This window comes from Pollicipes pollicipes, unplaced genomic scaffold (assembly GCF_011947565.3).
Source record: "Pollicipes pollicipes isolate AB1234 unplaced genomic scaffold, Ppol_2.1 Scaffold_4740;HRSCAF=5597_pilon_pilon_pilon, whole genome shotgun sequence".
NCBI lineage: Eukaryota > Metazoa > Arthropoda > Thecostraca > Pollicipedomorpha > Pollicipedidae > Pollicipes > Pollicipes pollicipes.
In genome coordinates, this window is record NW_023596545.1 from 37494933 (window position 1) to 37562357 (window position 67425).

General features: G+C 58.5%; 1 protein-coding gene, 1 long non-coding RNA gene and 1 other non-coding gene across 3 annotated transcripts; 1 reads left to right on the top strand and 2 right to left on the bottom strand.

Annotated features, from left to right (window-relative positions):
* Positions 1-19792: 19792 nt before the first annotated feature.
* TRNAE-CUC (transfer RNA glutamic acid (anticodon CUC)) lies at positions 19793-19864 on the bottom strand. The gene has a single exon. It is a non-coding gene; the product is annotated as a tRNA-Glu (tRNA).
* Positions 19865-21828: 1964 nt separating this feature from the next.
* On the top strand, positions 21829-60243 carry LOC119098319 (CUB and sushi domain-containing protein 3). The gene is made up of 8 exons (XM_037221241.1): positions 21829-21989; positions 23191-23392; positions 56794-56891; positions 58102-58269; positions 58450-58481; positions 58809-59001; positions 59460-59594; positions 60233-60243. The coding sequence occupies exons 1-8, from the start codon at positions 21914-21916 to the stop codon at positions 60241-60243; spliced, it is 915 nt and encodes a 304-aa protein (XP_037077136.1). The 5' UTR covers positions 21829-21913.
* A 5002-nt stretch (positions 60244-65245) lies between these two features.
* Positions 65246-66492, bottom strand: LOC119099335 (uncharacterized). Its single transcript, XR_005094346.1, has 2 exons — positions 66316-66492; positions 65246-65627 (listed from the first exon to the last, which is right to left on the bottom strand). It is a non-coding gene; the product is annotated as an uncharacterized LOC119099335 (long non-coding RNA).
* Between the last annotated feature and the right edge of the window lie 933 nt (positions 66493-67425).

Here is a 67425-nt window from a genome sequence, read left to right on the forward strand (position 1 = left end):
GTGCTGAAGCAGCGGCGGGCCGGCGGCGGCGCCGTGCTCTGGGACACAGAGCCGGCGCTGGCCGACGACGAGCCGGCGGCGGCCGCGGCCGGCCGCCTGCTGCGCCGCATGCTGGCGCGCTGCTACGCTGAGCCGGCGTTGGCGCTGTTCGTGCAGTCGCTGAAGGATGGCGCGCAGCGGCGTCTGGTGCCGCACCTGGAGCCGCTGCTGCCGCCCGGCTGCGCGGTGGCCGGCGTCTCGTCCCGGTCCGGCTGCGTAGCCACCCCGCACGGCAGCGCGCCGCTGGAGGAGCAGACTGGTGGCCGGCTGGGCCTGCTGCTGCTGCCGCGCCGGCGCGGCGCCACCGTCGGCGCGCGCATGGTGCGCGTGCGTGCTCCGGCCACGGCCGAACAGCTGCGCGCTCAGCTGCCGGAGGGCGCCTGGGACGAGCTGCGCGCTGCGCTCGTCTTCTTCAGCTCGCGTCGCGGCATGCACGCCGCCGAGGCGCTGGCGCGCCTGGTGCGCGCACAGTTCGACGGCCGCGTGGCGCTGGCCGGCGGCTGGGCCGACATGATGACGCCGCGCGCGCCGGCCGACGCGCTGCTGCTGGTGTTCTTCAGCGGGTCGGGCGTACGCGCCGCCTCGGTGGTCGTGGACGACGACAGCGGGCCGCAGCCGCCGCGCGACACGGAGGCGGCCGCGCGCCGGCTCGCGCAGCTCCGACTGCCGGCCGCGCACACGCTCGGCTTCATGGTGGCGTGCTGCGCGCGCGGCCAGCACGCTTTCGCGCCCGGCCACGAGGCGGCCGTATTCGCGCGCCACCTGCCCGGCGTGCCGCTGTTCGGCGCGTTCGTCAACGGGGAGTTGGGCAGCACGACGCCGGCCGGCGAGGGCGACAAGTCGCGGCCGCCGGCTGACGACGAGGCCATGATTCTGTCCTACACCACGCTCCTGATGCTGGTGAACTTTTCCGGAGCGGGGGAGCGCCAGAAGACGTGACGCGGCCTGTGGGTGCTGCTCCGCCCGCACTGGAGAGCACCCGTTGTGTGCCGCACGTGTAGTGGACGACTTAGCTGGTTTCAGGTGATAGACTCATGCAGTGCTTGTGGCTGGTACCTGTGAAATTTCTACGGTGATATCGGATGGTCGAGTGATATATCGGGCATCGGAACCTTTCCACCAGGTGTGCGGTTGTTCATGTATTGCACGGTCGGTAACGTATGTGCAGGATTGTGTGGCCGAGTTTGTAAGAGTGGTATTCTATTGGACGATGCTCGACGTGCCGGTGCTCCGGGCGGGTTGTGCCTGCTCATGGCCCAAAGTTTCAGTCCTTCTTTTGATCGACTGTCGTTTTCTTTTAGTTATGGTAATCCTGCACCCAGAGACATATATTTGCTCGAGCCACGTGCTTTTGCTGCAGGCAGCGGCGCGGTCACACAACAGGTGTGTAAGATATTGAGATGTTTTCGAAACTGCCGCACAGCCAGTGGTTGGGCGATCAGGCACGTCGCCCATGATCGGGCTGTTAGCGTCTCGCCGCTGACAGCATCACCTGCCAGCGAGTTGCCGGCTTCCCACGGCTCGGCTATGGTATCTGCTGTCCTGTTGTTGAGCCCCGTCGGCCGCCGCTGGCAGGCATGGCGGGGGATTTTCAGGTGCTTTGAGGTGTTCTTCGGGTGCCGTAGGCGCGAACGTGTTCGTTGGTCGTGTGATGGCGTGTTGCATCTCAAACTAGCCAACCAGCTGAGCCTCTCCAATATCGTTCCAATTTCTCTGGGAATACATGGCGAGACCCGATGATCGAGCGGGGATCTTTTACGGCTTTTACTGTCATGGAATTTTGTCTCTCTGTCTGTTTTGCTTACAACGCAGAGGTTGACCAAGTCCATTTAAAGACCCAGATGAAACTTGATGGGGATCACGAATTGAGATGAAACGACCGCTTTACATGCATCACGGATTGCAAACGACTTCCACACTTTATGTCCGCTCTTCGCATGATTTACTGTTAGGATAGGGCATACTCGCCGCCACTTAAGCGTTTGCACTCTTAACTGTAAAGTGGCGCTATATTTGTTTAATTGCATACAATGGCCTCATCTGAACTCATTCGTGCTTGCCTGAAAAAGCAAACATGTAGGTATGCATACAATAGAAACCGGCCCAGGTGTGGCCACCCGACGCCGTCCACATGTCACTTGTCATTGGAATTGACTGCAGGCGTCGAAATCCCCTTTGCCTTAGCGCGGGGGTGGGCGTACGCTCGCGATCGTGGTGCCGTTTCATGTGTGAAGATCAAGGCAAGTTACCGCGCGTTTTGACTGTGGGCGTGTCCGATGCGTGGGTTAGACTTGTCACGCCGCACGGTCACGTGACGGCGATCACCGGGGCAAATCCTTAGATAATATGCTGGACAGCCATGGAGCGTTATCAACGGTGTCGTCAGATTTTAGTCCTATACTCTCGGCAGGAGCTCATCCATGCTCCCCCTCCCCCCTCCCCCCGCTAACTGCGTGCGCGCGATATGAGTACAGTCACGTATGTCAAGGCGGCCCATGTTCAGCCCGCTCAGTATATTTAAGCGGCCCCTCGAAAACGCCGAAGACATATCACGTGGTGCCTATCGATCTGAGCATGCGGGGAGGCGTCGACATGGTAACTGCAGAAGCGCGGCCTCCATGGCAAGGTGCGCACCTGCTCTTACTATTCAGTGAATATATATTCACACAGGCGTGTCATATGTTAAAAGCAATGGGAAGAACTGGGATGAGGCACAACTATCACGGATGAAATAATTGTTAGGACCGTACTGTACTGAACTCGTCGTCTGACCTGAATTCGCCCCCAGGTCTAGGTCTAGGAGCGATTTTCCCCCAGGAATAGGTCAAATTCGAGCCGGCCTCTCTCCATAGTGAGTCTACCCTCTGCCCACTGGGCCCACGAGATGTTGCGTACATTCGCTATTTTCCATAGAGATATAGCACGTCAGCCACTACGGCAAGTTAGTCGGCCCCTGCGATTTCCCTCATTTTGATCTTTCCAGCAATTGCTTGTCAGCCACATCGACGGCCATGGGAATTAGCCTGGGAAATTGATTATCTCATCCCACATGTGAATGCAAAAGTGAAAGCTAACCAAATGTAATCGTGTTGCACACAGTCGGCTCGGAAACTGTTCACTTTTTCATCGTATAGATCAGCAAGTCAGCGGAACGACTGAGCTGTCGGCACGTGCCATTCCTTGTGTTAGTCTATCGGTGGCTTGAGGTAATGCACATCGTCCAGCATATGAATGAGCCTGCGGGGCTTCTCACCGGAAAGGAGAGATATCTTACCAAGCAAAGGATCTCATCAAGTGTGGTCGCGCGCGCAACCGGTGTGTGACGCGGCCGGGAAGAATGCCAGTATAAGCAGAGTACCAAGCACAGGTTGAATAAACGGTACCAGGTAAGCACCAGGTACATAACCAGGTAAATACCAGGGAACACCTGGCCATCAGTACGTCGGCTTCTTTTAGCCAATCGCCTGCTTGCCTGGTGTGTCACGCTTTTACTTAGTGAACAATCTCTAAATTAAGTGTATATTTTTGCGTTAATCTCGCGGTGTACTGGTTTTGTTGCTATAACCTGTGCTTGAATAATCTTGGGTGTAATCGATTCCGAGTACGGAAAAACTGAATGAAACTAAATCAAAACTTTGTTCAAAGCGCCTGTTAAGCAATGGGATCGAACACGAGTTTGATTCCGGTACGAAACTAATGAACTGGCCCGCGCTCGGGTGGGGGAATCAATCCCCCAAGGGTTTTTTTTCCGAAATTGCTCCGAACGGTGAGGCGCAGCCACGCCAAATTTTGCGTAGCTGTACACAATTGAATAACATTTCGCTCGGTATCATACATTTCGATGAACCTTGTAAATTCGCTGACCTATGGCAGGTCGAAATTGGGCCAGGGATTCAGCGACGGTTTTAAGGAAATCGTTTAATCCGATTCAACAACGGAGTGTGAGACGAAACCATAAATCTCTTAGATAGTTCCTCAGGCAACACAACAATTGAATAAACAAATGCCATAGAATAAGGGTCTGGTGTGAAGGTCAGACCAAGGTCAAAATCAACTTGTTTTATTTCTCTACAGTTTCTTGAGTGGAGTAGTTTGCCGTGTTCATTTCAGATTTATTACTAACAGGAGCCGCCTTATACATATTCCATGGACTTCTTAAAGGTCTGAATAGGTCACTGACCTGCAATGACCCAGGTTAACAATTTGTTTTTACGCGCATACTTCATGGCGTAATACTTGACGCTTACTCAAAAGCAAACTCAAAACGATCTTGCGTAATTTTGGTCATCAGTACCTTTGAAAGGTCAAACAGTCACTGACCTTGCGTGAGCATCAGAGACCTTTTGCTTAAAAGAAATGTCTAGGTTCTGGGGCAACTTTTGGACACCAACCTAGAGTTTGACCTCGTTTGACCTTATTTTACTCAAGGATCATGACCCAGGAACCTCAAATTTTGACACAAGTGAGTTAATGTACACCCCAACAACCCTCATGCATTTGGTGTCCCTAGCTCTCTTATTTTTTAGATCTAAGCGTGGGTCCAACTGGCGCCCACCCGAAGCGAAGGGTATCCAACCAGCCATCCGGGCGTGCGAACCCCGTTGGAATAAATGCAATCCTATTCCAGATTCCGGCTTAGTGGCAGCATATACACGCCTATCAACCAGATAACTTAAAAGACGATTTGCATGGACACGAATCAAACATATGTTGCAATGAACCGGGAGTTCCTAAGCGAACCACCACAGCTGCTTTTCTGGTTGACGGGCTCCACTAGGACGAAATTAATAAGCACGTGCGCTACCTGAAAAATAGTTTTGATATGTTTCGCTCGCGAGTACTTTACTTCTGTTTGCACTCCTAAAATAGGATGTATAAGCACTAGCGAAATGGTATAGGTCGATGAAACTCACACCGCTAACTGGCACTGTTACTTGTTCGCTTATTTGTTTAGTTGTGAATTTTCCTTGGTTGCCAGCGGAGCGGCACTCCAATCAAAGGGGAGGTCAATTGAATATAATACTTGCTATTGGTTGGAGTTTTAGGGCGCGCCGACTTCTGTGGTCATATTGCGCCCATAACAGCTAAATGACTACCTGCGACGGTAAATGGCTAAAAATATATATTAGTCAGAAATGAAAACGGCTGATTTGTGACAGGGACGCGTCACCAATGATGTTCAAATACGTGAACCCATAATAATATATTGATACGAAATTTTCGGCAACCCAAAAACTTCCTACACACGGTATGAACTATTCAGGCAGGTGTATATAAAGTGCAGAACTTAACATACGATGCTAACCTGAGGGTATGTTCGATATATGGTGAGCTGCCACATAGTAAATCGGAGAGCGTCAGGGACGGCGCCGCCGGCCCAAAGTACCTCAGACGCTTGAAGCGTAGTATGGGACAGCATACGAGCGCATGTTCCACTGTGAGCGTGGCGTTGCAATGGCGACACCGTGGTAGTTCGTCGCGACATAGTAAGCATCGATGTGTAGCATAAGTATGGCCAATCCGCAAGCGGCACAGGATAACTTCCTCCCTGTCTAGACTTTCGATAGGATGACTGCCATTCCTGAACAATCAGCTTAATGCTTTTCAGTTTACTGGTGCCCATCGCATCCCATGTGCCCTGCCATTGCGCGCGCAAAGAGGCAGAGATGGCCGAGCACAGGTCTGTAGCGGGTATTGGAAACGCTCTGCGACAGGGACGAGTAGCACGCTTTGCAGCAGCGTCATCCAGCTCATTTCCCGCAATGCCAACGTGGCTCGGAATCCATCAAAGTACCATGGCCTTGTCGGCCCGGTACAGAGTGTCGAGCCGCGGTAAAATATCCTGTTTAAGGGGATTTACCGGATTAAAACGCCTAATGCCGAAAGGGCACTTAGGGGAATCCGACAAAATCACGTGCAGACTGTCTTTGCCCACCTCTATAAAGCAAAGCGCCTTAATGATGGCCACAAGCTCTGTGGTATACACGGACGCATGGGCTGGCAGTGTAAATGGTCGCATATCGGGGCCACACACAAAGGCGGAACCAACACCCGTACCCGTTTTGCAGCCGTCTGTATACGCAGTTGTGAACCCCCGATATGTTTTGATATGTTTCAGAGCTGTTGATCCGGCAACACACGGAATCACATTTTGCTTCCGAACCTCCGACAATGAAACATCGACAGTTGGAGACACTATCACCCACGGAGCGGTCGGCAGGCTGCGTGGGCTTGCCACACCCCAACACTTAAGCCGCCCCCATGAAAAGCACTACGAACACGCACACAGAACGGCGCCACACGTGTTGTTTGATCGCGCTGGAAAACATTAGATGTGTGGCGTGAGAACACAGAGTCGTGTGTTGGGTGGTTCGGAAATTGCGCGAGCTTACAAGCGTATCGCATCCCCAACAACTTTCTTCGGGTAGCCAGCAAAGGTTCGTTGGCTTCCACAAGGAAGCTGGCTGTCGGAGACGTACGAAATGCACCAGTAATGATCCTCAACGCAGCATGATGGACCGCAATCAGTGTGTGTTTTACGGACTCAGAGGCGCCATCATATGTAAAACACGCATAGTCCAGCTTAGAGCGTATCAGTGAACGGTATAACATTAAAAGTGTTTTCCCATCTGCTCCGTGGAATGTTCATGCCACACATTTCAATATGTTCAGGGTCTTAAAACACTTGTCACGCAGAATGATAACATGCTCCTTGTAGGCCAAACGCTTATCAAAATGTAACCCCAAAAACCGTGCCGCCGTATTCCAGGGATCGACTGTCCATAAAGCTTAAGCACCATGTCAGGACACTGACGCCGGCGTCGACGAAAGCGGACGGAGACAGTCTTCGAGGTCGAAAACCGCAGCCTGTTGAGTATGCTCCATCATTTGAATACAATGCAATGAATATACAGCACACAGAAGTATACATGTAATTAAAGGATGACAATATCTCAAAGTTAAGTGAAGATACTACGGAGTTAAAACGTGCGTGATCACTTGAACTCTTGAAATGCTAAAACTGTCATGAAAGATGTCCGCACTAGTGTTGTTAGCTAAAGAAGTGTTATCAACGCCAGGCAGTCTGCAAAACAGGCCACTTTGCACGGTCCGCGCAAGAGCGTGAGGTACAGCAAGGCGAGTTCGGTTGCGGGTTCATCGAGGCGGCACAAGCAAGGAGAAATAGCTAAGCAAGTTTTGAGAATGCAATTTACCTTGGTAGACATTTCTCACAAAGGGTAAATTGTGCTGCTAGGGTAGGATTTGGAAGTGAAGCAGAAGACTGCCGTATGGAAGAGAGCTGGTTGTCCGGAGAATGTATGAGTTAGTAACCAAATCAGAAACTTGTGCCGCACTCGGCTGACAAGCACTGTGTGGGCATTGGCGGCCCCCCGTCCAGAGCACGCCACAATATTCTAAAACCGATCGCACGTTTGCAAAATACGCAGCCATCACTGCGCTCCGATTAAATCTTGACCTGCTGTTACCGACTTCGAAGGACCGAATAAGCAAACCAAGTGTTCGATTGACGCCACTTACAACGTCAGAGGCATGTGAAGCGAAGGTCAGTCTGGCATCCAGCATCATGCCAAGGTCTCTAAATTTAAAGAATGATCAAGCTCAGGTTTATCGATAAAATGCTTGTACTCCGGAAGTAGGCCTGAGGGAAACATGAGGTTTATGGGAAAGCAGAGCAGTAGGTGAAAAACGATTATCATGGATATAGCCCTGAACGCCGATGACATAGGACGAGAGGATACTTTCTGAATCTGTCCAACATAGACAGACGCTCGGTGTTTTTGTGACAGCTCGGTGATACGATCGTATGCGGCGATATTTGATTCTGAGAAGACATCTCACCCCTAATTGGAGGATGAGAACATAAATTTCCCAGTGTAATTTGCACGACGGCAGCTCGTGTGCGCACGAATAGCCTGACGGTGTAGGGTGAGATCTCGTTACCCCACAGACTGAAGCCACGAGAATGTGGCGATCAGGAGAGACCGGAATGCACGAATGCCACGTGTACGCCGCGACCACATGGTTTTTAAAGGTCGTGGTACCTACATATAACTTTCCCCCCAGCTGGTATTTCAGGAGGGATGTCAAAACCGTGGCGAACGGGCCCAATTTGCAGCACCAAGCGAGGTGCATGCATTCCATCCGAGTCTGATGAAATCGGCACCACCAACAACACAGTTTACCCAGCCAGCTGCGCTGCTGACCTGAGACCTGCCACTTATGTGGCGGAATGCATGCACTCCGTGAAAGAACGATTTCCTGAGCATCATCGCATCGCCTTCGAGCACATCAACAACCCTATTGGGCTCAACCTTCACGTTTACCATTATTTCGATGTCTTTCCTGAAGTGCCAGTTGTGAGGATAAGATTATTTAAATGTCATGGCCATGTTGACCGAAAAGTAAATGTCAACCCCGTGATGGAAAACAATTGATGAGTTGGTCTCTTAAGCAAACATACTGTTTGGCATGGACATGTCAACGCTCATCCCGTTCAGGAAACAAAAAGTGAGTTTAGAGTGCTTGTGCAACGTTTGCTAATTATTACGCATCTAATGATTCGTCAGTTTTTTTATAAATTTATTCCGAATGGTTTGTATGGATGACTTCGGATTCAGAGTACCTGCTAAGCATAGCTTGTTGCGTGTATCCCGAACCCACCACCCAAGCGTGCCGTCCAGTTCAACAGCTAATTTTGCCCCCGCCCTTTCGCCAGACAGGAATGCGGAGGGTTTTACGCGCCGCACAATGCTGCGACACGGCCGCCTCGGGTCTGGGTTGAACCTCGTTGGCCAGTTGCCAGCTGGCTTTTCCATTTCAGTCGGGTCAAACAATGCGCCTACTCTGGGACTCGTACCCAGTGCCGCTGGATTACGAGTCAAGCATCTTTCCCCAAGGCCACGGAGGCGGCAGTTACCACATGTACTTTGCGTTGTCCGACAAAGGGCTGTCTTCAGAAGAATTGTGGCGTTTCTTTTGCATTTATATGAGTCGTACGTCAACGTGTCTTGTATGAAAGTTCCTGTTCGTAACCAGAATGGCGTAATGTTGGCAGTTCTGTCTATTCGCGGGCAAGGGTGGCTGTGTTCCTTAATGGTGGGTGCTTGTTTCCTGGATCATCCCGGGTAACGACAGTCTGCGCGGAGCACAATAAAACACAACGCTTCATCTCGATCCATACAGAAGAAAGAAGACCCCCGTATGTATGGTGTTCTGCACTTAGTCGGTGAGTGCCTCGAGCACGCCTGTCCCTTACATTGTACGGGATTGATGTCATCAAAGGCTATCGGTCGCTCAGCGTCTTTCGCTGCGGTTCTTCGCAATAAACCAACATTACCACTGGTATTTCATCACAGCATCACTAACACAACCTTAACAGTGAACATCGAATGGATACAGTTGGATGAAACAAAAAGTAAATGGCGTAACAGCATGATTGGATGAGCCACTCCGATGTCTTCGAACTTCGGACGTTATCGCTCTTGACGTTCTGTGAGCGATGTTTTTCCCAATCATTAGAAGAATACGTTAAAAACGCTCATATGATCATCACCTTTGCACGGCTTTCTTCTAAAACTGCCTCATTCAAAATCACGTATGCGGGGTGAAATCGCAAACAAAGCTTACGTGCGCACAACTTGCTTCACAGAGCATTCTAGCATGGCATTCGACCACCACCTCATCTTGTCTGTTGTTAAGTCAGTTTCGGTTTCGAATCTTTTCTTCCTCGTCCCCGGGGACACTGAAGACCGAAACATCTTTTCGCGCTGTCACTGTGACATCTGTCGTCGGCGCTGTCTGCCCTACCCACTCGCCCAGCTGATGATCGCTGGCTCAGATTCGCTTACACATTCGTTGTCGCAAGCACTAATCCAGCCCCTGCACCAATGATTTCCCGGGGCGGAGAACGCGATGGACACGGCGGCGTCCGTGCCTTTCGCTCTCGAGATGTTTGCAGCAGATCACTAGAAGAAGCGCCCGATACAGGGTATCTCGTGCGTTGCTCTGCTGCACCAACTCCTACCGCTACTGGCGCGATCCACGCTCTGTGACAACGCCCCCGAATACTGCTCAGGATTTTCCCAAGTTCTCAGTTCGCGGCAATTCTCTATAATTCACTTCGCACACAAACATACCACGATAAAGCTACATCACTGTTCTTTCTCCGCCAAGTTTAGTAATTTCCTTCTTAATTTTTCAAACACAAATTTCTTCCGCGGCCCCTCTTTCAAGTCCATCACCGCCCCTACGGCCTGCGAACCCGTCGCGTTCGCACTACCGGGCACTGCAGCGATTTCTGCGTTCGTCACAGGCTCCCCACTCTTGGCGACGTCGCTAGATGTGATGACATCCCCGTCATGGCTCAGTTTCAGCCACTTCGACGCATTGCCAACCCCGGCGGACGCCTCCGCCTTGGCCGCCTGCAGCATCACCTCCTCCAGCGTGCCGACGAGCAGGGGCACCATGACGGGCGCCATGCGCGTGGCCACGGTCGCCGCCCCCTCCAGCGCCTCGGACGCCCGGCCAATGGCCGCCCCCATACGCGGGAAGGGCACCGCCATCAGGTCGGCGACGCGAAGCAAGATGGCGGCGGACGCCGTCAGTGGCAGGGTCAGCCCTCTGGCGAGCGTGGCGACGACGCCGACGGCGAGTGCCGAGATGTCGGAGTGGATGATGGGCGCTGGCGGGGAGGGCGATGCTGCCGGGAGGGCTGAGAGCGTCGTCGGCGACACAGGTGGGCTAAGGGCCTCAAGTGGCGCATGGGAGAGAGACGCAATGGCGTCGTTCTCTGATGATTCTGGGATTTGTTTTTGCGAGGCGTTCCGTGACGACAGCGATATCGCTGCTACGTTATTTTGCTGAGAGTCACTGGATGGTGGAGCTGGAGTTTTGACTTCACCCTTCAGGTAGCTGCTGCGGTTCGCCGAGGTCGCTGTTCCTTCCGTTTGCTGTGAGCTCACGGACGGCGCAATGCTGCTCATCTGCAGATTGTGCTGAGACGAAGGTGGGGCTGCGCCATCCCCCCGCGAAGACTCTTGAGGAGGTGGTGACGTGTTGGTAACCTTCTGCTGCGGGGAATGTCGGCATGGCACCAATGGAGCTGCGACTTCTTTCCGCGCTGATTTCGTGGAACTTGTCGGAGCAGTGATGTGCCATTGTAGGGAGTTCCTAAAATCAGCTGGGGGAGCACTGACAACCCTTCGTTGAGCATGCTGAGAAGAAACAGGTCGACTCATGGCATTCATCCACCGAGGAAATCGAGGACGACCCAGTCCAGTCATTCTTCCACGCCTGCTGGAAAACTCTCCATCTCCGCAGCGGAGGGGAACGCTGTCAACGCGAACTTCCGCCCGCGAGGAATGCTTGTCATGTACTGACGGGACAGCCATCTCCTTTCGTGGTGTACTCTGGTTGGGAGGCTGTCGAGCTGCTGAACCTCTTCGCAGGCGTTGGGTATACGCGCCTTTCTCTGCCTGCAAGCGTCGCCGAACGGGCACCGGCGACCCCGATCCGATTTTGCGTAGGGTGTATTGATGAACGACATTCGGATTCGATGCCTCCCTCCACGACATCAAGTGAGGCGCGGCGATGACTTCACCCCGCAGTGGGGGCCCAGCCGTCCCCACCGCCGCTGCGATGACAGCTCGCTGGGGATGCAGGGAGACGACTGGCGGGGGAGGGGCGTTTGCGGTGCGACGAGCCGGTCGCTGCGGGTACAGGGGGCTGCATGTGGCTGCTCCGGCCAGCAGCAGAGCCGCCAGCACAGCCGTCATCGCCAGGGTGAGAATGCTGAATGGATCCTCTCGAGTCAGTGGCAGTTGTCTGGATTCGGTGACTACCTGAGGAGGACGATGCAGAACACCAATTAGGGTATGAGATAGTGCACACTGCACTAATGGAAAGAATCATTGCACAGTCAACCACTTGGCGTCAGCAAGTCCGCGATAATTGTTTGACCACAAACAAAGGTGATGTCAGAGATCTTGGGTCTTTTCAATATCAGGGGAGCATGAAGGTCGTAAATGCGTCACCAATCTGGTGCGTGCAAAATAAACAAGCTTGCTCACGGGTGGGACTTCGCATCTCCTTGGGGGAGGGGGCAAGGGTCTCCAAATGCTATGCTGCCTCCCTCCCAATGTTGGGCTGCCCCCTAAATGCTGGCCTGGCCGCCCCCCCCCCCAATCTTAGACTGTCCTCCTAATTTCTGGCTGGGCCACCATTATATTTTGCTTGGCCTTGGCCGTGTGAGCCTGGCTGCCGATACCCTACCAGTTTGTTAAGTAAAGATGATTTAAGGTTTTGTGTGGACTCACAATTTGGTTTCAATTTGAAAGAAAGACACTTAACCCCCCCCCAAAAAAAAAATAAAGACAGTGTCCAATAACTCACATAAAGCGAAACCCGCAAAAAGTTGCGTTTTGGAAGTTGCTTGCCTCATAATGAATGTTTGTATGTCATTGGGGTGTCACTGCCACTTGGTGCTTCTGAGGCCACATGGCGACGCCTGCCACCCATCCTGGCGGAAAGAGCGGGCACCGCGGCCAAACCCCACAGTGAATGGTTAAATGCAAAAACAGTGACTTGTGTACATTGTCTAACTCGCAATGCCGTCCAAGAGACATGCCGTGACACGAATATTGAAAGGTTTGTAGTTGTAGCAGAAAGCGACGAAACTATTACAATTAGTAGACTTTTGACGCAATATTCTCTCTTGACGCTTTACGGCCAGCCCCCTGGAATATGAGTAGCATGTTTTGTGTTGTTAACATGAAGATATTCAAATACTATGCTGCATGTGTTGAATGTCTTGAAGATGCGCGAAAATTTCCTACTTTTAAAATAAGGAATATAACACGTGCGATGCATGAACAAGCAAGTTCTAGGTATCAAAACAAGGATGTTAGGTAGGTGGCAGCTGGGATTATGAAGATCTATGATATCTATGAAGAAACATTACAAAAGTACAAACGTCCATCTGCTGCCCTGTGCCCATCCTCTGAATAGATGAACTGTTGAACACCGTGAATATTCTCGTTGTTAAACATTAAGCACTGCGATGTCATTTAATCAGTACCTCCTGTTACATCGAAGGTCGTGAAGTCAACGCAAGAACTTTGAGGCGCATAACACCGAAAAACCAGGAGCTGAAGGATTCTCTTATATTGAGTCAAAATGATGGCCGCAGAGTAAAGTGGACAAAGTTCGCGAACAGATGCAACTCGGAAATAGGATGGGCAAGGTTCATGCCCCGCCCCCACCCCCAACGAAAAACGCAAAGTTCCACCCCTGGCTGTCCATCACTAAGGGCAACCCGTAGAATTTCCCTCGGAGCTTTTAAGTCAGTATCACAGAATATGACAGCGCAAGCTCGAGAGCGGGGCAACTTGCCACGTAACTTAATGTTTAATGGACAACACATAGATTACGATGCGAGATATTTCATGCATGATAGAAATAATCGTAAGTCTGTCTTCACTGTCTGGACGGCTTAAAGTTTACATTTTCGGGAAATTTAGTTCTACGCAGCAAAGCGCTCAATCCCCAAACATGACGCATCTCACCTGGCAATGTATCGTGCTGTGCCCTGAAATACTTCGGCGAGCTCAGCAGGGTCGGAGTTGGTATCGTGCTGTGCCCCGTATCACTTCGGCAAGCTCAGCAGAGCCAGAGGTAGTATCGTGCTGAGCCCCGTACCACTTCGACGGGCTCAGCAGAGTCGGAGTTGTTGACGAGCGGACCGGTGGCGGTTGCGACCTCCTTCAGCACTGACCGCCGTCTGGGCATGCACGGGCCCGGTCCCATTGCCGGCCGCCGGCCGGCAATGCCTCGCGGGCCGCGCGCCGGGTGCACCGGTTGGAAAACAGCGACTTTCGCTTTTTAGCGCTATTTCACATACGTACGTTGAGGCAGGCTGTGCATAATCCTTAATTCCAAAATACTGTGCCGTGCAGTACTTGTTTTAAGCACTTCTTTAAGTACTTAGTACAGACGCGTGTGCCCACTTTCATTAGTGGCAATTGACCGCAGTACTGAGCGGGGAGAGGGTAGGGGGGTAGGCATCCAACCCTTTTGTTGTTTTTTAAGGTGCAGAGTAGTTTGAACTATCCATCTAATAAGTCCAGAAGGTTTCCCACATCAGGGCACGTTTATCCACATAATTTCCCACATAATTTTTATAGATATGTTTAAGCTAGGCCATGTCGGGTTAAAACATGGCTGAATATGACTAACATGAACATGAATATGCTTTTAAATATTTAGTCTGCGAACTTTTTGAATGGATGAATTTATGGGTTTAGAGTTTATGCAGAGCAGTGCTTGCTTCCTGAGTCCTGACCCTCACCATTCGATCGTAAAATTTCATGTCAAGGGCAAGAACTTTGTGGCCTGTTCAACTTGGTAGAGGTTTATCGTGTAGCAGTGCTGGATACCGTCCGCCCTGCTCTCAGGCGTCACCGGATCTTTAACGCGGCCTCTGCCACCAGCCACGAGTCATCCCCATCAAGAGCAAACAGCTGGCACCTAAAGCAACACGAACCCACCGCATATCAGGTGTGTATAGGGAAAAGCAAATACTTCAACCAAAGGAGCCATCAGGACAGTTAAACATTCGCTAATGATGCGTTTTTATGTGATTGCGCATGGGTGTAAGAACAGGGGGGCCAGGGGAGCCATAGCCCCGCACTTTTCGAGGGGGGGGGGGCAGCAGTATCAACTGCCCCCCCCCCCCCACTATTCAGATTAAGGTTGTGTTTAGCCTACTTCTGCACCATATTTAAATGTGCATGCCGATTTACCTCGCTCACCAGCTATCTTCCTGAAGATGCGTCATCTTCTTCGTTTGCTTATCAGCCATCGTTCAATGTCAAAATCTCAGGCCGACGCCACGCGGCCTATGGAGACTGCAACGCCGGGCGTGCAGGCATTGAAGTTGCCACGACTTGCGAGCGCTTATGTTCAAAACCATATTACATAGTGTTTTATCTGTAATCAATTCTGACTGAATCTTTAGCGTTTTAGGACGAACATGGATTAGCCATGTTAATACAAGCTTAGGACCTCATTTCATCTGCAATCTACGTTCAGGGATTCATCAATATCTCTGAAGAAAACAGAAAACACGGAACTTGAGCCTGTGTGACAATTATTGCACCACCTTTGGCGATCAAGGACGTTGTTGCGTCAATGAGGGTCTCTAGTGCTGATCCGGAGCCAACTGCGCGGGTCAGAAGGCCTCCCGTGTCAGCGAGGGGAACAAATGGATGTTGTATATCCTTCCAATGGCCTCCGGATCGACCAGGAGATCCCGCCTCGTGTCGCTGCAATGACAGCCAGAAGACGCTTCACGATGGGACGGAGTGGCCCTTCAGCTCTTGACCAGAACCGGTAATGTGCCCTTGGTGCTTTCACTCAAGGGGCCCCTTGCTTGGAAGGAAATAAGGGGCCTCATTATTGCTGGAGTAGAGTGGAGGTCTCATTATGGTTGAATAATGTGCGTCGAAATTAGTTCTAAAGAGACAAACAAGGCCATCCCATGTTTGCCTAAGAACGCTCATTTCTTCAGAATAGATAAGTGAAAAAGTGCATCACAAGGTTTGAACATGCCCGCCCGCAACCTCGAGAGCAAGGACAGCGATGGTCTGGGTCGCATCTTCCGCAAAGCCAAACAGCGTTGGCCACTGCAAATGCTACCAGACGGCGGGCGCCGTGTTAATCCGTCTTCTGGACAGATTAATAGTTCCAGAAACACGAAAAATAGGGAATCTACCTTTACTCTTCCAGTTCCACCACCAGATTCCAGCACTACTTTGCGGTGCTGCGGTTGCGTCATCGTTTTCGTCCACCGGTTGGCCACAGCTCAATATTAGCTGTTGAGCCGACGCTGCGCGGCCTAAGGAGACTGCAACGCCTGGCGTCGAGACCTTTTAAACTAAGATTTGCGACTATGCATGCTCAAAATTATGTCACATAACCTTTATTACTAACCGATTCAAAGGTTTAGAGATAATAATTTCAGAGCCGTTTTCATTTTCGTCCACCGGTGACTAATGACGAAAAGTTAACCACTGAGCTAACGCTCCGCTGACTATGGAGACTGCAACGCCTGGTGTCAAGGCTTTTGCTGCTAAGATGTGCGAGAGAGCATGTTAAAAACCACGTTATGTAAATTGTATCACTAATCGATTCTGACTGAAGGTTAGAAACTTCCAGACAAACATGGCTTAACGATGTTAATGCACATTGTTGACCACTCGATCTATAATTACAATTTTCACTCTCAAATTTCAATGTCCAGCGATGTCCTCAATGTCTATAAAACGCAGATAAAACATTTTGAAAAAGCTTCTAAAGTCTACCGGTTTAGAAAGAGTCCACTAAGCCGCTGCAAACTAAGGAGGACCGGTGATTTATTCCGTGCGTCGTTAAACGCCTGATTTCTGCGGTTCATTGACCTTAACACGTGCTCGGGTGGGGATAAAATTGACTCGCCCCTCAAAGGGTTTTCCAGAATGATTTCCAAACGTCGTGGCGCAGCTGCGGCATGCTTTGCATAGCTGTAGACAATTGAATAGCAGATCGTCTGGCCTAAGGACATTTGGATGTACTTTGTAAGGTCGCTGACTTATGGCAGGTCGAAGCCAGGCCATGGTTTCAGCGAAGTCAATTTCCAGGTAATCGTTCAATCTGATGCAACAGTGGAGTGTTAGACGAAGCCATGTATCTCTGAAATGCTCTCTTGGGCAACACAAAGTTTCAGTGAGAAAATTACGTTGATCTAAGGTCGGATATAAAGGTCAGACCAAGGTCAACACTAACTGTTGTATTACTCCAGGGTTTGCTGTATGCGACAGTTTCTGGCGCTCATCTCGAATTTATTGATAGCAGGAACCGCATTATACATCTTCCATGGACTTTTTGGAGGTCATAATGGGTCACTGCTCTAAAATGACCTAAGTCAACATTTTGTTTTTAAAAACATACTGCCTAGCGTAATCTTTCTCGCATATTCAAGTGCAAAACTCAGAGCAGTCTTGTATGATTTTGGCCACCATGGCCTTCAAAAGAGCAAACAAGGTCACTGACCTTAACTGAACATGTGACCTTTTGCTTAGAAACAGTTATCTAGGTTCTGGGAGCACTTTAGAGGCCAACGTGGAATTTGACTTTGTTTGACCTTATTAGACCCGAAAGTCATCACCTAGGAATCTCAAACTTTAACATTAGTGAGTTCACGTACAGATCAACACACACTGTGAATTTGGTGTCTCTAGCTCTTTTTGTTCCCGAGATCTCAGCGTGGTCAAATTGACCCCCACCCGAGCGAATAGCATCTAGCCAGCCACCCGGGCGCTTGTTAAAATGCGAACAGAATTGATTTCACGGTAGCTTCTGGTTTCTGCTCTGGTTACAACGTAAAAATAACAATGAAACGAAGAAAACCGCATACCTTGTTAATAACTAAACTATATCCGGGGATATTTCTTGTGGGAGGGGATCACCATAAAGCGGGCTTTTGTCAACACCGTGATCCTCTTGGCAAGGCTCTGGCTAACCCCTACCTACGCACAAAGCAAATCAAGCCATCTTCGTTGAATGACGGGCAATTAAAGGTCCGTAGGGCCAACTGATATCTTAAGTACGCAACTTCCCGGCTGCAGTTTTCTGGGGTGGTGTGGCGTAAGGGAAGATAATTCGGAAAAAGGCTCTGTTGCATGTGTCCAACACATGTTTTACATCCCAATTAGTAGCAATTCTGATCCAGAAATGTACAATAAAGCAGACCTACCATCAGTTCGCGGTCAGTCATTCGGAGACAGCCGGGCCAGGACAGTGGCTACCGACGAAGGACGGGAGCAGGGGTCAGACAAGGAATATATGACAGAAGGACCTTCATTCTGTGGCTCTGTTTTCAAAGGAGAATCTCCATCATCTTGGGAAGCTGGATAGCCTTATTTCCCGAATGACATAGATGAGGGGGATTGGCAAGAATGTGCACCAGTGAGAAACAGCTCTAGATGCCTATCTAGAATAACGGTCATTACATTTGAATCAAGAGCGATAACCTCCATCTTTACTCCCGCCCTCCCCCTTGTTTTCCAGAAAAAGTTCCTGAAGTACGACCTGAACTTGGATCCCCACTTTTTGAAACGTTCCTACGCCTATGTGATTGCGCTTTTTGTCTGGTTTGCTATTATGTACAATGTTGTCATCAACCGATCTACAAACAGCGGTATGATGTGACCGTAGCCCAATGTAGAGGGGATGGGTTAAGCTAGCATGATCAGCTTATCCACCGAACTAAGCAGACCTTGATTCTCGGCTTCTGATAATGTGCTGTCTTGGTGAGTACTACGCCAATTTTATTAACTGTTTTGCCCTTGGCAGCGCAGCTTCTTTACATGCAGGTGACATGCGTGCCTTTCAAAAGTTGCCGTACGTCATTGTCTCATGTTGACCTCTCCTTAATGTTTTACACAACATGCGGCCCACCAGCACAATTTGCCCGTTTTCATTCGCATTTGGGCTTGCCAGTGTCGCTCTTTGATCTGCATGTGACGGTTTGCCACGACTAGATATCATAATTCGATGGAGACTGACTTTGAATAAATACATAAATAAATATATAAATAAATATTTGACTGACTGACTTTGAATGAATACATAAATAAAATACAAGGTGGAGGCTGACATAAGTCGATGTAGACCGACTTTGAAATGACAGTGACTTGGCAAGTGGTTGGCCTATGTCAAAGGCCAACATTCCTTGCATATAGGCTGAAGACAGCATTTTGGCTTACCAACCGGTTCAGTCGCTGACAAGTGGAAACGACACATTTGTGGCTAAGTGCACAGCAAAGGGTAGCAAATGGTAGCGCCTAAAATAGCGAGGGCTTAAAGAGCCTGTTCTGTCCTTTCTTCTGATACACGCTCTACCATAACCTTTTTTTTCTTCTGATAGACAGTCTGCTATAGCCTCGATCTAAACCTCAAATCAAAGCTAGCTGAAGTAAACTGAAGTGTTCGGCATCACGTAAGCTTTCTCACAGATGCAGGTCGCCGACGACGCTCACGACATTTTCTGGACGAGCGCGTCCGGTCACGGACCGGCCTCTGCCCGCTACGTCACGGACCAGCTCCTGCCCGCTGCGTTGCACAACAGACCGTCTTCTGCCTCAGCCCCTGCTACAGACGCTGCGCTGGTTCTGCTGCAGGGTGGCTGTGCACCGAGTGGACGACTTTCGCTGGCTCGCGCCCTGTCCGGTGACACCCTTACTGGACTTTCTCCACCCAAGAGCACTAGCTGGCCGGGGGGGGGGGGGGGGGGGGCGACCGGTTAAACAGTCAGCCAAGGAAAGCGGCTTGCGGTCTAGCTGACTGAGCGCGAAGCCGACACATCCAGGCTGCTGTCCCCCCGTGAGGAGCAGCTGGTGACGCCGGAGCTGAGATGCCGGAGGGGTGGACTGTCACCGGAGCTCGGACTGACTCGCCCATTAGATTCGGTGACGATGGGAGAGGCGGGACAGCCCTCCCGTTGTCACCATCTCAGGCGTTAATATCCCAGCTGCTGACGGGAATAACCGCCGGCTTAGCGCAGTGTGACAGCTCACAGCAGTGCCGTCGTGTAAAGAGCGACAACAGCTAGATGTGGCGAAAAGCGAGTGCTTCCCTTTGTACCGTTCGACGAGGTCAGCTCAGCCTCAAAACTCGGAAAACTTTTGTTGAAAAGATGTTCCCGCACCGGGAATCAAACCCGGGCCTCACGGGTGAGAGCCGTGTATCCTAGCCACTAGACCATGCGGGAGGTGACGGTATCAGCCCGCAGCCCTGAAGTTTGTCCCGTGGAAACAGTGGAACTCATACCCAAGTTCGTGGTTCACAGATTCACACGGATGTTGTCGGCGTCGCGTCTTCAGGTGTCACCTAACCGTTCAGTCACTGTACCTCAAAAGGTAACTGCGGCTTGGCAGGGCGATTCGTGCCAGCTTTTGCCCCCATCGTACCAACGTAAAAACCAACACGAGTCATCGGACGTAATACTTTCGCAGGCCGCACAGCTCCAGCCCACCGGCGTCGCATCGAACCAGTGCCGTTCTCGGCCTGCACGGATCGCTCTCTGCAGAAAATGAGTCCTCTTCGCATGCCGGGCCGCGGCGTTTGTGGCGCAAGACCGGCTGGACGGACGGCTCGACCGCCTGGGCCGGACGGACTTCAAACGAGTCCGGTCGTCTGTGGGGCGCTCTCGCCAACAAGCCGCCCAGGTGTGCCGAGATTCTCAACATGCTGGGATTCTGTTGATACTCGAGGCCGTGTTCTGTTTGAGAAATGTAGAAAGTGAACAGGCCTCACGCGTCACGGTTCACTTCCACATGCAAGCAATGCCAAGCAAACAGGCATAACGCATCACACATTGCTCTCGTACATGCAAACAAGTTCAATTAAACAGGTGTCCCGTATCACGGTCAGGCATGATTTTTATATGTTAACGATTTTAAGCTAGCGCGCATCATACGTCAAGCCACTGACCACATTCTCACACTCGGCCATGATGAGCCCTATGATGACCGGTATGATCTGGTCGATCTTCTGTGCCCGTCGATCCTTCTTCTAATCTACTTCTCGATCTTCGTGTGCATGTCGACGAATGCTTAGTGTTAGCTGCGAGGCCGACGCTGAACTGCCTATGGAGACTGCTATGTCTGGCGTCGGTATTTTTGTTGCAAAGATCTACAAGCGTACATGCTCAAAACTGCTTTATATCATTTTTCTCGCTTATTTTTTGCTGACCGAATGTTTTACATTTCCAGGCAAACATAGATGAGCGATGCCAATACAATTTTTTACCCATTTCGATCAACAATATACGATCGCGGGGTCCTCAAAACTGATCTGTAGAACCCATATCAAAATTCTGGCGGAACTTCTCAATTCCATCAGTTTTGAAAGAGGCCAATGAACCATTATGAGAGCAGCGGCGATGTATTACATGCAGTCGCTGAGCGCGTGATTTATTTAGTGTCTTGACTTTAAATTTCGAACAGAATTGATATCTCATTAGCTTCTGGCCTTTGTTCCAGATATAGCAGGAAGAAATGATGATAAATCAAAGAAAACTGTGCCCTTAATTAATAAGTTGGCCATATCCGGCCTTTTCATCGTTTGGGGCTATTTTACCAACAGGTGCCCTTCCTCAACTATGTGTCCCGCCCTTGTAAAGGCTCTGACTGCGTCCCTTACCCTGATCATTACAGATCGCAGCCCCGGTCTCATGGCAGTTTGGCAATTAGACCCCAAGGGTCAGACTGACACGAAGCTGACTGTTCAATGCTGGTGGTCGCTAGCCGAATTAAAGCCGCATTGTTCTAGCGGGTCCCAAATCGGCGCATTATAATTCCTGGCGGGGGAGCCTACGGCCAGCCCTTCAGATCTTTCGGGCTGTCCAATTGGGCCCTTGGCCGTCCGTCCTGAGCGACCCAAAGGGACCGTAGGCCACATACCACCTGTGCGCCCTCCCCCCCCCCCCCCCCCCTCCCGCCACGAGCGACCGCGCTTGCATGCCATTCGCGCAATCACGCCGCAGCAGACGCTCTCAAACCCCGCCGCACGCTCTGTAGGCACTTCATTCTTGCTACAGTATTCATTGATGCTCATAGATGGCAGCACCAGTCCGGCAGTAAAATGGCGCCATCTATGCAATTGGCTAAAGCCACAGGTCGCCGCTTAGCTTAGCGCTGCGCAGCCGCCGAAGCAGAAGACATCAGTTGGTCGGTGGCGTCGCGCGGGAGGGGAGTGCGCGTGCATCCGAATGGGTCGATGAAGCGTGAGTAATGCAAGATGCTCAGAGTGCGTGAATATGCGATTGCTGGCAGTGGCGGCTCTGTGTGTCGTGGCGCATGGCACCTTGGCGAACGATGATGAACAAGAAAAGGGTGAGTTGCGAAAATCATTTCTTTGGCAACTTCTTTGCACTGAGTAGACATATTTGTACGAAACTTGGTCGTAAAAGACCGTGGTTTGCCTTTTCGTACGTCTACCAATCGTGCGCCTCAAACACTGACCGTAGTGAATCGTCCAGTTGAATGTCGTTAACTTTTCGGTTTTCTCACTTCCCAAGTCATGCGTCAGCAACTGTGAGCCCATTTTGATGTGTCGCACCATTCATCCTGTCTTGCCGCTGCACTGTGAAGAACAAGCTTCCGGCCCACGGCGGTCACAACTAATCACATATACTTTCCATGTAGGTCGGTAACCGTAATTTGGTATGCGGCGACGATTCAGTGTGATAGTGCTAATCGATCTAACCTGTCCATCAGATGTTTTTGTGGTGTGTTCGGGCCGCTAACGGGCGCCAGCGGCTTGTACGAACACCGTGTTTACGCCCATTGTTATTTCTTAAAAGCCCGTTTTTGCTTGGCTGTTGTGCGAAAACGGCATACTGCAGCAATACAACGTGGAAAAAAATTACCGAAAGTGGGCCGGAACCGGCAACCGCACAGCCAGGCGTAGGCAGACCCGGCGTGGAGGAGGGGGGGGGGGGGGGGGCTGTGCGCCTCCTTGATAGCCGCCGCAGGCCCCGCTGCACCAGTGCCGCATGAGCCTCCGTGAGCGGTGCGCGTCCGTCCCGGTCCGGGTTCCCAGGACACGTGGGAACATGCCGCCGCCGCTCCCAGACCTGAGGCGGCAGACGGCCGGCGACAGCATGCTGGTCTCGGGGTGCAGCTGTACCGCACGGCACGCGGACGTGCCTGGGGCCACGCACCCACCTTAACTGCTGTTGGACCTGGGGCGCGTCTAGGTCCAGCTGGACCCAGGGCGGCCCGCACAATCCTGAGGAACCCAACTAAGGACCGTTTGTGTACTGGGGTGGGGGTTAACGAATACCGTACGATGCGCAACATCAACGTACAACGTGCAGACGTCCGGCGTGCAAAGTTCAACGTAAAACGTACAATGTGCTCCGGAAGTTGTGCTGTGGCTCCTCAACAATGGCTGCGGTTTTGGGGCGGGCCATCGAGAAGCGCCCTCTTAGGTCCATCAGCGGTGCCCCGCCTCAACACCGGTTTCCGTCCTGAAGTCGCAGCGTGCAAGGCAGTGGGCGTGGCGGTCATTGACCCGGTGACCTGCCCGCAGACATCGAGGCCATCGTGCAGTGCAGCACTGACCCGGTGAGCATCCGCTGCGCCTCCTTCTACCAGATGGCCACCATCCACGAGGCGTGGTTCTACGAGACGGGCCACTTTTGCCAGGAGCCGCCGCCGCCGCCACCGCCGACACCGTCCGCCTCGGTCACGGCCGTGCCTCGCTACTCGGTGCTGAGCAGCTTCAACCGCAGGTCAGTGGCCGGATCACGTTCCGAGGTCAGGTCACCAGGCCTCCGCGGAACCTGGTTACTCACCGGACCAGACGTCAGGTCGCTGAGCTGGGGCGAGGTCTCCGTGTGGTGCAGGCGGTCCCGCCCACTGCATCGAGCATTACACACCATATGGTCCTCGCCTCGACCGCCAACTGCCCATCAGCTGTCGGCCGACCCACCGCGCCGCATAATTGCCGGCTTGGTGGGCGCGTCTGCGCTTCAGACCGGACTCGGCCACAAGCTCCGTGTGGGCTGCTTCCGGCGGGCCCGCGCGCAGCCCGGGGGCCAGGCCGTGTGCGGTACGGTGCGAGGGCGGCCCCGTGAACCGCGCTCACGAGTTTGGACGCTCGAGTAGACGGACGGGGAGGGGTCGGGCGGCGGCGGCCGCCGCCCGGCTGGCGGTTTGTGCTTCTGAGCCGCGCGGCCAGGAGCGAGCCGTTCAGTGCAGAGCAGTCAGGGGCGAGCCGTTCAGGGCAGAGCGGTCAGGAGCGAGCCGTTCAGGGCAGAGCGATCAGGAGCGAGCCGTCCAGGGCAGAGCGGTCAGGAGCGAGCCGTCCAGGGCAGAGCGGTCAGGAGCGAGCCGTTCAGGGCAGGGCGGTCAGGAGCGAGCCGTCCAGGGCAGAGCGGTCAGGAGCGAGCCATTCAGGGCAGAGCAGTCAGGAGCGAGCCGTCCAGGGCAGAGCGGTCTGGAGCGAGCCGTTCAGGGCAGAGCGGTCACGCTGCCTCTCGGAACCGTGATGACGTGAGCTGAACCGGGGCCGTGGGGTTAGCAAACCGAACCGGCAGGCGTCCCGCCCAGCTACGGTCACCGCCAGCGGCAGGCTCACCACGGCCCTGGTTCGTATTCTGTCTCATCTTCGTCGGCCGCCATCCGCACTTCGGCAGCGCGCGGTGTTCGGCAATATATGGCCTCAGTTATTAGCAGGGGTTACGGGCACGGACTGAACATGCGTCAGCCTGCCGCCCGCCAGCAGCGGCAGCCTCCTCCGATGACGACCGCGGCCGATCACGTCACTGAGAGAACCCGGACGAACCCCCTCGACCGGTCATCAGCGGCTCGTGGCGCAGACTTACGCGTCAGCTGGTTCCCCAGCTGCAAAAGCGCGTTAGTTGCGTTGCTGTTTGGCAGTGTGTTTAGAAGCGCCTTTGCTTCCGTTCAGCCCCTTAAGCTCTAATACCGGTGTTTGGCATGTTTGGTGCTCAACGTATTTGCATTGTCGAGGGAGATTGGGTTTGGCGCTATTTATTGCTGCGTGTTGCAGTTTAGACGCATTAACCGTCTTTGGCGAGTTCAGGAATCATCGGCCTCGGAGGCTGGGAACAGTACAGATCTGCTTCACCATACGGTGCATCACTCTTCGTCAGTTGACGCATCTACGTCACGGAGTCAATGCGGCTGAGTCAGTGGGTGCCATTTATCTCGTTTGTCACTTTATTTCGATAAACCGCTCGGCGTGCTGATATCCTATCTCACCATTCATCTCTGAATAATCCGCGAGCTAATGAGACGGTGTTGGTTTCCCGAGCCGTAATCCCGGTCATTTGCCGGCACATTGGGCTGGGTTCGGCGGCGGCCGCCTACTGCGGCCGGGTGTGACGTCAGTGGAGCGCGTCCCGCGTCAGACCGCGGCTCCGGCCGGCGGCGGCCGGGCGTGACCGGCGGGGTCGCGGCTGCCGCCCGGCCCGCTGGTCACGCTGCGACGCCGCGGTCGCCGCGCGGGGGGTGCTGGTGGCAGCGAGCCGTTGCCGGTGCGATCCTGGGCGTGCGGCGTGCAGGCGTTCGCCACCGCCGCTCGTCAGCACACAGCTTTAGTGACGGGTGTCCCTCTCACGAAGCCAGTGGTACTGCATGCTGGCGGTGGCAAATGGCCTCGCGGGTTATTGCTGATATCTGCTGTTGGTGTCTGCTCCATGTTTCGCCGTTTTTTTACCGGGGGGGGGGGGGGGGGGGAGGGGGGAATAACCCACCTACTACTCTATCCGCTGCACAGGCCAACAAACGTAAATAATGCCATCCTCCGCTGCCCATAGCGCGCCGTCCTCAGTATTTATGACCTGGCCTGACTGCACGTCCACGACCCAGCGAGGCGCCGCTGACTGGAGCCCGTTATTTTGCCAAGATGTGCGAACTCGCTCACCCCTCATTAAAGACATCTTGACACGCGCGATGGCGTAACTAATGACTATACGGGTTGTCGAGAACGACGTCAACAACGCAGCTCTGTTGGCGACTCGATGCTTCGGCAGTCTTCCAGGATTTTATTCTTGAGGTGAGCCGACATTGGACAAACACTGCTTTGATGTACTGGCCTGGCCTCAAAGGGAAGAAGGTTCACAAATTCAATTGTTCGCCAATAAGTCACGTGACTCAGCACTACCCTGATCCAGAAGTCACGTGACCCCGCCAGTTCTCACTGTGACACTGCCGTACCCCCATCCAGTGATCGTGTGACCCTGGCTGACCTTCACCAAGTGCCCCAAAATTGCACTTTTTACAGATACCAGGAAAACGTGGCAAACGAAAGGAAAAAAGGTATATTTACATCGAATCGTGACAGTGTCGCATGACGGTTAATTGGTGACCGCTGCGATCTATCAGAATAAGGTCCGAGAGCTCATCGGAATATGTGGAGACCGCGTGCATAAGGTGTCAGTCCCCTCACCCCCACCCTCTCCCGGTACACGGCCCACTTTCTGCCCGTCCTGGCCCTAGTTCAGGTGTGCCATCCACGGTGCTCTCCCCCATGCCGTCCCCCCCCCATGCCGTCCCCGATGCTGTCCCCGGTGCCGTCCCCCATGCCATCCCCGGTGCCATCCCCGGTGCCATCCCCTGTGCCGTCCCCGGTGCCGTCCCCGGTAACGTCCCCCATGCCGTCCCCGATGCCGTCCCCCATGCCATCCCCGGTGCCGTCCCCTGTGCCGTCCCCGGTGCCGTCCCCGGTAACGTCCCCGGTGCCGTTCCCTGTGCCGTCCCCGGTGCCGTCCCCGGTGCCGTCCCCGGTGCCGTCCCCCATGCCGTCCCCGATGCCGTCCCCCATGCCATCCCCGGCGCCGTCCCCGGTGCCGTCCCTTCTGCCGTCCCCGGTGACGTCCCCGGTGCCGTTCCCTGTGCCGTTCCCGGTGCCGTCCCCGGTGCCGTCCTCGATGCCGTCCCCGGTGCCGTCCCCGTCCCGTCCCTGGTAACGTCCCGGTGTCGTCCCCGGTGCCGTCCCCGTCCCGTCCCCGGTGCCGTCCCCGTCCCGTGCCTGGTAACGTCCCCGGTGCCGTCCCTCATGCCCTCCCCGGTGCCGTCCCTCATGCCGTCCCCGGTGCCGCCACCCGGTGCTCACGTGGCCCGGCCCAGACACGCCACCCGGTCGATAGCGTCCAGCCGTCTGGCCCCGAGACGGGGACGAAACGGAGATGGACGAGGCCGGCGGTGCGACCTTGCCCACCTCCGTCCCCCCGGCCCGAGAATCACTGATCGAGCGGCTCCCCTCACCTCTAGTTGGGCGGCTCCCCCCTCCTCTGGTCAGACGGCTCCTCTCACTTCTGGTTGGGTGGCTCCCCTCACCTTTGGTTGGGTGGCTGCTCTCACCTCTGGTTGGGTGGCTCCCCTCACCTCTGGTTGGGTGGCTCCCCTCACCTTTGATTGGGGGGCTCCCCTCACCTCTGGTTGGGGGGCTTCCTTGACCTCTGGTTGGGCGGCTCCCCCTCCTCTGGTCAGGCGGCTCCTCTCACTTCTGGTTGGGTAGCTCCCTTCACCTCTGGTTGGGCGGCTCCTCTCACCTCTGGTTGGGCGGCTCCTCTCACCTCTGACCGGGCGACTCCCGTCGCCTTTGACCAGGCGGGACGCCGCACAGCTGTGTCATCTGGACGAGAGGTGGGTGTGGCCTGAGAGGCTGGCATGGCTTACGAGGCGGCTCTGGCCGGCGGAGTGGGTCTGGCCCGAGAGGCGGGTCTGGGCTGGGAAGCAGGTGTGGCCTGAGAATCGGATCTGGCCTGGGATGCGTGTATGGCCTGAGAGGCTGGTCTGGCCTGGGAGCGGACCCGGTTTGCGGGTATGCCCGGCCGGCTGCCGCCCACCTCATCTCGCCATCTGGCCATGAAACGGCCGCCGGACGGATCGATGCGGGCCCGGTCGGCACGGGTTCGGGCGGGGTCGGCAGGGTCGACTGGGCGCCTGCACCGGCTGACGGTCGAGATCTGCACCCAGACCTCCCACGAGCGGTATCCTCAGGCCCTGAAGGTGAGTTTTGCTGCCGCGCCGTGCGATAACATTAAGATCAAATTTGGGATCGTTTTTAAAGTTCATTAAAATTCAGTGATCACAAGGACGTCAGCAGGCTTCTTATTTTGACTCATTGAAGGTGGGTGTGAACATTGACCTAGAATGACCTCGATCAGCCATGTGCCTGAAGAACACAGCCCTAGTGTATTTCTTGGCGCTGGTTTTAAATTCAAATACTAAGATAATGTCGCAGGTTTTTAAGCCATTTTTACCTGTAGAAGTCAGACAAGGTCACTGACCTGATATGACCCCGATGGACCTTTTGCTTGGAAAATGTATCTAGGTTAGCTAGGTTTTGTGTAACGACCTGTTGTGGTCTACGTAACGACCCTTCGTGGTTTTCGTAACGACCTGTTGTGGTCTGCTTAACGAGCCGTCGTGGTCTGCGTATCGACGTCTCGTGATCTACGTAACGACCATTCGCGGTCTGCGTGACGACCCGCCGTGTTCCACGTAACGACCATTTGTGGTCTGCGTAACGACCCGTCGTGGTCTGCGTAACAACCCGTGGTAATCTGCGCAACGACCCCTCGTGGTCTGCGTGGCGACCATTCATGGTCTGCGTAACGGCCCATCATGGTCTGCGTAACGACCCGCCGTGGTCTACGTAACGACCCGCCATGGTCTGCGTAACTACCCGTCATGGTCTGCGTAACGACCCGCCCTAGTCTGTGTAACGACCCGCCATGGTCTTCGTTACGAACCGTCGTGGTTGCGTAACGACCCGCCATGTTCTGCGTGACGACCCGCCGTGGTCTACGTAACGACCCGCCGTGGTCTGCGTAACGACCCGCCGTGGTCTGCGTAACGACCCACCGTGGTCTGCGTAACGACCCGTCGTGGTCTACGTAACGACCCGCCATGGTTTGCGTAACGACCCGTCATTGTCTGCATAACGGGCCGCGAGCTGCGAATTGGTTTTCTTTTTGCATATATCACATATGTATGCGATGCATCCCCTCCAAAACACCCGCTTTTGATGTGTTGAGCAGACGCTTCATAACTTCTGCCGAATTACTGGCGCGCCATTCGGCCGCCGTTTTATTATCAGCTGTGAATAGCGCGCGCTCCCCCGTCCTGCCGCCTTGTGAACGGCTGCAGCTCCCGGGGCCGCTGTGGCTGGAGGCCTGCTCGCCCCAGGAGGACAGTAATGATGGCTGTCCAGCCGGGGAGCCGTCACTAAGCGTCGCTCTCCCCCACCAGCGGTGGAGGTGAGGAGGGGCCCGGCCCGCCTCGACGACCACGCGTTCCTACGGGCGCCCTCTAATGGAGCGAGGCGCCAGGCAGGCGGCCCTGATTAACGCGACCGGTGACGTCCACGGGGACCTCCGAGAGGGAGCGAGCGGCGTACGGCGCCAGCGTCGCACGCGACATTAAAACCCCAGACGCGTAACGAGAACGGGGGCGGAGATGGCATGCGTGGCACTTCGGCGCGGCTGGTCGATGCGACATGCCTCGAGACGGAGGGGCGTAGCGGCGGTCGAGGAGGGAAGGACACTAGGATGTCGTGGTAGCGGCTCCTATGGCAACGACCGCTCGACCGTCTGGAGGCTGAGCACGCGCTGTACACAGGAACTTCCGAACGACGTTTGCGCCAACGGGGCGGAGAGAACAGGCACGTCGCTTTTACACGCAGCGTGTTTTTGTCGCTTGCACCGGACCGGCTGAGCATGGTTCCGTGATCTATCTGGATTTTGGATTTGACCTGGGTTTGTCGGAGGGTTGTGTCGCGTGAAAGTGTTCCCATGTGAGGTTACAGCATTACAATGAACTTCTTTCGGGGCTGGGCAAGTCTTCACGTTAACTGATCACAACTGTTGTAGGTTCAGGGGCCCTTCTACCCACACTGTGGACAGGTCTGTGTCGTTCGATCGAAGCGTACCGCCTGAAATTTTCAACAAAAATTTACAGAAGTTTTATAAGATATGCTGCCATATTTTCCAGCTTCCGCATCGAGCTAGTTGGCTTAGGCAGGAGTTTGCTGCATTATTGCAACATCACCACAGTGCCGCATCCACGCTCGATGAACAGCAAGCGTGACCAAAGCTTAGAACATCCAACGTACGGGAACGGTGAGGCACACAGGCGGAGGCCCGCTGGATCCCACCTCGCAGCATGGCAGCTGGATGAAACACAGAACGGAACAGCACACTGTGACAGGACGGAGAGCGGCAACAGCACTGGCAAACGCGTGGGTTCAGTGTGCAGACGATCACACGCTCTGGGGCGTAAACCATGGGTCCGGCCGTCTTCGAGCGGTCCGAGGATTAGTGTTGTGGTCCCGAGTACAAATAGAGGTGAAGCCAACTGCGCGGCGCAGGGTAATGTACCGGCTACAAGCCTTAGGCAATCTCAGCATTGATAAAACAGTAGTATTGGCCTTATTCCTCGGAGAAAAACCAGGAGAATGGAGATATAGTTGGGTCTGATGCTACTGTCTTATCTATGCGAATAATGTTTCTCGCTAATGCACTGAGCAACTTACGTAATCTGAGCACTGCTGAGCCCGGGGAAGCGCAAGGAGTAGACCGGAAAGCGATCATTGTCACGCGCCTTGAAACTGACCTTGGATACAACGCACAGTGACCTAAACAGAGAGTGATCGGGCCATGTGCGTAGTGCATAGCGATACAGGTCAGTTTATCGCCATCTGTGTCCATGCAAAGTATTTGCGCTTGTTGCGAATTTTCAGTAACCGAAGAAGTGAACTGTTTCGAATTCCTACATTTCCTTGCTTTAAGTCGTTGGGCGATGCCACGCAGAAAGGCAGACAATTTTTAAGCACCGTCTTTTAAAGCTTATTCGTCGACGCCCGATCACCAGAGCGCCTACGTCCGCCAAACACATGCAAGAGGGATGTTCCAATCCACTGCTAATGCCAATTGCATGGGTGTCGGTTGCGGGCTCTGTTCGTTTGCGCCTTGATACCATCTGCATGATGATGACGTCTCACGTCCGCTACCACCCCGCTCGTCCTTCGCCGCCAAGTACAGCACGGCGCAGCTTCGGTCACGGCTAGTCGGCTCTGCATCGATGCGACTTACTAGGTAATCATTATAACACGTTATGAGATATTCTGTGCTAATCCATCCAACCCATCCCTTCTACAGCCTCGTGCATGTAGACCTGTGTAGCTCACCAATGCGCACACCGCTGTACGAGCCGTGTTCCAGAGCGATACATTTTAGGACTGGCACCAGAGAACTAATGGAGTGGACAGCCGGCCAAACTTGGGATTCACGTGACAGCGACTAGTCCAGGAGGTTCCGTGTCCGTCACGCTTCAGCGACTGTGGTGACTGGCTGGCTGGCTGGCTGGCTGGCTGGCTGGCTGGCTGGCTGGCTGGCTGGCTGGCTGGCTGGCTGGCTGGCTGGCTGGCTGGCTGACTGGCTGGCTGGCTGGCTGGCTGGCTGGCTGCGGCGACGTCACGCTGAATACCCTGTAAGACGTTTTAAATGGCCTCGCTAGGCTTCCTCTCGGCCGTCTTCAGTGGCGCCACAGCAGGCGCAGTGCCCTTCCGCCCGAGTTTCACTGACATTGAGAGGCTTCCCATGCCGTCGTTACGAGGCCGAGCCGAGACCGGCCCGCTGGAGGAGCCTGCTGGGTGACGCCGCACCCCTTCAGTGCGGCCTCCAGCAGCAGCGGCGCTCAGTCTTCGCCGGCTGATGGCCTCGCCCGCGTTCGAACCGCCCGACCGAGTGGTGGCGAGCGAAGTCAGGGAAAAGACGCCACTAATCGTGTGATCTGTGCGATAGTTTTGCCACCTGGCAGATCCTGTGGTGTATTCTGGGAGTCAGAATCAATAAACGAATGGAACGAGGAGCCGATCGGACACTGTTGGGCCGTGTTGCCGTTGGCAGCTTTCAGTTTTTTGACGTGGAACCAGTCGCCTCCGGCCATAATCTGCTCACGTGCGTCTGATGATGGCGGCAGGTGCCTGGCGCAGGTTGTCTGACTCCCTCTCGGCGGTCGCTCGGCGCGTGAGGGACGAGATCGCTCGGCACCCGGCCATTTGGACCTGCCGCTGCTGCGCCGTATTGATTGAATCCGGCGTCCGGGGCGATCTGTTTGATGCGGAGATGCGTTCAGTTGGACAGCCCCCCCCCCCCCGATGATCGCGGCTGGGGAGCTGCCAGATGCGCCAGCGGTCCGACCGTAGCAGAGGGCGGCTACCAGAGGGACCTCGACCGCGCTAACGCATCGGCCGGCTGCCAGATGGGCTTCAGCTGCGCCGACGCACCGGCCGGCTGCCAGAGGGATCTCGGCCGCGCCGACGCGCCGGCCGCCGGGCTACGACACTGGAATCTGGGCACGGCCGTCCGGCGTCGTGAATTTACCCGCGTCTTTGTGTATGCACACTGTCAGCTGTCTGAACGGAGATCTCAGTAGACCGAGGCTGTTCCTAGATCGGGATCTGGGCAGGGCGGAACACCATATGCCGGAGCCGGGAATGCGCCGTGCTCCAGTTGCGACTGCTGTCTCTGGAAGGGGGTTCGCCGACTTTTGCCGCCGGGAGGGGTGGCCGGTACGCGGTCGATCTGCCACGTCGCTCCGGCGCCGGGACCCCGGGCTTCCGCGTCCGCTGGCACAAATATCTGCCCGGCGATCGATGTCACCTGGACAGGGGGATGACGGGGCGCCGCTCGCTAATGAGGCTGCGCGGCTTCAGCTCCGGCTCTGGCTCCGGCTCCGGCTCCGGCTCCGGCTCCGGCTCCGGCTCCGGCTCCGGCCCCGGCTCCGGCCCCGGCTCCCCTTTACGGCGGATCAGACCAGTCAACAGCGGCCTGTTGTCGCCTCAGCAGCCGCCGATCTGCAGTTATTAATGTCACTTGTCGCCATTCGGATACAGCATTGTGCGTACCGCTGTCGCTACCGTCCCGCTGCCTGCACGCCGGACGGCATGTTATCAGTCGCCCGCCGCCAGCGTATTCCGCAACAGTTGTTAATAACATTGTTTTATTGTCAATCGCACATTCCTCGAGTTGGGGGAACCAGCTGGGCTCATGCCATTCCTCCGTGCACGAGCTGGTTGGTTCATATCTGCATGGACTTGCGATTTGGTGCATTGGTTCGCAGTGGGAAGAAAAGTGATGGGAAGCCTGGCGCACACGTGACCTTTCCGCAATCGTTTCGTAACACAGGGCAATCTGGGTGACTTTGATTGAAGACTCTGGACTTAGCAAAACTTTGGCATGACAAGGTATGGAAATTGTTTCGGATTTTGGGCAATTTCTCTTACAACCGGGAAAATCATTTTCTTTGATTTATTTCCAGCAGCCCAAGTCTCCGTGGCTGCCAGGGTCCATACGCTAATTAACACAGCAAACAGCGACAGCTCCGTGGGATAGTAGCGGAGACAATGACGCACAAATCACTTTGACGTCAACATCGTGTGCGTAATGAAGTACGCGGATATCGCCAACATCGTATGCATAGATAAAGTGCGTACACATGCATCCGCCAGATGGAAGGAGGGTGTGTAGGTTAACATATGCATATGTCAAGGCATTAACTCAGCATTTGGCATGCCCAGCAAATTGACTTTTTCACCGCAGCGTATGAACAATCATCGAATTTAAGTAGGCCGTGTACGTAAATTCACCATACAGTGTAGCGGTAAATAGCCGTGCTTAAACATTGAAGCATACAGTGGTTCAAGAAAGAACGTTGGCCCAGCGAGTCACATTTGAGGCCTCGAAACATTCTTGTTTTTTCGCAGGTCTGTTGGGCATTAAGTGAACTTTCCACCGCCATGCCTCCGGATATAATCGGGCTCGTCCTTCTTCAATTTCTCCAATCGGCAAAACGAGATAGTGTCTGCCCTCCACCCGCCAGTGCTGCGAACAATGCCCATCTCTATAGTGATGGTTAATCAGCTGTCAGGTCGAGATTAACGACATCGACGCTGCGGACGGTGTCGCTGGCGTATATCGTCCTGTTTGTCGCCGCGGCAGGGTTGACACATGTGTTGCCCGCGGTTGGTGCGGCGGGCGGGCCGCAGGTGCTGCTTGGGCCCCCCGCCGCCGAAGTGACGGGGGGGCTGTTTTCAAGTGCACGCGTGGGGTGCTTCGACCCAGATGTGCAAGGTCGCGGATGCCTCATTTCCTTGGCGAGCTGCCAAATCGATACCGCCAGCGGGGGATGCCCTGTTGGCACCTGGGGCTTCCGTTATCCAAGGCCGGTCAGTTCGATGGTGTTGACGCCGGGGCGGCTGGGAGACGGTCAGATCTCGCAGCCGACGGCTGCGGCGACGGGCTCTGACTCCCTGTCGGGCGTCCGCCCGGACTGGCCGGTACAGCTGACCGGTACAGCTCGCGGTACAGCTCGCGCTGCGCACCGCGAGCTGGCTCGGTGCCACTGATGGGGCCGTCCAGTCAGCTGGGACGGATCCCGAGCCGCCCCGCTCCGGCGTCATCCCTATATCGGCCAGCCAGCCTCCGGCAGATCTGGGTCAATCGAACCTAGAGCGTATCGATCTCATTAGGGGTGCGTCCAGATCAGCGGCGCCCGCTCTCGGCCTCGCCCCGTCAGCGAGACACGTTCTCGCGCTGCAAACCCCCCTCCCCATCCCCTCCAGCGCCCCGACGCGCTGCCGCCTCCGCCGCTGCCATCGCCGCCAGGAAAATTGCGTTTTCCCTCGGGCTGTTGTCGCGTCGTCGTGCTTATGCAGATTGCCCGGGGAATCGACCGCAGCCAACTCCCGCTGGCTGGGAGTTCATTTTTTGTCGCAGCTGAGTAACAAATATGGGGTATTCTAAATCCGGTTTACAGTTGTGTTATTCGAGTTGACGAAAGAAGATGAAGGCGACGAAACGCTGATAAAGCGACTTGTCAATACTGCGGCGCCGTCGGCACGTGCCGGCCTTGGTACGTGTGTAAAACGCGCCCAGTGGTTGGGACCCGTTGGTGTAGTGTGCAGTCTGTTTGGGATAAGCAGCGTTTGGCAGTGTAATGCAAACCGGGGCGGGGTCCCCCAGCGTCACTTAACAAGCTTTTAGGTGCTGAGCAGTAAATGCGATGTCGAATCGCTCTAGTGCCATGTTAAAGCGTCGTTGCTTTCAGCTGGCTTCTCAAACTCGGGAGCTCCTACTAATCCGTTGAAAAGCACGCTGAGGATTGCCTTTAAAGCAGCGCCGCCAGGGCATTAAGCGTAATGCCGCGTACGCATGACGTCACGTGTCATCAGTGGGCCAGCAGCGTTAGCCGGTGTCACCAGCGGACCAGCGTTGACTGGTGTCACCAGTAGGCGAGCGTCGGCCGATGTCACAGTGGGCCAGCGTCGGCCGGTGTCACCAGCGGACCAGCGTTTACTGGTGTCACCAGTAGGCCAGCGTCGGCCGATGCCACAGCGGGCCAGCGTCGGCCGATGTCACAGTGGGCCAGCGTCGGTCGGTGTCACCAGCGGACCAGTGTTGACTGGTGTCACCAGTAGGCCAGCGTCGGCTGATGTCACAGCGGGCCAGCGTTGACTGGTGTCACCAATAGGCCAGCGTCGGCCGATGTCACAGTGGGCCAGCGTCGGTCGGTGTCACCAGCGGACCAGTGTTGACTGGTGTCACTGATAGGCCAGCGTCGGCTGATGTCACAGCGGACCAGCGTTGACTGGTGTCACCAATAGGCCAGCGTCGGCCGATGTCACAGCGGGCCAGCGTCGGCCGATGTCACCAGTAGGCCAGCGTCGGCCGATGTCACAGTGGGCCAGCGTAGGCCGGTGTCACCAGTGGGCCAGCGTCGGCCGGTGTCATCAGTCTCGCGCCGCCGCTCGGGGCCGCCCCGGGCGGCTTCCGGCGCCGGTGGCTGTCGCACATTGTCCTCCCGCAGGCGAGGCGCATCGGACGCCCGCGCCTTTGTTCATGTCAGTCTGATTGCGGTGGTCATGCCTGCGCGCTGCCACTGCGGTCGAAATTCGCAGGACGACAGTCTCCTTGCTCCGTCCGTTTTTGTCGCGACGGCTGCGGTCTGGCGCAGACAATAACGATCTCACGCATCGTGGGCACCACCCACCGAGGCATGACACCACTTCCAAAACCGATCATCAGCGAGCGTGGCAAATGGCAATTAATCTCAGCTCGGTCGCACGCCAGCCAACAGGCTTTTCAGGCACGTGATGCTCATGGCTATGAGCTTCTGAGAGTATTTCTGTATTTTGGGATTTTGTTATGGTATCAATGACCCTGCTCTTGTGTGACGGACTTCGGGGTCAGTAACGGCTCCAGTGCGGCGCTGGGGTGGCGCAGCGTGGCCGGAGGCTTGGGGCGTGGTGCGGCGGCGGCGCGGGGTCCCCTGACCGAGGACGTGCTGCGGCGGCGGCGCGGGGTCCCCTGACCGAGGACGTGGTGCGGCGGCGGCGCGGGGTCCCCTGACCGAGGACGTGCTGCGGCGGCGGCGCGGGGTCCCCTGACCGAGGACGTGGTGCGGCGGCGGCGCGGAGTTCCCTGGCCCGGGACGTGGGCGTCGGCGGTCTTGGGTCTCCTGGCCCGGGACGTGGTGCGGCGGCGGTCTTGGGTCTCCCAGCCGGGGACGTGCTGCGGCGGCGGCGCGGGGTCCCCTGACCGAGGACGTGCTGCGGCGGCGGTCTTGGGTCTCCCCTGACCGAGGACGTGGTGCGGCGGCGGCGCTGGGTCCCCTGACCGAGGACGTGCTGCGGCGGCGGCGCGGAGTTCCCTGGCCCGGGACGTGGTGCGGCGGCGGTCTTGGGCCTCCCAGCCGGGGACGTGCTGCGGCGGCGGCGCGGGGCCCCCTGGCCGAGGACGTGGTGCGGCGGCGGTGCGGGGTCCCCTGACCGAGGACGTGGTGCGGCGGCGGCGCTGGGTCCCCTGACCGAGGACGTGCTGCGGCGGCGGTGTTGGGTCTTCTGACCGGAATTGACTCACTGGGAGCCGGATTGATATCGTTATGAACCCCGTTGGCAGGCTGCGGGAACCGTTGATAGCTTTTTGATGCCGATGAAAGACAGATGGAAGCTTTCTTTTGTAATTAGTGGTTATTTTCGGCAGGGAACTTTTGGAAAGCGAATGCAAAGTCCTGCAATGTTCTCTGGTGTTAATGCGCTTATGTCACAGTATGACTATTTAATACAACATTGCCTCTTCGCGTTGTGATGATGTGTGTGATGATCTTCCGGCACACGTTTAGCCCTCGAGCAGGGTATCCATTGCCTGGCGCACTGTTGCATGAACACCTGTTGATCCGAACGCACTCACTCTCCAGTAGACAACAAAATAAGGCGACAGTGATCATGCATTGTAGATGCACGACACGCGACCTGTGATGGACTGGCATGTGAGGTGACCTAGCCGTCTCTGGCGCTCGGCCCAGCCTGCTCGACCCGCGACCGGGCGCGCACCCGGCTCACTCCGTTGTGGCACGCCCGGCTATAGCCAGGGGCGACCTTATACTGATGACCAGCGCGTGTGTGACCGTGTGACGGCTGTGGGCAAGGCTGGCAGGCCTGCCGGCACAGCAGGGTCCGCTGTGCAACTCGTTAGGACCAGCACACGCTTGCCAGGTTTGAAATATTCAGGTGGGAAGTTGCTATAAACATGTTTGTGCAGTGCTGTAATTGATACGCTCGACGTGACTTTTGTTCTTTTGGTGTCTGAATTCGTACTCGGCTGCTGGCTCAGTTTAAGCTTAAAAGCATTCACACTCATGCGTCATCCATGCTAGTGGAAAATGAACCTTATTGACCATGTTTGCGTCGTGCCATAAATGCTTTGCGCCGTATTTGCACGCCCTGTGCGAATCGCCAGTACTGTGTTGACAAGATACTTGTTGCGCTTTGAGAGGAAGGCCGGTAGGGGAACGCGATCACTCCACTTATCGTCCAATGCTGCGCGGCTCAACTGGGACCATCAGGCGCCCATGAAATGCGCCCTCCCGCTCCATGTCAGCCCTTCTGGCCAAATCCTGCCTTCCTCCCCATCATCAATATTTAGCTGGCGGGCGGAAACAGCGCTGCCGCGTCCCGGCCGGCCCGCCGCCGGCTGCAGCCCATCCGGCCCCCCTCCCTGGCGGCGACGCCGAGCCAGGGGGACGCCGCAGCACCTGTCGGCCGGGGCTGCGGATCACGAGCCTTCCGTCCCCTCGGCCCCCCTCCCGCACGCCCGGCGCAGGGACCGACCCCCGAAATCGGACGCGACAATAACGGGAATTAGCGGGGTCGGCGCTATATGTGGAGAGAGCCCGCCGGGAGCAATTGGGCTGACGGCGGGGGGCCGTCGGCGGAGGAAATTGCCCGCGATATGCTTCCGTGTATTTATATTGTCCCCGTGTGAACGCCGCGGATGCATTGTGTTATTAGATGATCCCGCTGTTGTCGCCGTTTGGCAGCGGGGGCTGGCCCTCTGATTGACACTGTTTGTACCGCCGGCTCCGGTCCGTCCCGTTATCGCAGGCAGATGTGGGCATACAAAGCTCTCATGTCTGAAGAGCCATGCCGCTGAACGTCTAGCCTGTGGGTGTATGTGGGCAGAGTGTCTGCACTCTTCCATTGCCATCCGGACTGCGGAAACCTGCTGGACGCGAGGAGGTGTGTGGGAATGTGGACGTCCAGGCGTTGAATGAGTCCACTCCACCGGCAAGCAGGGCGTACATAAGCTTGCGAGGTGGCGTCTCTGGTGGGAGCGTTGGTACGGGCTGGCCGGCCGGACGCGCCCTACCGCCGTCTGCTGTGGCCTGTAAGCCCACCGGCCGTGCCGTCCGCTCGCACGTCAGTGTGTCGGAGAGCGGGCATCCCCGCCGCCCTCGGGCTCAGGTGGCTGCGGCGTATCTGACGCGTCGTGACCGGCTGAGTCACTCATCATTAACCCGCCACCGCGCGCGGCCGCCCCGGCATCCCCTCCCCTGGCCTCTCGCCAGCTGGATCGCCTGATGTACGCACCGGCCATTAGCGCACGGCCGAAAGTGCCACGCCTTTGATCGCCGTCTCCCCGTCCGGCGGATCTAATCGGCCTGGTGCTGCAGCGCAACAACAGCCCGACAGAGCCAGGTCCCGGGTGGCTGAGGTCAGACGCTGGCGGGGCGGAACGCCGCTAGCCGCCGCTCGGGACAGCGGCGCCCGGCCGCGCAACCCAACTGGAAAAATGCGTTCGTTGATCGCGGTTTTGTTCGCCGTCCCGTCTGGCGCTGTAGAGCGGGGGACGCCGGCCGCTAGGGGAGTGCTTTCAGGTTGAGAGGCTAGGTCCGGGCTGCCCGTGACGACGTGGCCTTTATTTGGGGGCGCTGATGCTTCACTTCCGGTCGGCTGCATTCGCGCACATCAGATCTCGGGCCAGCGCACCATTTTTTGCGGTCTCAGTTCGCATCCACCACAATGCCTGATGATCTCAGTCCTGGAGTCTCAGTGCGAGCTTCGACCCGGCCAGTTGCACGCCATTCTGGACCTTCCTAAGTCGACCGCACTTCACCTGCTCTCGTCCCAGTGTGCTTTACTCCGTCTGTGCCGGTGTGATCAACTGCGCCTACTCCCACCCCGGCGTACTCCACTCCGTCTGCCCCCATCTCCGCCGGCCCCCATCCCGTTGTGCCCAGTCCATTTCGCCCGTTCTCGTCCAGATTTAACAGGGCGCAAATAATCATTGCGGAGGACGCGCTCTGAAAACCCAATAACTAACGAACTTCCGTCCCAGTGTGCCCCACTCGGCCGGTTCCCGTCCCAGTGTGCCCCACTCGGCCGGTTCCCGTCCCAGTGTGCTCCACTCGGCCGGCTCCCGTCCCAGTGTGCTCCACTCGGCCGGCTCCCGTCCCAGTGTGCTCCACTCGGCCGGCTCCCGGCCCAGTGTGCTCCACTCGGCCGGCTCCCGTCCCAGTGTGCCCCACTCGGCCGGCTCCCGTCCCAGTGTGCCCCACTCGGCCGGCTCCCGTCCCAGTGTGCTCCACTCGGCCGGCTCCCGTCCCAGTGTGCTCCACTCGGCCGGCTCCCGTCCCAGTGTGCCCCACTCGGCCGGCTCCCGTCCCAGTGTGCTCCGCTCGGCCCGCTCCCGTCCCGACGTGCCCCACTCCGCCTGTGGGACGCCCCTGCGCAGCCGGTCGATCTCGCGCGTCGCCAGCGCCGGCCGGAGGCGGCATTGTGCAGCGGCTGCTCCATCCGGCTTCAATGCGGCTGCTGTCGGGCCGGCCTGTCGCCGCTCCAGCGGCGTGCCACGACGGCCCGCTCCGATATCGGCTTTCGCCGCTGGGAGGGGAAGGTGGATCGGCGGGTGGTCCGACCCGGCGGGGGCGAGGGTAACGAGGCGGCGGTGTGTCGAGCACAGGTGTGTGCTCGGGGTGCGTCCCGAGGGGGGAGTGGACTGGGGTGTGTCGACGGCCGCCGGCTGGCTCTCGCGCTGAGCGTTGACAGAGACCGCCACTGCCTGCCCTCCCCGCCGCGCCCGTAGACGGAGACCGCCCGTGACTGTCCCGCCTCTCTTTGCGCACCCGCACCAGCGACCTCCTCTGCCTGTCCCGCCCTCTTCGCGCGCCCGGTTACAACTCTGAACGAATCCGCACGCCTTTGTCTCGTCGAATTCTGGAGGATCAAAAAGTTTTGAAGCGGGGCTCCATTTCACTAGCCGGCTTATTTGCCTTCATCTCAGCCGGCGGCGGAAACTCAGAAGTCGTTACGACCGGCGATTGAGAGGCACGCGGAGCCGATTCAGCCGGTGACAGCGGCAGTTTTTGTCGCTCGCCGCTGCGGCCCGGCGGCGGGCCGTGCTGCGCCGCGCGGTCGCGGTTTCGGCCGGTGATGCGCTGTCGCGTCAGCAACGCTGGCGGGAGCGGCGCGGCCCGACCATGGCAGCTCGGTGACCCACAAACACGGCGGAAGCGGGCCCGCCCGCGGCCGCCGCCGCTCTATTCCGGGCCGGTTGCGGTGAAGCCCGGTCAGCACGCCTATCCCGCCGGCTGAGTGAGAAGTCAGGGTTGTTTCAGAGCGGCGGTAAACAGATAAATCATTGGTGAGCGCCGCTGCTGTCAACGCGGCTGCCGCGCGCTGCCGCGGGGCGGCGGAGGCGCAGACGGAGTCGCGGCAGGTCCGCTGGCCCCAGAAGACGGTCTACGGGTCCGCCGGGCGTCGTATGTTCTCGTGAAGGCACCCGACGGACCCGCCGTCGTGAAGTTACGATCACATGAACGGCCTCCAAACGGTCTTACTGGGCGATGTGATAAATGTACATCGCCGCAGGTCAAGGGACGTAGCGAGCCTCTAGTACACACGTTGCCGATACAGTCACCGGAGGGAGGATGGTGGGAGCGTGGTTGCCCAATGGATAGCAACATCGCCTCTCACATGGGGGTGAGCTTAAATCACCTTTTGCGTCATGGTCCCTGGGCGCTAACATGCTGAAGTTGCTGGGGCTCCAGTAAAGGGTGCGTGGCAGCGTGCGTTGAGCCCCTTAAAAGGAAGACGGCACGGCTTTCTCGGGACTTGCGCGTCTGGCACACTCGCATCCGTGCAGCCGCGCATCAGGAGAAGGGGCGTCAAGGGAGGGGGAGTCAGGAGAAAAAGCGTCAGGAGAGGGGGCATCAGGAGAAGAGGCGTCAGGAGAGGGGGCGTCGGGAGAGGGGGCGTCGGGAGAGAGGGATTCAGGAGAGGGAGCGCCAGGAGAGGGGACATCAGGAAATGGACGTCGGGAGAGCAGGCGTCGGGAGAGGGAGAGTCAGGAGGGGGAGCGTCGGGAGAGCGGGCTTCAGGAGAGGGGCCGTCAGGAGAGAAAGCGTCATGAGAGGGAGCGTTAGGAGGGGAAGCGTCAGGAAAGGGAGCGTCAGGAGAGGGGACATCAGGAGAGGAGACGTCGGAGGAGAGAAGGGAGGAGGAGTCAGGAGAAAGAGCGTCAGGAGAGGGGGCATCGGGAGAGGAAGCGTCGGAGGAGAGGAGGCGTCAGGAGAAGGGGCGTCGGGAGAGCGGGCGTCGGAAGAGAGCGAGTCAGGAGAGGGAGCGTCAGGAGGGGGGACATCAGGAGAGGAGACGTCGAAGGAGAGGAGGCGTCAGGAGAGAGGGGCGTCGGGAGAGCGGGCGTCGGGAGAGAGGGAGTCAGGAGATGGAGCGTCAGGAGAGGGACGTCGGGAGAGTAGGCGTCTGGAGAGGGAGAATCAGGAGGGGGAGCGTCGGGAGAGCCTGCTTTAGGAGACGGGACGTCAGGAGAGAAAGCGTCAGGAAAGGGAGCGTCAGGAGAGGGAGCGTCAGGTGAGGGAGCGTCAGGAGAGGGGACGTCGGGAGAGTGACCGCTGACAGCCGCTCAAGCCGCTGGCCGGTGGCTCTCAGTTCTCTTCAGGCCAGTGTTTGATATTGAAGCGGCGCCAAACCGGACCGCGTGCCGCTCTGATTCCAGGGCTCTGAGGGGCGTCGTGATCCGGTGCGTGTTGCCCTGATCCGGTGCGTGTTGCCCTGATCCGGTGCGTGTTGCCCTGATCCGGTGCGTGTTGCCCTGATCCGGTGCGTGTTGCCCTGATCCGGCGCGTGTTGCCCTGATCCGGTGCGTGTTGCCCTGATCCGGTGCGTGTTGCCCTGATCCGGTGCGTGTTGCCCTGATCCGGCGCGTGTTGCCCTGATCCGGCGCGTGTTGCCCTGATCCGGTGCTTGTTGCCCTGATCCGGTGCGTGTTACCCTGATCCGGTGTGTGTCACGCTGATCCGGCGCGTGTCACACTGATCCGGTACGTCTTACCCTGGTCCGGTGCATGTTTCCCTGACCCGGCGCGTGTCACACTGATCCGGTACGTCTTACCCTGATCCGGTGCGTGTTACCCTGATCCGGCGCGTGTCACACTGATCCGGTGCGTATTACTCTGATCCGGTGTGTGTTACCTCGATCCGGCACACGTTACCCTGATCCGGTGCGTGTTACCCTGATTCGGTGCGTGTGACGCTGACCCCCGGACGGCGCCTGACCCCGGCTCCGGGCGGCGTGAGCTGGCGGCCGGTGTGCGATGTCCTGTTGATGGGTGGCGAGCGGTGCAGCTGGGCCTGCTGCCCGGCGGCCGCGGTCCGGCCGGCCAAACCAAACACCCGGCCGGCGGGCGACCGTCAGGGCCGCGGCGCGCCCTTGACTCGGCTGCCAACTGGGCCTGCTCAGCCTGCGGCGACCCCGCGGCGCCAGGCTCCTGCAGTTTTTACCCTCGGCTTCGGGTTTCCTGTCCTCCTCTCCGGTGTCTTTCGGTGTTGACTGTCTCCCTTTTTTGCCTTTTCTTTTGTGTGGCACGCGACGACATAACCCGCCTCTTTCGCCCTGTCACCAATGAATGGGATTTTTTCCCCCGGAAGCTCAGCAGCACTTACGTCTATCATGCTCAAGGAACTTAAAGAGTCTCGTCATGCTAGCAGCTTAGAACTGTTTGCGCACACAGCTTTCCGAATCTGACATTCACTCGACACAAGCAAGTGCCAAATCTTTATGACCACCGAGTCGTGACAGAACAAGACCACCCCGGTACGGACCGACGGCGGCTCTGGTGAAATGTCCGCTGTTAAGTGGTGCCCCTGTATGGAGGCGGTGTTGGCAAGCCCGCTGGCGGCGCGGGCTCCGGCGGTGACCAGCCCCCGCAGCCAACTAGGCCACGCAGGCCTCAGGGTCCCGGCCGACGCCCGGCGCGGGCGGGGAGGGGCGGGCAGAGCACCCGCGAGGCCGTCTGATCCGCACGCATGGCTCAGCGCACGAATGGTTCTCGGTGATGGCAAACACGCGTGGTCCTCCAGGGCGAACACGTCTATTGTTTGGCTGTGGTGTACCTGTCTCGCACGCACCACATTGGCGAGCTTGTTGATTGAATGTCGTGCCGGACATCGTTCAGCCGGCGCCAGCACGCGATGCACGTGACGTCAGCGGAGGGGGAAGGCAGGCGTCACGCGGCCCAGTCCGCCCGGCGCCGCTGACGCCGCGGCCGCCTGACGGACCTTGACGAGCCGACGGCGCCGCTGTTGCCGTGGGCCGGCGCTGGCTCGAAGCTGGGATATACAGGCCTGCGACCCGCCGATGTGCGCTCATCCGTCTCCCGGTTCCCCGAGGGTGGCGGTGGGAGGAGGAGGAGGGGGGGGGGGGGGGGGAGGGGGCGCCGCAGTGCGGTCGTCCGCGTCGGAGGAGACGGTGCACCGTCGCCTCCGACGCGGGGCGGCGGCACCGCTGGCGTTGGCGCGGTGAGCTCTCCGGCTCCCGTCCCGCTCACCGCGGCGGCCCGGCTCCCGTCCCGCTCGCCGCGGCGGTCCGGCCCCCGTCCCTCTCGCCGCGGCGGTCCGGCCCCCGTCCCTCTCGCCGCGGCGGTCCGGCTCCGTCCCGCTGACCGCGGCGGTGCGGCCCCCGCCGCTCGCCGCTGCGGTGCGGCCCCCGTCCCTCTCGCCGCTGCGGTCCGGCTCCCGTCCCACTCGCCGCGGCGGTCCGGCTCCTGTCCCGCTGACCGCGGCGGTGCGGCCCCCGTCCCCTCTCGCCGCTGCGGTCCGGCCCCCGTCCCTCTCGCCGCGGCGGTCCGGCTCCCTGTCCCTCGCCGCGGCGGGTCGGTCCGTCCCGCTCGCGGCGGTGCGGCCCCCGTCCCTCTCGCCGCTGCGGTCCGGCTCCCGTCCCACTCGCCGCGGCGGTCCGGCTCCGTCCCGCTGACCGCGGCGGTCCGGCCCCCGTCCCCTGCCGCCGGCGGCCCCCGTCCCTCTCCGCCGCTGCGGTCCGGCTCCGTCCCGCTCGCCCGGCGGTCCGGCCCCCGTCCCGCTGCGCGGCGGTCCGGCCCCGTCCCACTCGCCGCGGCGGTCCGGCTCCTGTCCCGCTGACCGCGGCGGTGCGGCCCCCGTCCCGCTCGCCGCTGCGGTGCGGCCCCCGTCCCTCTCGCCGCTGCGGTCCGGCTCCCGTCCCACTCGCCGCGGCGGTCCGGCTCCTGTCCCGCTGACCGCGGCGGTGCGGCCCCCGTCCCGCTCGCCGCTGCGGTGCGGCCCCCGTCCCTCTCGCCGCTGCGGTCCGGCTCCCGTCCCACTCGCCGCGGCGGTCCGGCTCCTGTCCCGCTGACCGCGGCGGTGCGGCCCCCGTCCCGTCGCCGCTGCGGTGCGGCCCCCGTCCCTCTGCCGCTGCGGTCCGCTCCCGTCCCGCTCGCCGCGGCGGTCCGGCTCCTGTCCCGCTGACCGCGGCGGTGCGGCCCCCGTCCCTCTCGCCGCTGCGGTCCGGCTCCCGTCCCGCTCGCCGCGGCGGTCCGGCTCCTGTCCCGCTGACCGCGGCGGTCCGGCCCCCGTCCCTCTCGCCGCTGCGGTCCGGCTCCTGTCCCGCTGACCGCGGCGGTCCGGCCCCCGTCCCTCTCGCCGCTGCGGTCCGGCTCCCGTCCCGCTCGCCGCGGCGGTCCGGCTCCTGTCCCGCTGACCGCGGCGGTGCGGCCCCCGTCCCTCTCGCCGCTGCGGTCCGGCCCCCGTCCCTCTCGCCGCGGCGGTCCGGCTCCTGTCCCGCTGGCCGCGGCGGTCCGGCCCCCGTCCCTCTCGCCGCTGCGGTCCGGCTCCCGTCCCTCTCGCCGCTGCGGTCCGGCTCCCGTCCCCCTCGCCGCTGCGGTCCGGCCCCCGTCCCTCTCGCCGCTGCGGTCCGGCTCCCGTCCCTCTCGCCGCTGCGGTCCGGCTCCCGTCCCCCTCGCCGCTGCGGTCCGGCCCCCGTCCCTCTCGCCGCTGCGGTCCGGCTCCCGTCCCTCTCGCCGCTGCGGTCCGGCTCCCGTCCCACTCGCCGCGGCGGTCCGGCTCCCGTCCCACTCGCCGCGGCGGTGCGGCCCCCGTCCCTCTCGCCGCGGCGGTGCGGCCCCCGTCCCTCTCGCCGCTGCGGTCCGGCTCCCGTCCCACTCGCCGCGGCGGTGCGGCCCCCGTCCCTCTCTCCGCGGCGGTCCGGCTCCCGTCCCTCTCGCCGCTGCGGTCCGGCTCCCGTCCCTCTCGCCGCTGCGGTCCGGCTGCCGTGGCGGTCCTGGTCACGCCTGCCACCTCGTCGCCTCGGCCTCGAGCGCGGCCGTGTGCGGGTGGTGTTGTGTGGACGAGACGGTCTCCATTGATCGGCTCGAGCTGCCGGGCGGCTCGGTGATGCGTGACCAATCTCCAATTGACGGGCCGTCAGAGATCAGACGTCACCAGCGGACGACACTAACCCAGCGCTGAGCAGCCCCGTGTCGGCCCATTCGGTGGCCCTAATGCGGTGTATCACACTGTGAAATGCATGGTCTCGGTTGGCACGTAATCAGGGGTATGCGCCGACCGTGCGTTTCGTATTCCTCGGCAGTTCGCGGCTGTCGACAGCTTGTCACTGTCGAGGAGTCGCGATGCCCTTCCTCGGCGCCGGGTGGACAGAAACTTCTGATCGGTGCAGTTGGGCGTGAACCCTCAGCAAACGTGAACTTGACTTGCTGTTCTTTGTTCGGAGAGGGGAGTGGAGCGGCATGCTGCAGCCGGGCGGTGCCGTCCCCGGAGCCTCACCAGCGCGTGGTGCCCGGCCGCGCTGATGCCGGGTACACTTCCGCCGCAGCAGCGCCTGTGCCGCTCACGCCCGACGGCGCCCGCTCACTCCAGGCATCAGCCGGCCCGCCCTGCCCCCTCCCTCCCCTCCCCGCGCGTCCCCCGCCCGGCGCCGCCACCCTCCCCCGACCACAACTCACGCGCTGCAACAGACGACATCGTCACCCGGCGGCCGGCGGCAAAAACTCGGCCGCTGACGGAGATTCATGCGCGTGCCCTCAAAAGCGCCACAGCCGCGGCCGGTTCGCTCTGTCGGCCGATCATCAGCGCACTCCACTACCATCAACAATTGCAGCAAAAACGCCGCCGGCAAAAAGCGGCCCGTCGCCAGCGGCGGCGCTCGTCGCAGGTCGACGCCGAGGGGAGCCTGGCGCACGTGCTGCGCGCGGGCCCGACAAACAGGGCAGGGACGCCCGGAGAGAGGGCGAGGGGAGCGCCCGAGCGACGATCAATGGCGCGCCCGCGGCCGGCGCGAGGCGCGCGCCCTGCCGCGCCCCGCCAGCGGACCGGCGACCGCGCCGCCGACCGCCGCTTCCGGCTCCAGCGGCCGGGGCGACCGCGACGCCACGCTGTGACAGCGGTGTCCGGCGCCTGGGGCACGTCATCACCTTGCCCTCCTGCCATGCCCTCTGTCCCAGCATGAAGCGAGCCGTCGACACGGTAGTCTTACAAATGAAGCACGTACAATGCCATCTGTAAGTCACATTGCGAGCGTTCGGTATGGGAAAGGGCTTGCACGCGATTTGCGTACGTCTGATGCTTTGCACTGGCGCCATCCTTGATGTTTAAGCGGTCCGTGAAAGCTTAGAGCTGCAGAGCTTAAGCTTAGAGCTGCTGCTTGCGGTCTTCACACAGCGCTGTCAAAAGACCGCAGATCTGCTGGTCATTCATCCAGGCTGGGGTTCAGCCACGCAACCAATAGCAGTGCAGCCAACAATGTGCGGCAGTACGAACCTAAACTTTTTGCAAGCAACCCACAGGACATGACGTTATTTGAGGAACGTGCTTAAATAAATTCTCCGGCGCGGCATCGTTGTCCTCCGACATGATTGTCTGCCGGCCGGCGCACCAGCCGCACGGAGGATGGAGCAGGGAAGTAGAACACGGCAGGGAATTGGAACAAATGACCTGCACGCGACAGGCTCGCGACGCCCCGCCTGCGTGTCGTGCTCCTTCCGTTGCGGCTGGGAGGCGTCCGGCCGTGCGGCGGCGGGGGGGGGGGGGAGGCGGGGTGGCCGGCCGGTGGGTGGTCCCTCGCATCGATTCCCTCCGTCCCCTCTGGCCTGCGCCCCGCTCCTGACAACGGAGAATTTATCCCCGAAATAAAACGCGCCCAAACAAAGCCTGGTCAGGCCGGCTGACGAATGGAACTGCGGCCGGCCGGGGCGCAGGGCGTCCGGGCGCCGTCGCCGCGCCGCCTCGCGCCCCACGCTCCCCTGACGGACACCCGTCAGCGGCGGCCGGTACGGCGGGCCGTTGCTGTGGTCAGCCATGCCTATCAGCGGGCAGTAATTGTGTGGGTGGCCGGGCGCGTACCGGCCATATGGGACGGCGCGACCTGCTCCTCCTCGTCCTCCGCCCTGATACGGCCGGTTCCTCCCCGTCCTCCGTCCTTACGGCCGGCTCCTCCTCCATCCTCCGCCCTGACGACCGGCTCCTCTCCCGTCCTCCCTGTCCTCCGCCCTGACAACCGGCTCCTCCCCCGTCCTCGGCCTGGATGGCCAGCTCTTCTCCGTCCCCGGGTCTGACGACTATCTCCTCCCACGTCCTCGGCCCTGACGGCCGGCACCTCCCCGTAGCGGCGTGTGCCTGAGCGGCCTCGGCCGGGCTGCCGATGCGGCAGTCGTGCTTGCAGTCGGCTCCGCAGTGGCATGGTAACTGGGGGTAGGCTGTATTCATGGCGTGGAAGTTTCGCGTTCGTTCTGCGCGTTGGCCGCAGTTGGACATGGGGGGGGGGGGGGGGGCGACGGATCGTTCCGTCGCTGGGAGACTGTGCGGTCTCGCCCGGCACCGACGCCGCCGAGCCGCTCCGCTGGGAGCGGCGACCGCCGGCAATCCCGCGGACTCCGTGCTGTCAGCTGCTGCTGAACACCCTGCGCGACGTTGGCGCCGTCCGATGTCTGGTCTACACACCTGCGTTCCATTATGTCTCTTACTATGAAAAAAAACAAACACGCGTTATCACAAACGGCGAACAACACCGATGACCGACCTGTGCAAGGCCTTTGCTGTCTCCCCCCCCCAAAAAAACCCCAAAAACATGATGTAGAACCAAGCTTCGTGCGACTCCGCCCAACTCTGCAGAAGTTAAGCGTTCGGGTGATTAATAAGAGAAGAGTGGCACGCCTGGCTTTCTCACCCTGTCGTCGTCACTCAAGCCATTTGCAACGGAAAGCACGTTAGCGTCCATTCTAATTTATGCTACTGCTGGACAGTGGCCAACTTCACTAAGCGCACGCTGTGGTCAGCCAGTCGCATTAATCTTGAGCTGAGGTGTTCCTGTGACGGTCTGTACCGTTATCAGGCAGCAGTGGGCAAACAGGGCTGTGCGTCCTCTACCCACCGGTGGCGACTGCCAACGCAGTGGATGACTGGACTGTTTCTGATACGACGGCGGTTCTCTGGAGCTTTATTGAACCGGCGCGTCGCAGCTAATCGGATGAAGACTGCGCTGCTGTGATGAGGTGCCACGAAAAAGAGGTCACTGGATGTGCCCCAGAACGTTCCATCCAGCGGGAGGACCGTTCAGTGGATTACGGCTCCCTCCATCCGATTGTTTCGCGCCTGACCGCAGCGGATTTGCCGCCTCATGGCGGACCGATGAGCGGGGGGCGTGGCGGCTGTTTGTCCGCGCTTGCCTGTCAGTCCTGAGTGGAGTTTCCGGGCCGAGGGCTGCGGTCGGGCCCGCTGGCCGCCGCCGGACCGCGGCGGCTCGGCGACGCGCCCGTGTCCGCCTGCCCCAACCCGCCTGCCGCTTGCGGCCGCCCGTGCCGTCCCCGCCTGCCGCCCGTGCCGCCCCGCCCGCCGCCTGTGACGCCGCCCCGCCTGCTCGCGTCCCGCTGGTTCCGGCCATTGTGACGCCCCGCGCTAGTTCTGCCTGGCTAGGCCGGCGCCGACAGCGCGTCACGAGTGTCGCCGGCGGTACAGGCCCGTAACATGCCGCTCTGATGAGTATCGTAACCGCACCCGGACTGGCCGGTACCTGCCCGCGCAGGCCCGTACCCCACCTCGCCGATCTGCGCGGACTGCGGCAGCTCTTGCTGCGGCTGCGAGCGCCGTGCCCTGGAGCTGGAGATCGACTACTGCTGCTGCTTGTTGTGGGCGTTCAACGAATGGGGTCTGTGTGATTGCAGTTATTTCCTGTGTCGGCATGATTTCCGACCACCGTATCGATTAATTGAATGCTGCGCCTGCCCGCTGTAATGCTTCGCGCGAGCCGATGACCCTCGTGTAGCTGACGACCATGTACGCAGACATGAGGCCGCTCTCTTCACGCTCCTTGTTTATCATTGGCGACGTCTTCGGAGAACGTGATCACTCAAAAGGCGAAGTTAAGATGATGTGTTCAAAAAACGAGACCGTTTATATCACCAAACATGTTGCGTTTTGAAGACTTAATGGTGCAGTGTCGGCGGCCTTGATAAACTCCTTGTCTTTAGACTAAGGTTTTTAATATCCTTTGTAGATTTACAGATCTGTCCACAGGTCAGTAAACCTAGGAAACATGTGAACATGGAACCAATCGAATAAAGTGTGTATACAGATAATCTAGTAGCAGATGGTCGATGATATGAAAGGGCCAACGGGGGTGTGCGCACATAATGGCCCGGGGGCCCGTGCCCTCCCCTGTTGTCAAATTTATCACGTGCATTAATATGTTCGCGAATAAATGCTAACCCTCGTTCTGATAAGGGCGGGGAAGGCGGTGCGAACACCCCCCTCTAAGGTTTTCTGAGGATATCTCCCCGGTCATGCGATCGCGCCCAAATTCATGTCAGCGTATGGGGTATCCATCGCGCGTGTTTTGGCACCACAAATGTGCCCATAGCGTTTCTGGTTTTGCAGCGGCGGCGGTTTTTGAGGAGCACTGACGGCGATCCACGGCCCGCGCGGGCGGCGGGTGGCAACCGACGATGCCGCGGACGCGCCCGGCAGGCCGACATTACGTCATTAACTAGGCCATGCGTCATAAAGATATGATCATAACACGTACAACGATACACGGTTGTTCTCAGAGTGGAGCGTTAAACAAGAAACACACCTGTCTAGGTACCATGTCGCTACGGGGAATTGTCTCGTACATGTAAGCACGTAAAGCTGAAAATTTTGATTGTCGGGAAAACGTGACCTTTGACCTGGTGTAATGCGGCCAATTATTAAGCTAGAAACATCAGACTTGTTGCCAATCGCGAGCTCTCCTTGAGAACAATCCGCTATTGTTTTCCATTAAACTCCATCCTCTTAGTTTGGAAACGGCAAAGGGGGGGGGGGGGGGATCCTGCCCCTCATTGCGAAATCCCGCGTGCGTCCCTGAGGACTGATGTAAGCGTGTAGTATTGACACTTAGAATGGGCGCAATGGCGCCGAATACAACCGATTTTCTAGAAATATGTCTCGCAATATCTTATATGGATGGCAGCTCACGCAGCACAAAACCATGTTAAGTCTCATTTCCTACCTTCTATATGCGGAACAGTAAAGTGACGTGTTTTTGTTAACTGGGGAAATGCTTCTACGTGGCAGTCTGCAAGTTACGGGAGTAAATTCCGCACATGCCCTTTCCTTATCTGTGGAGAGATGATGGTAACTGCCCGGAGTATTTTGTAGATCCCAAATATTTTTCCGCCCCATTCACATTTTACATGTTTCACTCATGCACCTTGCTGGCTTGAGAGCGGTCGCAACTTCTGCGAACGCGCCGTGAACGCCGTGTGACGGCGAGGCGAACTGGACTGGGGCCAATTATGCCCTGCAGGACGCCTGGCCGATGCAGTGGCGGCCGAGCCCGGCTATGGTGATCCGGCTCTGCAGCCGGTCCGCAGAAGGTCATGACCCCCCGCGAGGTCCAGCCCCCGACGGCACGTGCCTGAAATGTGCGCAGCACCGGACTGCTCCGTCGTGGAGGGCGGTGGAGAGAGGGCGGAAAGAGAGAGACAAAGAGCGAACGATAAAAACATCCAAGCGAAAGGCCCAACAGAAATGGGTCAGCGATTGAGGGCGGCGCTGAAAGGCTGCTCATCTGGTTCGACTCTGCAGTTCCCTGCACGTCTCTAAAGGCAGCGGGACCGCGGCGCGGGAATCGACCCGCCGCCCGCGTGCGAGCGCTGCAGAGGCTCCGAGCCCGCCGCGCCGACTGGCGTCGGAGACACCGCCGCCCGGGACGTCCGCCGCACGCGCCGTGCCCACCTCCAGTTTCCGTCCACCGCGCCGTGCCCACCTCCAGTCCAGTTCACCGCAGGCGCCGTGTCCGCCGCCGGCGATGGTCATGTCGGTCCCACTGGGTGCTGCGGCCCCAGCCGGGGCGTCTCAGCACTGCTCAGGCGTCACACGGCCGCCATCTGAGTTGTGCCCACGTCTTCCCGCGAGGACCCGCGGGAAGGCGCGGCTCCGGCTCTGACGGGACGGAGGACCTGCGTCTGCCAGCACGGTCCCACCCGGCGCTGCGCCTTGACCGCACCTTGGCGCCCCGCCGAATGTTGTGAGGCTGAGTCTGGCTGCCAGCCCAGAGTTTTGCGGTTCGCGACGTTCGGCTGGAAACTTTGCCACGGTTGATGGTGTTTGGGGATCTTCGACGCGCCTTAAACACGCGCGTAGCGCCAGATGGGTCACTGCCCAGCGTCACGAGGCGACCGGGGGGGGGGGGGGGGGGGGGCGCCATCGGAACAGCACGCGCATGCTCGCACCTGCGGATCTAGGTCAGGAACAATGCTGTCACCATGAGACAGTGTCCCCAGTCGACCTAGGACGTAGGACCTAGATCCGCCCGGAACAGCTGTCCTCAACACTGGATCGCGTCCTTCTGCCCCCAACACCGTGGCAAGTCTAAACTAGCTCCCCCAGCCTAGACCAGCTCCTCTTCCCCAGCCTAGAACAGTCCCTCTTCCCCAGCCTAGGAACATTACCCCGGGCCTAAACCAACTCCTCTTCCCCGGCCTAGACAAGCTCCCCCAGCCTAGACCAGCTCCCCAGCCCAGAACAGCCTAGGCCATCAGCTCCCTTCCTCAGCCTGGGCTAGCCCCCGGCCTAGAACAGCCTAGACCAGCTCCCCAGCCTAGAACAGCCTGGACCAACTCCCCAGCCCAGATCAGCTCCCCTTCCTCAGCCTGGACTAGCCCCCGGCCTAGACCAGCTCCCCTTCCTCAGCCTGAAGCAGCCCCGGGCCAGACCAGCTCCCCAGCCCGGCCAGTCCCTCGGTCCCTGCAATCCTCGTCAGCGGACCGAGCCTCCCGAGGCCCCCCTGACTCAGCTTTACGCCGCCGACTGAAAAGGTCAACAGCGGCTGAAGGGCTCCCACCTCAGCCAGAAGAGCACTCGGCACTCAAAGCCGCGCCACTCGGCCGGCCGGCCGGTGTGTGGCCGCGCGCCGCGCCCCCTGTCCCGGCGCCGTACTGAGTCGCACACACGCGCACTACGCTCAGCGAAGCCCGACGCCGCCTCTCGGACAGGCGTCGCCTATGGGGTCCTTACAGCTCGCTGTAAGCACGCTGCGATCGGGGCGGTTTTAATCAGTGGTGGTGGTGGGATGGCGGGCGGGGCCGGTTCCGCGTTCGTCCCTGTACTTGTTACGACCGGCGGTCCCTGAGGACCCGCCGTCCGCCACCGCTGTAACGGCACCCCCGGAGTGCCGGCGGTAACGTGCCGCGCGCCGGGCCGCTGTCACATGACAGTCGCCGGCTCCTCCGACCGACTGTCACGTGACAGACGCCGGCACATCCGGCCGTCTGTCACATGATAGTCGCTGGCTCCTCCGGCCGTCTGTCACGTGACAGTCGCTGGTGACTCCGGACGTCTGTCACGTGACAGTCGCTGGCTCCTCCGGGTGTCTGTCGCGTGACAACCTCTGGTGGTCCCGGGCGCGGCCAGCGGGTCGTATGGCCGCTGGCTCCTCTCGGGTCCTCGTACAGCACAGGCCCGCAGAAGCGTGCTCGTTACCGCGCGGGCCGGCGGCGCCCCCGGGCTCCGCGGGGGGGATTATGGTTGTGTCGGCTGCGAGGGACCATCGGTAGGGCTCAGGCGGCTTCGGCGTGGTCGGCTGGCGCTGGAGAGAGCTGCGCGTCCGCCGTAGAGCGGGCCCCATGACTGGCCTGAAGAGGTGGACGCATCTGCATTGGAGAGGACTGCCTGCTTGGTTGTCAGGGCTGCGCGCCTCGGTCGGAGAAAGCCGTGAAGTATGTATCTTGTTTGGAAAGGGGCGGGCTGCGTGGGTTGTATAACAGTGCGTGATAAGAGTATATGCATGGGAATAAGGTGACCGTGGATGGAACGGTATGGGATGTGTATCTGAACCCAACTGCATACCAGTCAAGACAATGCTGTTAGTATGTCGCTCAGTCAGAACTCAAAAACTCTTCGGGACATAGCCGTATCAATATTGACCTGTACTTGCCCGTAGCATCAGCGCCGGTGACGGCCTTATGTGACGGACAGCGCCGGCCCCGGCGCGCTGACAATCACAGCCCCTCGGTACCGACAACGCATGCCAAGGCCGTTTCTGTTAGCGGGCCATACGCACGTGCGGATGGCCTGGTGCCGGTTACACCCTGGGCGCCAGTTACCGCACTGAGCTGACAAGTGTAAAATTGCTCTGTGCTCTGGCCAGCCGGCTGACGGCTCAATCTGGGAGATCTTCGCAAGCAGCGTCATCCTTCTGTGTTGCAAGGAATCACACCAGTGTGCACCGCTGAAGTCTGGGGTCGGAGGTGAACGGGCTCGTGGGCGTCAAACTCTGCATCGAGCGGCTCAGGGATGTCGCTGCCGTGGGAAGCTGCAGCTGACCTTGGCTGTCATTAGGGGTGGCGATGTTTATGGGTCCAGCTGTTGTTTGATTATTTATCAGTCGCAGGCACTGACAAATAAGCCAACGATAAGTGTTTCAAGGAGTCGCCGGTGACAGTTAAGTAAGTTCACGAGCTCGGCCGGCACTGGATTCCCGTGGTGCGCGACCTTATTCAGGGGCTCTGCCCTTGCCAGGTCCCCATTGTCCATGCCATTATCTACGGAACCGTATTTACGGATATGCTTTTCTTCGCACACCTGATGTCATGTTTGTTAAACACGACAGATTGCTGTTGTTTTCCTACGGTGAGGCTTGTGTCCAGGTCCACGTGTGTCTCACAAAATTACCCAACTCTTAATTAGTTCAATATCGAACGGTATTCTTGGTCTTCTGGGCGCATTTTTTACATTGTGCCTGTGTTCATTTATGAAGTTTCTCTCTACATACCTCGTCGCCGAGCACGAAAGCCCAGAATGTCACGTTGATTTCCGCTCTAGATCCCCCAGCTGTTCGTTATTGCATTCGTTAATTAATTCATTGCGCCGGATGCCGCCCGAGTGACACAGACCTTGCTGCTGACGTGCGGGAGTGCGACAGTGATACGCCGGCCGTAGCAGTGATGCACCGGCAGCGACAGTGATACACTGGCCGTAACAGTGATACACCGGCCGTAACAGTGGTACACCGGCCATAACCGTGATGCACCGGCCGTGACAGTGATACACCGGCCGTAACCGTGATACACCGGCCGTAACAGTGGTACACCGGCCGTAACAGTGGTACGCTGGCCATAACCGTGATATACCGGCCGTGGCAGTGGTACGCCGGCCGTAACAGTGATACCCCGGCCGTAACAGTGGTACACCGGCCATAACCGAGATACACCGGCCGTAACAGTGATACGCCGGTCGTAACAGTGGTACACCGGTCGCAACAGTGATACATCGACCGTAACAGGGATACACCTGCCGTGACAGTGATACACCGGTCGCAACAGTAATACATCGGCCGTGATACGGCGGACGTAGCCGCGACACTCGAGCCGGCCGGGCGGACACGCAAGGCCGCGCGCGATATATGAGTCGGCGACAGAGCCGCCGCCGCAGCCGGAGGTCTCTCTAGCCGTGACGCAGCGCCTGCTTCCCCGCCCCTCGCCCACGGCCCGGTGAGCGAACGTCAAACTCTCGGCAGACACAGCCACGCCCGCTCAGGACATTAGGCCACGCTTGCGCTCGCGACACGAGGCCGCACACGCTCAGGACGTCAGGCTGCGCCCGCTTAGGACACAAGGCCACGCATGCCCAGGACACTAGACTACTTCCACTGAGGACACTACGCCTCGCCCGCTGAGGACACTAGGCCACGCCTGCGCAGAACATCAGGCCACACCCGCGCAGGACACAAGGCCACGCCCGCTCAGAACACTAGGCCACTCACGCCCCGGGCACTAGGCCACGCCCGCTCTGGACACGATGCCGCGCCCGCTCAGGACACTAAGCCACGCCTGCGCGGGACACTGGGCCACGCACGCTCAAGGCTTGGTGTGCTCGTGACGTTTGTATGTTAGGCTGTTTGCGTCCTGCTGTCGCCCGGCGTTGTCTCATAGTAATTCCGGACGGGGACAGCAGAACACATACGGAGTGTCACGTGATGCTGCCGACATTCGGCTACGCTCAGGGAGTGCACTTGTGTTGTGTTCAATGCACTATCTCGTTACATTCTACATGTCAACATCGTCCTCCACGATTGCTCGTGGGAACGGTTGTTTTTGGCGACCTGGCGCGAAGCCTTTATAATGATGTTTTACCGTTCGGCCGCTAGGTGGTGGCTGGCTCTCGAGCGATGCACGACAGTTTGAATGGTCGGAGTAGGTCAGCCGGTAAAAGGTGTCAGTTATCAAGGTCTTTTAGTCAGCGTGCATGCTATATTTGACATCCCTCAATTCGAAGAAGTGACCTGCAATGTGCAAACTTGATGGGACCAGCCAAAACTTCGTTTTAATTTTAGACGAGAAACTAAACAGCAAGCATGCGAGCAGTCCGTCAATCACAGGGCTCTATCCGTGCCGTGTTCCTCCTTCGCCTCTTATTCTGAATCTTTGCACCATACCGCCCTACCGGAAGCATGCTGCTGCTGTGAGCCGTGAGCCGACCTCACGGCTGCCCTGGTAGAAGTCCCGCCGGAGCACCCGCGTATATCCCGAATATGGGGGGGGAGGGGGGGGCGGGATTCGAACGGGGGGGGGGGGGGGGGCTGTCAGCGGAGATCTTCCGATGGCGGAAATATTACGCCATCAATTACCTTTCCCTTCATCGCCTGGCTCTGAACTGGTTACGGCGGAAAGAGGAAGCGGAAAGAGCTCCAACCAAACCAGACTGAAAGCAGGGCTCTTCCTGATTGTCATTGCTTATCATGTCGTGGTCGCACTGTGACCACACCACCATGGTGGCGCACCGGCGGCGTCTGCCGTTCACATGCGGCGGCCGCCGGCGCCTGCTCGAGGCGTGTACCCCCCCCCCCCCTGGTGCCGCGGGGATGGGGGTCCGGTCAGCGCTCACCGCAGGATCGGTGGTCGGCCGGTGACGTGCGCCGCTCTTGCCGCAGAGATCGGTAGTCGGCCGGTGACGTGCGCCGCTCTTGCCGCAGAGATCGATGGTCAGTCCTTGACGTGCGCCACCCTTGCCGCAGGTGCTCGGGCCGGCGGCGCTGCTCGTTCCTGCTGCGGGAGCACCAGCCGAACGCCTGGCGACCCGGCGTGCTGTACGTGCGCTTCCGCTGCGTGCGCCGTGAGTACCTGACGCCGGACGGCGCCCGCCGCCGACCCGCCGGGAGCGTGACCTGTGGGACGCCGTCGCGCTGGGGCAGGGCGGGGCTGGGTCGGGACGCGGTGTAAGGTAAGGTTAGGTCAGTGCGCGGGCAGAACAAGCTTTGGAACTGGGCTGTGGCATGCTGGATGGTCGGACTGAAGCACTAAAGCTAAGGTGTGATGGGAGCGTTAGGCTGACCTGACGCGCTGAAACTACGTGGTGATGTGGTAGTCGGTCGTACTTTCCCCTTCCTTTCGGGTGACTTTCGCCCACTTGTTTGGGAGTTTAGGAGTATGGGACACATTAAGTTATGGTGCTATGGTACCTGCTTTGGCACCCCGTAGCTATTGCATACTTACACTTTTTGGACTTTCGTTATTGATGTTCCCATCTCTTTAGTATAGCTTTATTGTGATTTTTTTTTTTTTAGCGTTCTGGGCAGTTTTCCTCCTTGTTGCGCGAAATTTCTGCCGTGTTTGATAACGTTTCTTCCAAGTCTCACCTTTGGTCTGTTGGCCAGACGAACCTATCTTATTTGATTCTACCGGGACACCAGCCAAACGTTTTCCCAGTCCCACCACGGCTGTTCTCGGGCGGCTCTCCCCTGTCCCCGCGTCCCTCCGTTCCCGCAAGCCGACCCACTGCCGTTCCTCACACTCCACATCGGTATCCCCACCGTGTCCCGTATTACGTGCGGCCATCACATGCCATGTGGCGTGCCCCCACCGGCGACGGTGCCGACACTATCGATCAAACCCGACGGCGCGCCGACGGCACCGGGCCGCACCCGAACCCGGCCGCCGCCAGACCCGCCGACGCCGCCGCCCGCTCTGCGGTCTGTCTGAGGGTCCGGAACGCCGCGAGGGCCGGCTGGCGGCGCACCTGTGGCCATTGTGCGGCTTTGTGTGGCTGTTAGTAGGTGGGTGACGACAGCGGTGTGGCGGCTCTCGGGCACAGGCCCCGTGCGGCTTGGAGCGGCTCCTGCGGCTGGCTTCCTGGGTTGTTTCACCGGAGCACGTCGCTAGAGGAGCTTAGATCTGCGCCCCGCAAGCGCTCACCCAGCTAGCCACTCAGACAGGCTGTGTGTCGTTGATGTGGTCAATCAGTAAAGCCGGTCTGGCCAGTGCAGTGATCGGGTGAGTCGCTTGGCGCCTGCCCGGCCCGACCACTGACAGCCGTCTCCGGGAAGGTGAAGAGGTGACCCGGTACTGCTCCGAGGTACTGACGTCACAGCACGGCTACCTCAGCAACCCGGGCTACCCGCACTACTACCCGGGCGACCTCAACTGCTCGTGGCACATCCGGGTGGACGAGGGACAGCGGCTGCGGATCAGGGTACACGACCTGAGCGTCAGAGGTGAGCTGGGGTCCCATTGTGACGTCAGAGGTTGGCTGTCGGCTCCCATCGGAACGTCATAGATGAGTTGGGGCCCCACTGTGACGTCAGAGGGCGGCCTGCGTTCCATTGGGACGTCATGGGTGAACTGGAGTCCCATTGTGACGTCAGTGGTGAGCTGAGGCCCCACTGTGACGTCAGAGGTCAGCTGGTGTCCCATTGGAAAGTCATGGGTGAGCTGGGGTCCCTCTGTGACGTCAAGGGGAGTTGAGATTCCTACAAACGGGGTATCAAGGCAAAATCATAGGCGAACTGGAATCTGTGACTGGTTGAGCCCGCGCCTGTGTTTGTGGTATAATTTAGTAGGGCTCGTGTCCTTTAGTAAGTCGTTGGACGCCTGCTGCAAGGCTCCGACGGCGCCGCTGCGGCCGCGGCGGGCGCCGTTTCACGTCCAGTGCCCCCCGCCCTGGCGCCGCGCTTCCAGCCCTATCGACCGGGTGACACGTGACGGGCCGGCCGGGCGCGCCGCCGCCGTGCTGACGGGCGCCGGCGGCCGGCAGGGGTGCGCAGGGCAACCGCCGGCTTGCACCGACTTCCTGCGCGTGGCCGAGGGCCGCCGCCTGCTGTCGCTCGACTGCGGTGACCTGGAGCGGCCGCTGGTGCTGACCTCGCGCGGCCCCGAGGTCACCGTCACGCTGTGGGGCGAGGGTCAGCCGCTGTACCCGCACAGAGGCACGCTCGTCCAGTACACCGGTGAGACAAGGCGGGGCGGCGCCGCCCGCGGGACGCTCGCGGCCGCGCGGCGCCCGGCCGCGAGCGGGCACTGTGGTCTATTGGGGTCTGACTGCCCGGAGCTTCCGTTCGTCATGCTCGCCGCTCGGGTTCATCATGCTTACCAATCGGGTTCGTCATACAATTGTTTTGCTGTAGTGAAGTCTTTTTCATCGTCGATTGTCTGCCCTTGGGCCTTGTCTGTGCGCAATTTCTGTGTCCGTTGCCTATGACGCGTGCGGAACTACGCGGCAATCTCGAGCCCACGTCGCAATACCTGTCTCCAATCGTAATGACGGGCGTAGATGAGAGCCACCCTGTGTGCTTCCATCATTGCGACGTCCCAACATGGCTGAGAGAGTTGCCAAACCCCCGCTCTGACCGGGCCGCCCCCCCCCCCCCCCGCGTGCGCCGCTGACACCCGTCTGACCCGCCACCAGCCGTGGGCTGTCCGTCGCCGTCTCCGCCGCGGGACGGCTACAGTGTACACCGCAACGCCACCCACGCGCACTTCTCGTGCTGTGTCAACTTCGTGTTCGCCGACACGCTGAAGAGAGGACCGGCTGCTGCGCTGCGTGGACGGACACGGCTGGAACGACTCGCTGCCGCGCCAGTGCATTTGGTGAGCCACGTCCGCCGGCGTCCCACGCACGGCGGTTCCACACGCACGGCGTCCACGCGCTCGGCGTCCACGCGCCTACGGTGTCCACGCGCACGGCGGGAGGTGCGCCAGACGCCGGCGATCGATACTGCTGACTCCGTTGAGTTTGGGGATGCTGATCGCTCGTCGGACGGTGCATATCTGTCCATGTATATGTAGGCAAACAGAACAGAGTTATGCGCATGCATTTGCCGTGGACTCTGACCATTAGCAATGTGTGCCGCGACAGACTGACATTCTTGCACGCAGAGAAAATATTTAAGTTTTTGAAGTTTGTTCGTGTTGTCACCGATGTCTTTACATTGACAGCATTCTTCGTCTGGTAGGAGATGCTTCTGGCATTTCTTCATTTTTGTCGGATATCAGGATATTAACGAGCCTGTTCTTTTCATAGCAGACCTCCTCTCCTACCCCATTTTCCCCCGCATTGATGGTCCGCAGGCTGCAAGTTTATGTAAATCGACGGTGCCTCGGACGATGCCGATAGCTCTGCAGCGTCAGCTGACGATGCGGATAGCCCATGTCCGGACACCGGCTGTGCCGCTCGGGCAGCAGATGTCTAGGTATTGATGTCACTGTTGTGACGGCAGATGTCCGGATATTGATGGAGTTTGCGAACGCCACGGTGCGTCGCATTCTGGAGCAGAATCTGGTGACGCCGCGGCCGGAGGTTCGACCGGTACTGCAGCGCGGCGGCAGCATGTTCGTCGGTGAGATACTCGGCCAGCCGCCGGCGGGAGGGTCCCAGTCCCGGCCGGCCACCGGTGGAAGGGCCCCAGTCCCGGCCGGGCACCGGTGGAAGGGCCCCAGTCTCGGCCAGCCGCCGGCGGGAGGGCCCCAGTCCCGGCCGGTCACCGGTGGAAGGGGCCAGTCCCGGCCGGCCACCGGTGGGAGGGCCCCGGCCCGGCCGGCTCCAGCGGACGGTCCGCGCCTGTGGTCCAGTGACCGGTCACTGCGTGGTCAGGCCGGCCACCAGCCTGGCGGCGGCTGCCTCTCACTCACCCCTCCCCACCAGGCTCGCACCCGTAACCGGCCGCCAGAGTCCAGCCATCCCATGCAGTCACACGCCTGACTTCGATGCGAGACGCCACCCGTGTTCCGTGGAGGCACAGGCCGTCCGCCGCCCGCCGCGTAGCTCAGGGGCGTACCGGCTACCGCTTCACTAGTACTTACACGAGCGGTCCATACATGCTGGTATTGGTGGATAGAAATACGCTGTTCTATTCACATTCACTTCCTGCGAGGACGATCGTGTATCCTCTCTGCTTTCAATGTTTTAGCCACGCTCTTAGCAGGGCTTCCCTGAACCAACCAGGTCGATAAGCGATGTCTTTTACATTGGTATTCTGGTCGTTTCAGATACCATTCTTCCAAGCATTATTATGGTCGTCTTGATACTCGGCAACTGCGTAATTGTTGCGATTATAATGAAATATAGGAAGCGGTAAGTTGACAACAGCTTCGTGCATGCCCGTCTTTGTTGGCGTTGCTCACGTTTTAGTAATGCACGCTTCGAAAGCTAATCAGTGTCCATGTGTACGACTGGGATGCCCGGGACAACTCACGGCAATTCACATCGGTAGGGCATTACTGACACCCATCACGGCTCTAACCGGCAGAGGGGCCGGCCGCCAGGTCACGTCATGCGCGCGTGTCGTGTGTCAGCCAGCACGCGACCAGCTTCACCCACGGCTACTAGGGCACATGGGCCGCCGCTGCTCACTTTTGGGGTCGTGCCGCGCCTTGCTGTGTTGTGCCGTTCTGTGCCGTGCTGTGCCCTGCTGTGTTGTGCTGTGCTGTCCCGTGCCTGCCGTACTGTGCTGTGCTGTGCTGTGCTGTTCCGTGCTGTGTGCCGGCCCGGGCCGGGCCGGGGTGTCGCGTGAGACCTCTGACCTGGCGTGTGGCCAGCGGCCGGCTGCCGGCCGGGCCCGGCTCGTGTCCACGGGTCTTCCTGCTCCCTCTGCCCGCATCGGCAGCACCGCACCCCGCCCACCGGCGCCGCTCCCAGGTGGGTGGCGGCTGCCGGGCAGCGGGCACCGTTCGAACTTGGTCCGAGCATGACAACGTGTTAAGCACGGAAGCATCAGCAGCCCGGACAGGAATCACTGATCAGTCGCGGTAGCTGCAAAGGCAAATACTACGGCATCCCTCCTGCTCAGGTCCCACTCGACCATTGCTCGCGTCGTTACGTCATGTCGTCACGTTACGTCGCATGTGTTGCATCATGGTTTCACGCCATGCAGAAGGATTTCGTGATCTGTCGCCGGATGTCACGTGTTAGACGGCTGCTGCGCGCTGGAGATGCGTGAGCGCGTGACTTTTGTGGCGGCGGTCGTGCCGTCGTGGCGTCCGCGTGAAGTGACCGTTGGACGGCCGACAGGGACCGACCGACCCCGCCCTCCCGCGAGCTGGTGGATCTCAGTGAGCCAGACCCGGACTCGGTGTAGCCGGGCCCGCCTCGACCCTGGCCCGCGCCTGGCCGCGCCACCTCACAGCCAGCCTGGGGGCCGGCTGGCCAGCCCGGGGCTCTGCCCGGATGCCGGGTGGTGTGGCAGGACCGGAGACGGCAGCAGCCGGCGTCGCCGTGTGGCCGGCACGAGCCGCCGCCGCCCTGCGCCCACCCAGCGACCGACAGACGTCACGCACCAGCGGCGCTCCCCAGAGTTCCAGGGGAGCGCACTCACCACTGCCAGAACCGCGCCGCCGGGGACCACTGCGGCCAATCCGCTGTTCATGCGCCGGCGTATTTTCTGCGTTCATTAATTTATCTCGCGAGTTTTGCGCACGCTTTAATGACCATTATCGTGTTATGTTATTTTATTGGTAGCGTTGAATCAACTGTGGTCGCTGCTTTGGGCTACGTTTAGATGAGTGTGAGACGCGGGCTTCTAGGTGGCAGCCGGCCGCGATGCAGATGCGTAGCCAGCACCGACGGTTGGCCCGAGATCGCCAGACACGGAGTCGCCTTGTGAGTGTCTGTGATGACCTGACCGCGCCGACCGAGCGGCCGTGCCCTACCGCGGTCCCGCTGTATCTAGACTAGCCGTGGGCAGAGACGCGCCCGACGAGAACAGACTATTTTACCGAGGAGGTTGCCTTAGGGGTCGAGAGCTGTGTTCGGGCACTGCCATAGTGGTTGCGGATGGGCACTTTGTGCGATGTTTCGAGGGAGCATTCCCTTAAATCTCGGTGTTCTAAATAGACATGAATCTACGTTATAATTACGTACGTGGAAACGCGTCAGTTCCTGTTCCGCTTTGCGCCCCAAATCATGACATGTTCTTAGTTTAGCCCGTGCCTAGCGAGGATATCCGTGCTTTACGTCCCTGTCGATGCGCTGTGTTTGGAATCTAGACGTGCACGCCAGGAAAATGCTTGAAGGCTGTCAGCCCGGGTCTCGTAATGAAATCGTGGCAACAGGGATAGCGTTCAGAGAATTACAAGCTGACTAAATCAGCGTCAAACCCTTCCCCTCCGTGCCGCACAAGGGTTCGGTTTTGTTTCATTGATTGCAAGAAATTGCAGACGCTGGTATCGAATCTTTCGACCACGAGTCACGGTTGATAGCACTCGTTTTCTCTGTCAACATGGCTGCTCCTGTGTAGCAGGCCGCATATTTCACAAAACTAGCCAGGCCTTTGTAAATTGACTCCATGGTGTCGTGGTTGCGGTCCTTTTTTGATGTACAAAGTCTGACTTAAAGTCGACAGTTTTCGGTCATCACCACGGACGTCCGCGGTATCCGTACAAAGCGCTGCACCGCTAACGAGATAGGTTTCGGGCAATGTGACTGGTTATTGTTGCGGACGGTGTGGGGCTTACGCTATTGGTGGCGGAGCCGCGAGTGGGATACACCCGCCCCTTCCCCTTCTCCCGTCTTACTGTGGCCAATGCCGTCAACCGTAGCGACCGACCGCGGCGCTGCAGCCCGTGGGTGTGGGTCTGTGCCCCTCGTCCCCCATCGGCTGTCTGTGGCGGCCACCACGGGGCATTGGCCGCCAATGAACGGCATATCTGCGTCGGTGATACCTGACCTGCGTGACATTACCCTGGCACCGCGGCGAGCCGAGGTCGAGGGCCGCTCGGGGCGGCCTGGCTCTGCGTCCGCCTGCGGCGTATCGCGACCTGGGGTATCGCACTCGTATTTTTGTATGGGTGGAGTGTTCACCCGGATGGAGGCGAATACACGTACATGAGGCGGCTGGCGTCTCCGGGCCGGCCACGGCGCCCGCAGCGGGTCCCGCTGAGACTGCGTCAAGCACAGCTCGACGAGACCGCTATGCTCGCCGCTCCGTCGACAAGCGTAGCGGAGCGGCGAGCCTGAAACGCCCGCAGAGCATGTTCGCCTCCGTCTCAAAGGTCGGAGGTCATAGTCTCTGGCTCCTTCTCTGAGTCAACCTTGACCTCCGGAACTGAGTCGGAGCTTGGCCTCCGGACGAGGCGTTGTGACACCGGCGGTGCATACCCAGTCACTCGCGACAGCGCTCGTCCCGGGCCGACTTAGGTTGTCCCGGATGCGGGTGTCCCCCTAGCCAGGTGGTAGGTGGCTGGCTGGCTGCATCGCATCCTACGAACGGCCGTGTTTGACCTGTCCTGGGGGGGGGGGTACTTTCGGCGTTGTCTGAAACGTGGTGGGCACATACAGAGGCCATTTGTCATTTTATTGGAGGACAGCAGCGACGACTGACTTTGACAAATTGTATCGTCCGTTTGATGCTCATAATGCTCAATGTGAGAGAAGTTAACTTTTAAATGAATTAAAAGGATGTTCCGAAAAGATCTTGTACACCTTACCAGCGAGATAGTAATGAACCCCTTCACTCATTACATCTAACAAGTTCCTATTTTCTTTTACAATGTGCTGGAATGTCAGCGCGACATTTGACTCGGACAGTACTGTTTTTGCACTTACCTGCATCATTAGAACATGCGCGCCGGTATACATTTTACGAGGTATGTCAGCTGACCAGATGTTGGTCGGCACATGTTTGGACAATTCATTAATTGGATCACTTGGGAGAGTTCACACGCCCGCCCGCCGCTGGCCAGGCTGTGAGTTTTGTTGATGGTATTAGATGTCAAGGGGTGTCTGCTGCGTGGCCATTTCGCGGCCTCCAAAACTCTATTGCGTGCTTCTCAGAACTTCCAGTTGATTGTCACCACGCGCTTAGATTCGCATGGCTACACTTTTAACTGATATAAATACTGCTGAAGTCGACGTGGAAAAGAAGAGCGAGTATGCGAAGTGCCAATACGGGTCCCGACTCTCGGCCCAGGCGCCGGGAAATGGAGCGACGAATCGAGTAACGCGGTCAACCTTTGGCATAGTTAGGTCAGAACATGCCCACCAGTCAAACGCTTGCCACACGTAGCGCTGTGGCACGTGCCGGCCCGGTGGGCAGCCTGTGGGTGTGAGGGACGGTGTATCCTGTCGCGCCCTCTCCGGCTTTACCGACCGGCCTGTTCCTCTGGAGTTATTCTCGCTGCCGACACCCCCACCAATCAAGACGGTGTTGCGGCCGGCCACACTCTAAGCCGACGTCCGTACAAAAAAAAAACGACTGGTAAGCGATAGAAAAGATGTATTGGAATACAATGATTACGCCGCATCTAGCCAGCTAGTGATAGCTTCCATGATCTACGGCCGGGCTGCCCGCCCTCCACGCCACATTAAAAATAGCTGCACAGTGCATAATCTCCCCGTGCCCACACACTTCGTCCCACATCCGGACCGGGTTACACGCCTCCAACCACCAAATCAACGCGGAAATCGAGTGGAATCTGGTACTGCCGGCGTCTCGCGGCGTCGTCACGGGGCAGACGGTGCGGACGTCCGCCAGATGGCGTGCGGGACGCCAGGTGTTGCTGGGAGCGGCCGGCCGTCCCGGAGTGGGCGGAGCGGCCGCGGCGCCGCCCGCTACAGGTCCGTGTCGTACCAGGCGGCCACCTGCGGCACGGCCGGCGCGCGCGGTCACGGCACCGTCGCGCGGCACGTCCACCCTCCGCCGACGCGCGGCTACACTCGCGGCAGCACATCATGAACAGGCATCTGGCGGTCCGGTCACCGCGTGCGGGTGGGCGACACCGCCCCAGGTAATACGTGGCTGACCCCGGGCCCGGTTGTCCCCGCTGCAGAAAGCGCGAACATCGCTCGATCCCGACCAGCCATTATATACACTGGTACACTGTCATGCTGCTTTACGATCTAAGTCAAGTGTCGCACCTGGTCACTGTCCCAAGAAACTTTGTCGCACCAATTTGCTGCACCAGTGACGATTTGCTGGGACAGCACTGATCTAAACAGCACGTATGGGTCGGTGCTGTCCCTATGCCCGTGTCACAGCCGGCCATATCCGTGTCGGACGAAGCGCAACCGTGCGGATGTTCCTCTGTCTGTGCACCCCCGTGGTACATACCTGACGTCCGAGAGCACTGGGCGCCCTGTGCGACAGTCGTCCACGTGACAGCCGGCCACCCCTGACCGCAGGCTGTTGTCGGCCAATGTCGTAACCGGCTGTCGTCTTTGTGACCGTACCTGTCATCACCGGGGCTTCTAACGCACCCCGCCACCGTCAGCCCGGCTTCCCTACAGAGCCGGCCGTGCCGCGTCCGGCCCGGCGGCCGCCCCCACCCACCTGGTTGTTGTCGCGCGGCGGCTGCGGCGGCAGGTCGACCATGTTGTCGAAGGCCATGTCGGGCGGCCCGGAGCCGGGCGCCGGCACGCCCACCGGGTCGAGCGGGCCGTAGTTGGAGCCGGGGCCGGCCGAGCCCAGCTCCAGGCCCTCCATCGAGGCCACCGGCACCGGGTCATAGCCTGCCGGGGCCGGCGGGGCGCCGCGTCACACGCCAGACGACAGCCCACAGACAGCGGCAGCAGACGGCAGACAGACGGAGCACACACGACAGACAGTGGGTGGCAGACAGACGGCCGACAGCAGAGCTGTCGGACGTTTGGACTTGCCACAGCTGATTCCCATAATTTCAATATTAGATGGAGGACTAACATCCGGAGGAAATCATTCCTCCATATTGCACCCCTTATTTCACGTCTCTTCTGTCTCCACTCTTCAATGGCTAATTCTGATTGCGGGACGTACACCTAATCAAACGCGGTAAGAAGACTTGAAGAGTTCTAAATAGCAACGGAAGACCAGTAGATACACCAGTACATGCCGCTAAGTGTGGTACGTCGACATGGATTTTTACATTTTTAAAACTATTTCTACCAGTAGAAACAGTTTAAAATGATGGATCTTAATCTTGTTTCGATGACCTTTCTGATCTTTAAAGGGAGTATTTCGCAAGTGAAGATAACAAAGCAAGCATCGGATATGATGAAATGAGCTCACTTTTAGCTGTTGCTATACTTTTCTAAGTGGAAAAGACAGCTCCAGACAGCACAACTCTGTTCAATAAATATGCTCTTCGCTGAGTCATGTTTTGATTATGTTATCGTACTTTGCACAACATTGATTGAGAGCCACCTAATGGCTGTTATACCTGGAAATCGCGCTCACAAACGCCAGATATGAACCCTTCGACCATTATAATTTTTGGCCTTAATCGCCGCATAGCTTGTGGAATGGTAGGATTTCAATGACGTTATTATGACGTCTCAAGTATCACAATAATGCCAAGGCGACTTTGAAATACTCTTCGCGATAGACTTTCCCATTTTCGCGGGCGTGTGGCTCAGACACTAAAGGGGTTTAAGTCTTAAGAAGGGCAGGATTATGAAGAGCACG

Excerpts from the sequence above, each read along its gene's own strand:
- LOC119098319 (XM_037221241.1), top strand. The coding sequence starts at position 21,914 with ATGCGATTGCTGGCAGTGGCGGCTCTGTGTGTCGTGGCGCATGGCACC. Across the intron at positions 23,393-56,793 it reads CTGAGCAGCTTCAACCGCAG|GTGCTCGGGCCGGCGGCGCT; the intron begins GTCAGTGGCCGG and ends CCCTTGCCGCAG. Across the intron at positions 58,482-58,808 it reads GTCCCATTGGAAAGTCATGG|GGGTGCGCAGGGCAACCGCC; the intron begins GTGAGCTGGGGT and ends GGCGGCCGGCAG.